We start from the raw sequence: 72,089 nt of genomic DNA, 5'->3' as shown, positions 1-72,089 counted from the left end.
AAGATCAAAGCTTTAACCCTAGCATGATACTAGAATGATAAAAGAAATAGGAAACAACCTAAACGTGATACTAGAAACATGCATGATATTAGAAATATTAGTTAATACCCTAAACATGATACTAGAAAGCAATAAAAGCATCCTAACATGCCACTAGGAATTAATAAAATAATCTAAGCATGCTTTCTAAAGATATAGAGCAATAAAACAACTTACTTTGTTACCTCGTATATCTTTCTATCAAAACAATACACACGTTATTAACTTCAATAAAAATATTAAATCAAACAATTAATTTAAATAATTGAAATAGGGATTTGGGACCAAACCCTCAGAAATTGTGAATGCATGAGAGAGAAGGCTAGGATAGGTGTGTTTAGAACTTGTGAATGCGGTATTGTATTTGTAAAAGGCTAGGATAGAAAACATGAGGGAGAAAGAGTAAGCTATTTATCTTATTAAGAGAGAGAAGAGATGAGAAGAATAGAATTAGATGATTGTTGATGATTAAAAACGGGGAATAAAGACCCTATTTATAGAGAAAAATAGTCCCGAAACAATCAGAAAATATCAAATTCGATTCGGAGTAAAACAACTTCCATCGCAGCGCAACAGTGTCCAATGCGGCGTGATGGAGCTGTCGTTTCGCGATGGTGAACGCGTAAATTTAAAACTGTACGGAGTCCTTAATCTAATTAAATTAGACTAATTAACATCCGTACTTATCCTTTAAGAATCAGATTTAATCTTTTAAAACACTTGTTTTACTCCAAATAAAACTCTTTATTTTCAAAAATATAGTTATTAATCCTAATTTCACTAGTATTTAAAGGAACCTTCTAGATTATTCTAGTAGATTATAGTTAATCCTAATGATTTCAGGAATAATAATTAATGGGCCCTCCACTTGATCATTGGGCCGTATGTACAACTCATTTCTGGCCCAATTTAGTATTTTGACCATAAATTCCTCATTATTCATCGGAATTGGGCTTATAATATATCGTTGGAAAGCTCTTTTCGAGCCCCATCCAACTACACCATTATTGGACCCTCATCATGGATCAAACTAAACTGGACTGGTCATTTTCCATAAATAGAGTACGATAAGAAATATTTTCGAAAACAGAAAGAAGTGTTTTTATTAAAACGACCGCATCACAAGACTTTTGACATTTCACCTTGTTCGATAATCAATGACGTGAATGATATTCATCACCGGGTTTGGTTTTTGGGGAGACACAATAAGGTGTCTATAGAGAGGGACATGTGTCAAGCTTGGACAGGTCCAACATGGGCCATTCGCCAACTGACATGTGTCAGCTCAGATATCAGCTAGAATTGCGGCCTTCAAGGCCCACTTAGGCTAGAATGACCTAATGAGCATGTATTCCCATGACCCTATAAGGGAGATTTCCCCTATTTTGGGGACACGTTCATTTATTACACTTCCCTACATTCTCTCACATCAGAGAAAACACCTGATCTCGGAATCAATGTGTTTTAACACGTGTGTGTAGACTCAAATCGATGTGATATGACACGACATGACTTAACGTACATGACTCCTGTGTGCATTGTATTGTGATGTGCTTGTGCGACTCGAAAATGCAAAAAAAGCAAAAAGCGAAAATTTTCCGTCATTTTTGTGGAGGGTACCGACATTCTCCCGAAAAAGAAAGACGTGAAAAGGAAGAAGTAAAGTGTTTGATTGTTTGCGGTGCATGTTGAATAAGCTTAATCAAGTGTATGCATTGATAGTTGTATCTCATGGTGCGAGGATTGATAATGCTAGACTATCTCGATTGATGATGAAAGTATTTAAGTAACTTAGGCGTGAAGGCTAAGTACTTTATACTTTTTGATGTAATGATGTTTTATGATAGTGAGTGATCTTGATATGACAAGGCATGCTTCAATGTTGTATTAAGATTTCATGACAAAGGGTTCCTAAGGGAAATATTATTTGTCTATGTATCTGTGCAGTGTGTGAAAGTGACGCAAAATTAGGCCGCAAGGGCTAAGTGTGTGGAAAATATATTTTGAAAAGAGTCGAATGATGGTGACTCTTAGGTTGGGTAGGCTAATGATGTAGGGATCAAGCCCCCAAGTCTAGCTCTACATGGATAGGGATAAGCATTAGAGATCCCTTGATATGATCATGATGAATGTAAATATGAATGCATTTTTATTACGGCCGCACCTCAATGTGAGGTTGCCTACGTATCCGTTAGGAATCAAGCCGAACGTAGCTCTACCCGAACCTCGTACAAGTATGTGTATACCTCAAAGAGGTCTTTTAAGGGTTGTAACGTGGTTAGGCTAGAGGTTGAAGAAGAAAGGGGATAAAGGCTCAAGACCCTAGATAAGCCCTCAAGGTGTGCAACCTTGCTTTTGAATCTTTGTTTTTGTATGGTTGAGGTTTCCTCATCACTTTTGAACTCTTTTTTTTTTTTATATATATTTTTGCTCTCTCTCCTTTTTTGCTTTTACACTTTTTTTTATTTTGATAAGTGTGGGCAATCCTGATCATGCGGTCTATCACTCACTTGGCATTCATGTTTCTTAGGCACGGTACCGAGCACTCGATAAGAGACGCAATCTGAGACGTGTTCATATCATAGACATGTTCATATCAATGACATTGGAACACTTGCCCTTTTGCATACTTTTATATTGTTATTGCTTTTTGCTATTTTAATCTTTTGAAATCACTCAAGCTTTTGAAATTGCATAAGTTGCACACCATCCCATCCCAAGGTTAGATAGATGTAGGTTGAAAAAAGAAAGGTCAATCGTTAGACGAGGTTCAAAGTGGTTTATCAAGAAAGGATTGTATATTTGAATGGGGTAAAGGTGATATGGTATGGCTACAAGAGGTGCATCTAATCATCACTATACCTTGTGCTTAGTCCGACGTGGATTTTTTATTTTTTATTTTTTATTTTTTTGAGTGCAATGCAATGATCATATGCAAGAAAAAGAAATGCTTATTTATTAGAAGGAAAGAAGAAAAAACCTACAAAATAAAATCTAAGGAAATTAAAAGGTGCTTATGCTAGACTTATTGGAGAAAGGAGAAATAAAAAAAAGAAGAGGTCATGAAATCTTTTCGTTGAAGCCCGCCTCGTGTCTTGTGCTTCATCACTCGGTATTCTTGCCATCTGGAGGGAATGGAAGCTTGTTTGCATTGATGAGGTCTTGAATTAGATTTTGAAACTTATAACAATTGATTTGTAGTATGATTGTTGCTTTGATGGTACTTGCAATAGGAGTCTGGATTCCACTTGGGTGTTCTCCTTTCAGGAGGAGGATCTTGCATAGGTTTAATTTGTGTGACGAGTCCCTTAGCAAGGAGTCGATCAAAGGCGATATTGTAGCTCATACCAATTGGGGTGAACTTTCTTTCATGTTCTTTTGCCTTTAAAGTCTTTTTATCGATGCAACTTCCATTCTGATAGGAAGAAACGGAAGAAGGATTGTCGTTCTTCCTGCTCTTGCCATCATTATTATTGATTTTGACCTCTTGTCGCTCGGAGAAATATGAAGGCAATTCGAATCAAGAAGGTCTTGAATTCGGTCTTTATGGGTGAAGCACTCTTCAGTGGTGTGACCATGGCCTCTATGATATTTGCAATAGGAGTTTGGATCCCAGCTGAGAAGCTGTTGCTCAGGTGGTGGGTCTTGGCTTGGACTAATGGGGTGAATGAGACCCCGACCATGAAAATATTCAAAGGCTTCACTATAAGTCATTCCTATTGGTGTGTATTCTTCAATGGTCCGTTTTACCCGTGGCTTAGGAGCATTGAATTTTCCTTTAAGTCCTTGGTATCATCTAAGAAAATTCCTTCATCCTCCTCAATCATGGTCACCTCATCAATAGAGGTTATATAAACTGCCTCGATCATGGGCTCACCTACTGGTGTGATAAGGAGCGAAGGATCGAAGGATATTTGATCTTCTGCGATGGCTAGAACCTCGAAAGTTTTATTGTCATCGATCAAGTCTTGAATAGCTTATTTGAGTTTCCAGCACTCCTCAATGTCGTGATCCTTTTCCTTGGTGATATTTGCAGTGTTTATTAGGATCCCACTTAGGTGGCCTAGCTTCTAGAACTGGGTCTTTGATGGGTCCTATGGGCATGACTAGTCCCTTGTGGTATAGCTTTTCGAAAGTTGTCTCGTAACTCATACCAAGTGGAGTGAATACTCTTTTCGACCTTTGGATTCATTATTTAGAGGTGTTTGTAGCATGTACTTCATTAATGGGAGAGGAAGAAAAAGGATGGTCGTTCTTCTTTCCCTTCACATTATCAACTTTCATAGACAGCCTTGAAAGTATTCAAGTAGTGTTGGTATTTTAAGTTCTTTGCATATTTTTCTTGAAGGTTCTTGATGAACATCCTTACAGACTTTTTTTTAGTAGGGACTTCAACCATCTTAGCGGAATTTTCCCTCCACTTGTTGAAGAAAGAAGTGAACCCTTCGTTTTCTTTTTTCTTTAGCATCTCAAGTTTCCTATGGTCAGTTTCAACTTGAATGTTACACTTGTATCTATCAATGAAAGCGTTTGTTATAGAGTCCCAAGAAGAGATTTTCTCTTTGTCAAGGGAGAAGAACCATTGTTGACAAACGGTTTCCAGAGATAGTGAAAACAACGAGTAAAAAGCCTTCCTATCAATCCCTTTAAGGTTCATTATTGTTTCAAAAGCTCTTAAGTGGAAGTAGGGGTTGTCAGTTGTCTTGAACTTAGGGATGTCATTAGCATTGAACTTCTGCGGAAGAGGTTCCTTGTCACCGAGACCCCTTGTGAGCTAATCCCTTGAAATCTGTAGTCATTGGAGATTTTGCTCAAGCTCTCTTCCATTCGCTTAAATTGTCATTGTTTACTAGGATCGTTGACTTGCAGAGCATGAGTTTTTATCATCTCGGTCAGGTTAGCCATGTTTTGCCTTAGTTCATTAACTTCTTGTTGGGATGCCACTTTCTTAGCTTTCCTTCTTTGTCGAATCGGTTTATCAAAAAGTAAGACTTGGATGAAAGTGTTTTCCTTGATTAAACGCCCTTCCCTCCTTGACCAAGTGCTGTAGAAAGGGAAGTCATGGATGTTTATTATTAATTATTTTGACTCAAACTCAATTAAACATGCAATAGATGGAAAGAGATCATGGAAGAATATGGGAGTGGTATGCATGGAGAAAGCATGTAGAGAGTGGAAAGATGATGTAGATGGAGAGATATGGAAAAATTAAGAATAGAGTGGACCCCCAACTCAAATGATGGAAAGAGCGACTTATGAATGAACCTAAGACATGGTCATGGTGTGAAAAGAGTATGTACAAAGTGTGTGAATACTTGTGAGTGTAAGTGATATGTTCAAGACTCGTGTCATGACCAAGTGACTAGACTATGTGACTAGATTCAAACAAAGACTAAGTTAAGACCTCACGTGACCTCACGTATGTACACTAAATTGGACAGGCTGTAGTATTTTAGTCATAATTATTGATCCGTGACTTCGAATTGGACGAAACCAACGCCAAATGAAAGATAAAATTCAGGGCTAGAGATCCATAGGTTTTAATACTCGTAATTCTTTGTAGAACTCCGGTTATGACCAAGACACATTGACGCTTGTGCAGTATACGGGAATAAAAATCCAGGTTGACTTCAAGGAATTATGATTCGATTTTAGACATATTTATTAGCTCAAATTAATTAATCAACTAATTAAGCAAAGTCTTTCAGTTATTGCTTAGTTTATTTAAGGATATTTATAATCACAAGTCAAACCAAACGGTTAGTTTAATCACATATAAATATGCACAAGTAAATAATGCCAAAGTAGTCAAATAGTCACAACATGATGCAATGAGTTTGCAACCTAACCGTGACTCTAGTTCTCTAAAGTTCAAGGATAAGGGTTAGTCAAAGAGGGTCCATAATTATGAGTTCGGATGCATCGCGCAGAAGCCTTACCTTTGGAAGGGTTGGCGCATATGGATGGGACCCCACAAGTTAAACTTGTTTCCATGGTTTGGTGAATTCACAAACTCAGATGTACCCTTCGTTGCAATGAGCGTTCAATTGGGTAGATGGAGCATGAATTCCTAGAGGGTTATGGCCATATGTAGAACACATATGGGTTTAGAAACGTGAGAAAAACTCAATCAGGAAGTAAAATTGAGCAAACAGTATTAGAGTCGGTCAAAGCAAGAAGGCAGATTTCTGGCTCGGTATTGGAAGAACGTAGCACGAGACAACAGCGACTATCGCGAGACGATAGCCCTGTCGCGGTGCGATATTGCTTTCGCGTCGCGACAGAGCCATCGCACTGCGATGGGCACTGTTTTCTCAGCGTCAGTTCCTACATGCCTCAAACGCTGTCTGTGTTCTTAGAATTTTCCAGTTTTCGCAGCGTTTTTTCGATTCTAGTTGAGAAAGATATTTTCCAAATTTCCTACGTGTAAAAAGCCTATGTTTTTGACGCATTACAGATGATCTATCCAATGCGTACCTTTTTATGCTTATGGCAATAATGTCAATCAAAATTATGCACATGAATACTTAGAACATTTCAAGTCTCATCCACTCATTCTAAATAATTGCCAAAATAAATAATAGGAATTAAAATAGAAATCCTCCCTAGCGGAGTCGCCAAATAATGTAGGGAATATTTCAAGCATACACAACTAGAGCCCCACTGTGATCATACACCTAAGTATGGTGGCGTCCAAAGGGAAGGAAGCTAGAGCAAAAGAGTCGCCAACAAGTTTTACGAACTTGTAAACCGTTCACAGGGTGAAGGTTACATCCCTTCACGATCCATGAGATCGCTAACTCCATAGTGGTCCGGAACCATGACTGGATATTCGGGGATTCAGGTACAAATCAAACCTAAAAGAGATGGAACCTGCCCTAAATAGGCCTCTACTTTATTCTTCTCATATTCATGTGCGCTTTCTGACTAATATACAATAAATATATTAATCCTAAACCTGTTTAATCTATGTTGGTCGAATATTAATGCACAAACAAATCTATTATTGGCGATCACTTGAATTAAAATCACATTAGCCTAAATAAAATTATTAATTATCTTATTAAGTGTAATTTCAAGAACAAATTCTCTTTAAACCTGAAAGAGAGGGCGTGATCAAGCAATAACAATAACATATCAAGCAACAAAATATTAACAACAAATCTTCATTATAGTGATAACCTCAATAAAGCATAGTAATAGCAAGATCCTAGGCATGATACTAACAAGATTAATAACAAACCCTAGAATGTTACTAAGCAATAAAGATCAAAGATTTATCCCTAACATGATACTAACATGATAGAAGAAATAGGAAGCAACCTAAACATGATACTAGAAAGCAATAAATAACATCCTAACATGATACTAGGAATTAAAATAATCTAAGCATACCTTCTATAAGATATAGCAATAAAACAACTTATTTTGTTGCCTCGTATCTCTTTCTAACAAACACTACACACGTTAGTAATTTCAAGGAAAATATTAAATCAAACAATTAATTTAAATAATTGGAATAGGGATTTGGGACCAAACCCTCAGAAATTATCAACCTTTCACGTCTAGAGCGAAGGCAACTTCGAGCTTGGCTAGGTGTGTCTAAGTCTCGTGATGGATGAATGTTATTTTTGAAAAGGAAAGGCTTAGAAAGAAGGAGAAAGAATGAGCTACTAGCTTAAGAGAGAGAAGAAAAAGAATAGATGATTGTTGATTCTTTGTCCCTTTGAAAACGGGGAATAACGACCCTATTTATAGAGAATATAGGCCCGAAACGATCAGAAAAAGATCGAATTCGATTCGGAGTAAAACTGCTCCCATTGCGGCCCGACAGTGCCCATCGCGGCGCGATGGCTTCATCGCAGCGCGATGGAGTTGTCGTTTCGCGATGGTGAATGCGTTAATTTAAAACCGTACGGAGTTCTTAATCTAATTAAATTAGACCAATTAACATCCGCACTTATCCTTTAAAAATTAGATTTAATCCTTTAAAACACTTGTTTTATTTTTCCTAAAAGATATAATTATTAATCCTAATCCCACTAGAACTCAAGATAACCTTCTAGATTATTCTAGAATATTAAAATCAATCCTAATGACTTTCGGAATAATAATTAATGGGCCCTCCACTTGATCATTGGGCCGTATATAAAACTCATTTCAGGCCCAATTTAGTATTTTGGCCATAACTTCCTCATTATTCATCGGAATTGGGCTTATAATATATCGTTGGAAAGCTCTTTTCGAGCCCAATCTAACTACACTATTATTGGACCTATATCATGGACCAAACTTAACTAGACTGGACATTTTCCATAAATAGAGTAAGAAAAGAGATATTTTCGAAAACATAATGAAGTATTTTTATTAAACACGACCGCACCACAAGACTCACACTTCACCTTGTTCGATAATTAATGGCATGAAAGATATTCATCACTGGGTTTAGTTTTTGGAGAGACACAATCAAGTGTCTATAGTTGCTTGACGACATTGGGAAGATTTCTCATCCGATCAGGTGATAAGTGTCTCTATTTCTTCCAGGCAATCAGGAAGAAGACAAGGTTTGAATGGGGGGATGATGCTGAGGCGGCCTTTTAAATATTGGAAGAACACATACTCTTTGCCAAGGCTTTTTAGCCCTCTGCTTAATGAGACGTTATACATGTACTTAACTATCAGTGCCGTTCTCCTTGCTGAGAGAGACGACATTTTACTCCCGGTCTATTTCATTAGCCATGTACTTAGAAATGCTGAACTACGGTACCCCATGCTTGAAAATTTTGGCCTTTCACTTTACATGGCTGTGAAGAAGTTGAAACCATACTTCTTAGCACATCTGGTTGTGATTTACACAGACCAACCTCTCAAGCGGCCAATGACAACCTTGGAGTCATCCGGTAGGATGTTAAAATGGGCTATTGAAATGCAAAGTCTTGAAATCACTTTCAATCCTAGAAAGGCAGTGAAGGGTCAGGCGTTTGCCGACTTCATTGTCGAAATGACAAGGCCGGTTGCTCCGGACGATCCTGATCAGGTTTGGAATGTGTATGTAGACAGGAGCTCTACCATGAACGGCTGTGGTGTAGGCATAATCTGTCAGTCTCCTAATGGGGACAAATACGAGTATGCACTACGGTTCAAGTTCCAAGCCTCAAACAACGAGTCAGAATATGAAGCCCTGTAGGACGCCAATTTTGACAGTGCAATCAGGCGGATGCACTGTCAAAATTGGCATCCTCCGCCTCCTGTGATACACCTCGGTCAGTCTTCTGGGAAGTTATGGAGAAACGAAGTATAACTAAAGAAGAGCCCATTGGAGTTCTTGACCGAAGCTCTACCTGGATGGATGACATTCAGGTATACCTTCAAAACGGTATGCTTTCTGACTCACCACAGGAATCGACTGTCCTGAAGAAGCGAGCAGCAAAATTTGAGATAAGAAACGGAGAACTCTTCAAGGCGGGTTTCTTAAAGCCGTTGTTGAAGTGTGTCACCCTAGAAAAGGGGCAGGAAGTTCTCGAAGAACTGGATGCGGAATACTGCGCCTCTCACATAGGCGGCAGATCCCTTGCTATCAGGACAAGGCGGCAGAGTTACTTCTAGCCCACTCTCAAGTCAGATGCCATGGAGATGGTCAAAAAATGAGACACGTGCCAAATATTTGGCAAGCTCATCCATCAACCGGCAACTAACCTAACAGCAATCCACAGCCCAGTCCCGTTTGCTAAATGGGGCATGGACATTCTAGGTCCTTACACATCTGCACCTGGAAGAAAATGATATATTTTGGTGGCTGTGGATTACTTCACCAAGTGGGTGGAGGCAGAGGCGGTCAAGAGCATCAAGACAAAGGATGTCAACTCTTTCATTTGGAAGAACATCATCACCCGGTTTGGGGTACCTATGTCTATGGTGTTTGATAATGGTCCTCATTTTGAAATGCCTCAGCTCAAGACTTGGTTGGGAGATTAAGGGATCTCACATTATTTTGCATCAATCGGCTGACCCCAAGCAAACGACTAAGTTGAAGCCTTCAACAAACTCATCTCAGACGGCATCAAAAAGAAAATAGAAAGAGCCGGTGGTTTATGGGCTGAAGAATTAATTCACGTCCTATGGGCCATCCGGACAACTGGAAAAGGGGCAACCGGTGAAACCCCATTTCTCATGGTATACGGTGCTGAGGCTGTCTTGCCCATCGAGCATTATGAGCCGACTCTACGAGTCATGCTATACGATGAAGAGGCAAATTGGGAGGCCATGCGGCTAGCATTGGACTTACTCCCGGAACGCAGAGGCAATGTCGCCTTGCGTCATGAGATTTACCGTCTGAGAATGACCCGTGCCTACAACAAAAGAGTACACAAACGGCCCTTGAAAGTTGGGGACTTTGTGTAACGGAAAATGGAGGCAACCAGTAGGGCCAATGAGCATGGAAATCTAACTCCTAATTAGGAAGGCCTCCAACGGATCTATGAATAATTAAGAGACGACACCTATCGCCTGGAAACTCTAGACGGTAGGTGGCTGCCCAGAACTTGGAATATAGATAACTTAAAAAAGTACTACTTTTGAGACTTGTAAATTTTTATAAAAAGTCTATCAATGAAAAAGTTGCTTTTTGTTTTCTAATATGTTGTTTACTTCTTTATAAACATGCGTAATGTCTCAAGCACCGCCTGCACAACGTACAGACAGTCGACCTTGACATACTAAATTTAAACTAAGTAGTTAAACCAATGTCCAAATGACTTGAGGCCAATGGCCGGATGATAAACTAAGTTAAAAACTTAGTAAGCTGAACAGACGTCTGATAGACGTGAGGCCAATGGCCGGATGATACTTTACTTTATAAATTCGTCTGCTCCAACGTGAGTATAGCGTCCGCGACGCCCATCTGGGTGGAATCGTCGCAGAGAGTATCTCCTACCCGGGTAACAAAGTGCTCTACAAACTCATACAGACGACAAAGATTGAACGACCTAATTGGTCAACTCACAGCCGTCTGACCAGGATAATCTAAAGAATGACTAAGTTTACCGAAACCGAATGTCCAAGGACAGCAGCCGGTTACTGGCCGAAGTTCCTATTTAGATTATTTTTGAAATTATGCAAGTCCTCCCAATTGGGCAAAAGGACATTGAGTGTAATTAGAATGCAAATACCCCAGGCGGAGGAGAAGGAAGTTGAGTATAACTATGTCACCGCCTAGGCTAACGACTACTTTCCTGTATGACTGGACGACTGTGTACTTGGTTTGGGGCAATCACTATTGTGATTTATTGACCTGGGAACATCTCATACTTCTTAAATTATCAAAAGTTCCCAAGCCAATCAATCAGCAAGGTACTGAAACCAACCACACAGACGCCCAGGGGCAAGCACAACCGGTTCAACATATGTCGTATGATCTCAAGGAGTTTGGCAAAAATTCAAGTTTATATACATATGCAAAATTCAAAATTCAAAAGAAAAATGCAAAAGTTAGAACAAGTAATGGAACAAAACCGACTCAGTCGATATACTTCATAAATTTAAAACCGACCAAATGGTCGGATGATAATGTTATCCGGATACGCATCCGGGCAAAGCAAGAAATTCAAAAAATTGTTGATCTACCCGACTCCCTAGTCGGTAAAATATAAAGTTACGCGGCACGCAGGCCGTAGAAAATAAGGTTGGCATACTGCCGCAGAAATCTAAGGTTGTTGATCTAAGGCTGCTGAGTTTGCTCTGGCTGTTGGGAGGATTGCTTCGGTTTGCTGAACTGGGGCTTGATCAGTGTTATCCCTCGCCTTCTCTTCTTCTTCTTCTTCTTCTTCTTCTTCTTCTTCTTCTTCTTCTTCTTCAGAAGCAATCTCAATGCCCTGTTCTAAGGCCCATTCCTTGAACAGAGGCGGTGCCTGCTCCTTCAAGACCTCAGCATCATACACCGCTGTGGCGTATTCATACTTCAGCCGGAGATATTCAAAGTCATACACAGGGTGAACAAGATCCCAAGCCAGCCTCAGTCGGGCCTCAGTGTCTTTCTCATTTTCAGCGACCAGCCAGTTTAGCTCTTTGGACAGCTCCTCTTGATGATTGTTTCTCATTTCAATTATCTCCATTTTGAGTCGGTTGTTCTCGTCCTTTAGGTGGAGGTTCTCCTTGTCCGCCGCCTCCAAAGCCTTCAGTTCTGACTTGACATTTTTTAACTCCAACTCTAAGGGCTTATTTGGCATCATTTTTTGTTTTCAATTTTCTATAATTTTTAAAACTAAAAACCAAAAACAGGAAACAAGAAAAATGTGTTTCCACTTTTCTGTTGTCAGTTTGCAAAATTATCATGATTTTAATCAGTCTAAATAATTTTTTATTCATTGTGTGTCATATATGGTATACTTTTTAAAACAAAAAAAACAAAAAACAGAAAACCACAGTGATGTCAAACAAACCCTAAGTTGGTGGCTTTGGTGTTGGCTTCCTTAACAGAAGCCGTTAGAGTCTTTATCAGCTCTTCCTGTTTCAACTCTTGAGCTTTAATTTCTATTTCACTCATTGTATTTTGATATTGAGCAGAGCTGAGAGCAGCTTCGGCCCTTTGTTTAGCATCATTTACCTTTTATTACTTCTACTTGAACGGGACCTTGAGCCCGTCTACCCTCAGCATCGTCTATAGAATACAGAAGGCAAGTTAGAATTCGGACAAAAAGAGTAAAGTGCTTAAAATAAATTCTAAGTTACCTCAGCTAGCAGGGCCAGGATCTGGTCAAAGTTGACCACCTGCAGCCTAAACACTTTGTCCTTCTCCGACCTAGTGAGGGTCCTAAGCATCCGCTTGGTGTATTGTTGGACATCAGGCCGGCTGCTGAAGGCATCTGCACCACAAGAAGTACTTGGTGAGAAGGCATTATAGACGGCACCTAAATTGTATCGGCTGCTAAGTGAATCTCCAGACGGGCTCACTCGAGTCGTGAATCTCATGAAACCAAGCGCCCTTGGGGGTTCAAATCATTTATTCTTACCTTGATCCTTAGGTTGGGAGGTCCCCCCTTCCCCAACCACTGCATTACCGGTTGTAGCTTCGGTTGGCTCGCCACTCTTCGACGCCGTAAAGGCGTCCGATAACTTCGCAGATGGTCCTGAGCGTTCGCTCAAGGCCTTAAGTGCAGCTGGGCCCTTTCCACCGGTTGTGGGGTGTGTAAGGGCCGGCTGAACAGAAGAAGTTGGTCAGGGTGGGTTTTGTCTCCCCACCTTAGCCGGGGTCTTCTTCAACTCGTCCCCAAGCCGCTTGAACATCTTGCTGATGGAGCAGGGTATGGGCTTACTGCCACTCTTTAAAACCAGGAAAAGGGGTTACATACTTCATATGAAAATAATACAATACAATTACAAGAAAGCATGACAGGCGGGCCTTACCGCGTCTTATTTGGCGTCCAAAGTTGCCTTTCTTCTTCCAACTGCTCCTTCCTCAATTGAGCAGCCGGCTTGGCAGGTGTCTTGTTAGCATCCACCATTTCCAAAGCCTCTTCTACAGACAAAAATCTGCTGGTTAGTTACTTTACAACAAGTTAGTTTAAAACAAACATTAAGAGAAATAGCAGCCGGAACAAATTACATACATTTCTCAAACATGGTGCTAAGACCACAGGCGGAGAGAAACGCCTCATCCTTCAGAAAATCCGAGTGAGGTACCTAATTTTGGGGTACAATTATGTGAGTCCCGTCATCCAAAGATTCGGTGGTGGTCTAAAAAAATCCTGGCTCTATTATTTGCTCCCAAGCCCTGGAAGGAATGCAAGGAAGGGCACACTTTTTACCCAGCAAAGCTGGGTCGTTATTGTACCGGCGAAGGAACCGGTTGTGGCCTAAAAAGGGCAAGGAGATCAAGTAAAACTTCTCCTTCCAACCGGTCCACTTCGAAGGCTTGTCTAACGTCATCATATGTTGCGGATGCGTAGTCAAAGTGTACCATGCCCTAAATCCTCTTGGCGCCCGGCTCATGTAATGCATGTGAGAAAAAGCCTCAAAGCTAGGCTCAAGGTTTTGGAACTCACAGGCGGCTATATAGAATAAGATATTAATCCACGAATTGGGGGTGAGTTGCTAGACACCTAACTCATACCCCTTCAAAATTCTTTTTATTCCCCTGTGAAGGGGGAAGTGGAGGTCGGCTCTAATCACAGCCTCGTAGCATCCGAAATAGTTAACGGCGTTTGCAATATCATCTTCCAAGGCCACCATTTCCTCCGCATGCGGTACTACAATGTCCTAGTTGTCCCTAATGGGTGTTTGTATGAAAAAGCCTTAAAGCTACCCTCCAAGGTAGCAATGTCCTTAAGGGACATGCCCGCTTGTGTGGGGTTTACCACAGATGCCCCCCTGGCCGGCTGCTGATAATCAGCTGCAACATCTTCTTGGTCAGAGCTGGAAGCTTTTGAGCCGGGTCATTCCGCGGACTCTTTGCCACCTGACTCCTCGTTCGAATTATGGACAGAGGCGGCCTCTTCCCCGCCTGACTCCCTCAAGATCCCATCTCTAGGAGTGGACGGGGTGCCACCTGGAGAGTATCCTTCTTGCTCATTTGAACCCTCATCCTCCCCATCCGGAGTAACTTCATCGTCTCTTTGGCTTGGTAGCCGTTTGTTTTACTCTGACCATCGTGTCCTGCATAGACACAGAGACGGAGGGATTCGGGGATGAGCAAGGCAGGTCCAAATTGTTTAACTCTGGAACTCTGAAAACAGCCTCAAGCGGTGACCAATTGTATGCGCTAAAAAGGTAGGCGGAAGCTTGAAAAATCACTACAGGCGGAATCAGAGCCTCTCTCTCTAGAAAAATTCTCTCTTTCTCTCTCTAGACTTTAAGATTGGTCAAAGATGGGGAAGAAAGAGGGGGGTAAAACCTTATTTATAGAGGGGTGAAAACAGAGGCATCCCCGTCACACCTTATAAGGTGAACAGTCTTTTTACTGTTCACCACTCGCAGGGAGACGCGTGTCATAGGCGCCCTGTGGTCTGCCACGTCACCCCTGTGAGGGGCAAATGTTTAGGGTAAAAATACACTAGACACGTGGCCTAATTAGAGAGGGACATGTGTCAAGCTTGGACAGGTCCAACATGGGCCACTCACCAGCTGACACGTGTCAGCCTCAGATATCAGCTAGAATTCCTGCCTTAAAGGCCCAATTTCCGAGAAATCCGTAAAACGGCGTAGCCCATTAGGTCAGAATGACCTAATGAGCACATATTCCCATGACCCTATAAATAGGGAGATTTCCCCCATTTTGGGGACACGTTCAGTTATTACACTACCCTACATTCTCTTTCATCAGAGAAAACACCTGATCTCGGAATCCGAGAAGATCTCATTTTACTTTTCCGCACTCTTTACATTCTCCAAACACGTTCTAACTTGATCGTCGGAGGTGGAGCTCCAATCACCCGGAGTCTCTGTTGTTTTGTAGGTACAGGCCGCACCGGACTAGTTTTCGAGCTGTAACTCTCCCGAGAGACTAAAAACGCCCAAAACAAAGGGCACCAGTTCTGAATCGAACCGATGCTAATAACTATTATTGCCATCAGTTCTGAACTGGTGTGAAAAATCTCACTTTTAGGCATCTTTTAAATGAACACCGGTTCGAAACCGGTGCTTTAGGGGGGTTTTGAACTGGTGCTCTTTTATACTTTTCTACTAGTGGTTATATTGATCTTTCAAACTTGATTTTTTGTTAACCTAGTCTACACCAAACCATTTCAATTATTTTCGAACAACGCAAGACTATAGCACTTAACCTTCAATTCCTCGTGGATTAACCTCGACCAACCCTATACTATGTCTAGGTGTAGTTGAGTGATATGTCTATTTTATTTAGTGATTTACCCCCATCCATTGGTCATAGTTAGGAATATTTGTGGCTCTTTATAGCCACTTTTATTGCTAATGTGTGCTCTTTAGTGTTTTCGTAATTTTGGTAGCATTTTGTAGGAAATTGCACATTTGGAGCATTTTCCTGGGATTATTTGGAGCAACTACGAGCATTGGAGGAGTACGACCATCTCTTGTAGCCCAAGGCCGGTTGGAGTCATCAAACCGGTGATTAAGGGCTCGACATGTAAGAAGACGAGGCTATGGACCAAGTAATTCAAGCCCCAAGGAGGAAATTAGCGTTTGGGCCGAGTTAATAGCCTAGACGGAAGTCCAAGGAACAGCCCAAGGCTTCGCCTGTCTAGATAGGGCCTCGCCCGAAGGCGCGCCCGGCCGGGCGGGGCGGAAGAACAAAGAAAGGTTATGCTTGCCCTGTCTCGTGCCCGACCGGACGCGAGAGGAGTCTCAAGAACCAAAAAGCCAGACCTGGCCAGGTGAGCTAGCACTCGCCCGGGCGCGTGTCTTGGAGCGTATTTTCGACGTTTTCTTTACTTAAATTTTAATTAGGTTTTTTAATGTTTATATATACGTTTTAGTTGTTTTGATACAATTGTCTCTCTTCCATTAGTTTAATCGTCTCTTAAGCTTAAAATTCTCTCTTGTTTCTCTCTCTACAACACTTGATTTAATTCAATTCATTATTTTCGTTAACTTTGGTAACAATTTCTTTCCTTTTTATTTCAGTAATTTATTTGCTTTTGTTCATCATGTTTTGCTCAATTGCTTTGATTAGTTTAGATTTAATTATGAGTGAGTAGATTATTTTCTAGGGTTGTGGGGATCCATAAATAATATGAAGGGGTAATTTATTATTGTTGACTGTCAATGCTTGATTAATTTTCTATTGATTGATTTAATGCTATGCAATTAGATTAGGCCTGGTTTAATTGTATGAGTTTAGCAATATTGATTCGAGATTCGACAGATGAGAATTGATGTTTAGGCTTAGTTTCAATAGGCAGGTTAATCTATAAATGGTTAAGTTAAGATTCGAAAAATGTGATTTAATACCGGTAGATTAATTATGTGATTGTAATACATAGCGAAAGCCCTTTATGATCTGATTAGTTAATGCATTGATGATTGATTATTGTGTTTTACCCCGAAATATTATTTATTGGTGAACCTATACCCTAGGCTTTTATTAATTGATTTCTCCCTACTTTCATTTCCCTTAGTTTAATTTATCATATCTATAATTTAGTTACTTAATAATTTAGATTATTTAATTTAATTAGGAATAAATTAATTCGTTTCCCTGTGGTTCGACCCTTTTTCCCTATCTGCATAGTTAGTGGACTTAGGAATTATTTTTGACTAGGTGATACGACTTTATCCTGTCAAAATTTGGCGCCGTTGCCGGGGAAACGATTTTATTTTTATTTTTGATTGTTTTGTAGTCTAGGTTATTTTTTCCAGTCTTAAAGAATGCAAGTTCTTTGAGACAAATTTTTCGTATTTGTTTGTTTATTTCTGTGTTTATGCCTAGGGTTCCTAGATCAGGTTACATTCCATTCGATCCTCAAATCGAAAGATCTTTTCATACACAAAAAGAACCTTTACAGACAGGTACGAGACACTTCTGAAGGTAATCCACCTTTGGAACCCCCATCTGATTCTAGCTATTCAGAAGTTTCTTCAGAACCTGAATCAGAGATGACGGCACCACCACCTCCTCCAACTCGCAAGCTTAGCGATTATTTTGCAACCGTCCCTGACGGATTTTCACATCTTACTCCAACTCCGGCTCTTGATGGTGTGCAATTCGAGATCAAGCCCCAATTTATCATGATGATTGAAAGAAAGCAATTCAGTGGAGCTAAGGGTGAAGATCCTAATCTTCACATTGCAGATTTTTGTCAGTATTGCAATACCATTAGGCAAGCTGGGGTCACGCAAGACTAAATCAGGGAGATTCTTTTTCCCTTTTCTTTATGTGGAAAAGGTAAACTGTGGTTTAATGGTTTGATTAAAACTGCACTTGGTATTACTAACTAGGAAATTCTTGCTTTAAATTTTTATAATAAATATTACCCTGCAGAAAGAACATCTTTACTAAGGAGTGCAATTCAAAACTTTGCCCAAGCGCCACATGAAACTCTATATGAGGCTTGGGAAAGGTTCAAGGATTTGCAGAGAGAATGCCCTCACCATAATTTAGCACAATGGCAGTTGATTCAAGCTTTTTACAATGGGCTTGGAAACACATCTAGAACAATTCTAGATTCTGTAGCTAGTGGGAGATTTATGAATCTTAATGTTGATAATGCAGGTCAAGTTATCGAAGATATGGAAATTCTTAATTCCCAATATGGGAATCCTAGAGGGTTTGCTAACAAAGGAAAACATAATATTGATTCCGTATCCTTTGTGCAGGCTCAATTGACATCTATTTGCCAGAAATTAGATAATCTTAGTAATATTATTCATAATTCTATAGCTAATGTTTCCGCTGTCAATAATACTAATGAAGCATTTTGTGAAAATTGTGGAATTATAGGACATTGGGAGCAAGATTGTAGGAGTTCCATGGAGCAAGTTAATGTCTTCCAAACGTATAGGCAAAATAACCCATAATCCAACACTTATAATCTTGGCCTCCGGAACCATCCATATCTTTCTTACCGGAGTACTAATGTACAAAATCCTCCACCTCCACAACAACCACAACAACAACCACTACCACAGCAAAAATATTACCATCCTAACTCTGGCCAGAAAACCCAATCACAACCCTCCTCATCTTCTGACCCTGCTTTGTCAAAAATTAGAGCGATGCTATTAAGTATGCAAAAGCACATGGAGAGTAGGGATGCATAAATTGATTCGATTCTAGCTCATAATAAAATTATGGATAATCGAATTGCGCAGATTTCATGTATCCTACAAACCCGTTAGCAGGGAGCCCTACCATCACAATCAATCCACCCTACGGATCATGCCAATGTAATTACTCTAAGGAGTGGTTCACACTATGATGGGCCTCTTATGCCCAAGGATGATGAACCTATTGCTAATCCTGATTCCCTTGTACCAAGTGCTAATGTTACTAACCTTGCAGGGCTACAAGAGAAAACTAACCCTTCTAATGTTTCTTTGCAGGGTAAATCTCTAGACAAGGTTGGAGATGTGCAAGCCCTGTCATCAAACTTCCATTCCCAAATAGACATTTGAAGAGTAAGTTTGATAAGCAATTTGGTAAGTTCTTGGAGGTTGTGAAAAATTTGCAGGTAACAGTTCCTTTCACTGATTTAATCACTCAGGTTTCTGCATATGCTAAATTTATGAAAGATATTTTGACTAGGAAAAGGGCCTTTGATGAGGTAGAAACTGTAGCTTTTATAGAGGAATGTAGTACTTTATTGCAAAATAAATCCCCTCCTAAATTAAAAGATCCTGGTAGTTGTTATTCTATCCTTTGTCATATTGGTAATGTCCTCATAGATAAAGCATTATGTGATTTGGGTGCTAGCGTTAGTGTTATGCCATCGCCTGTGTGTTACTAACATTACTTTACAGATGGCAGACTGTTCTGTTAAATACTCCTTAGGTATTTTAGAGGATGTTCCTGTCAGAGTTGGTAAATTTTTTATCCCTATATATTTTGTTGTTTTAGACATGGCTGAGGATACACAAATTCCCATTATATTAGGTAGGCCTTTCCTCCACACTGCAAGAGCCATAATTGATGTGAAAAATGGAAAACTAACCCTTTTTGTTGGAGTTGATAATATCACTTTTAATTTAGGGAAGGTTTTGAAAGGACCTATGCTAGAGAAAAATTATTGTTTAATTGATGTGATTGATATAATGGATGATATTTGTGAAGAAAGCTTACCACAGGTACTTGCAAGAGATCCCTTGGAGGAAATTCTTTGTGGCGAATTAACTACAGGTAATGCGAGTATTTGGAGTACAGAGGTGGACGTCATAAAAAAAGCTCTCGCAATTGAAGAACTTGATCCTATAGAGAGAAAGAAGGTAGTAAAATTAGTTCAGGAATCAAAACCTGCAGAGGTCAAGAAACCTGAACTAAAACCTCTCCCTTCGCATTTAAAATATGTTTTTCTTGATGAGCAGGAATTATACCCTGTGATCATTAGTACTGCACTTGATAACCCCAAACTTCCCAACTTTTAGAGATTCTTTGAACCCACAAAAGGGCAATAGGGTACAGTATTGATGATCTCAAGGGTATTAGCCCTGATTTTTGTATGCACAGGATACATTTAGAGGACAACTATAAGCCATGCATTCAACCCCAGATGAGGTTGAATCCCAATATGCAAGAAGTAGTCAAGACAGAGGTTATGAAATTACTTGATGCAGGTATTATCTATCCTATTTCTGACTCAAAGTGGGTAAGTGTTGTTCAGGTGGTTCCTAAAAAAGGTGGGATGACTGTTATAAAAAATGATAAAAATGAATTAATTCCCACTAGAACTGTTACAGGGTGGCATATGTGCATAGATTATCGTAGATTAAATATCGCCAGTAAAAAAGATCACTTTCCTCTCCCCTTTATTGATCAAATGCTTAAGAGGTTAGCTAATCATAAGTTATTTTGCTATTTAGTTGGGTATTCGGGATTTTTCCAAATTCCAATTCACCCTGAAGATCAGGAAAAGACTACATTTACATGCCTTTATGGCGCTTTTGCTTATCGTAGAATGCCCTTTGGTTTGTGTAATGCCCTTGCCACCTTTCAACGTTGCATGATGAGTATATTTTCTGATTTCATAGAGTCTATCATGGAAGTCTTTATGGATGATTTTAGTATGTATGGGTCTTCATTTGATGCATGCCTAGTAAATATCGCTAAAATTTTGAAAAGATGTGAAGAATGCAATTTGGTTTTAAATTAGGAGAAGTGTCACTTTATGGTGATAGAGGGAGTAGTTCTTGGTCATATTGTATCTGATAAGGGTAAACAGATAGATAAAGCTAAAGTTTCTGTGATTGAGCAATTACCTCCTCCAGTTAATGTTAAGGGGGTTAGAAGTTTCTTAGGTCATGCGAGTTTTAATCGTCGCTTTATCAAAGATTTTTCTAAAATTGCTAAACCACTAACTCAGCATTTACTCAAGCATGCCCATTTATTTTTACTGATGAGTGTCTTGAGGATTTTAACATGATTAAGCAGGCTTTGATATCGGCACCTATCATATGTGCTCCCGATTGGGATCTCCCTTTCGAGATCATGTGTGATGCTAGTGACTTTGCATTAGGAGCCGTGCTAGGACAGAGAGAGAACAAGGTTTTGCATGCTATCTATAATGCAAGCAAAACTTTGGATGAAGCCCAAGTTAACTATGCCACTACGGAGAAGGAGTTTCTTGCTGTGATTTATGCTTTATAAAAATTTAGATCATATCTAGTTGGTTCTAAAGTTATTGTTTTTACTGACCATGCAGCTTTGAAATATTTGATAGCCAAGGAAGTTTTAAAGCCTAGGCTCCTCCGTTGGGTTCTCTTGCTCTAAGACTTTGATGTGGAGATTAAAAGTAAGAAAGGTGCAGAAAACGTTATGGCAGATCACTTGTCAAGAATCAGGTATAATTAGGGTAAGGATTCTCTACCTATAGATGATTCTTTCCCTGATGACCACCTGTATGCAGTTGTAGAGCAACATCCTTGGTATGCCGACTTTGCAAATTATTTGGTGGGCAGTACTCTACCTCCTGACTTATCCTACCAACTGAAAAAGAAATTCCTTTCTGATGTTAAACATTATTTTTGGGATGATCCTTTTTTGTTTCGTGAGTGTGCAGATGGATTATTTAGCAGGTGTGTTCCTGAATGGGAAGTTCACGGTGTTCTTACTAGATGCCATAACTCACCTTATGGAAGACATCATGGTCCCACCAAAACGGTGTCTAAGATCACTGAGTCAGGATTTTACTGGCCTACCATGTTCAAGGATGCTAAGTCTTTTGTGTAGGCTTGTGACTCTTGCCAGGACTGGCAACATCTCGCGACGGCATAAGATGCCTCAAATAGGTATATTGGAAGTTCAAATTTTCGATGTTTGGGGTGTTGATTACATGGGACCTTTTCCCTCTTCACGAGGGAATCGATATATACTTGTCGTCGTTGATTATGTATCCAAATGGGTTGAAGCCATTGCCACACCTACCTATGATGCCAAGGTGGTCCATAAGCTTTTCAAAAAAATCATATTTCCTAGATTTGGAGTACCTAGAGCGATAATTAGTGATGGAGGATCTCACTTTCATGAGCGGAAGTTAGACACCCTTCTCAAGAAGTATGGTGTATACCATAGGACAGGTTAAGCATACAACCCCAAACTAGTGGCCAAGTTGAAGTTTCTAACCGTGAGATCAAGGTCATTCTAGAGAAGGTGGTAGAAAAATCTAGGAAATATTGGAGTGACTAGTTGGATGACACCCTTTGGGCGTATAAAACCGCTTTTATGACCCTAATCGGTACTACTCCCTTTAGACTTGTGTATGGGAAAGCATGTCACCTCCTAGTGGATTAGAGTACAAGGCATATTGGGCTATTAAAGAGCTCAATTTGGATGCTAAGCTAGTGGGAGAAAAGAGGCTCCTACAACTTAATCAGTTAGATGAGTTTAGGTTGATGACCTATGATAGTGCACGCGTCTACAAGGAGAAGACTAAGAGATGGCATGACAAGATGATCCTTCCAAGAGAATTCAAAGAGGGTGATAAGGTTTTGTTATTCAACTCTAGACTTAAACTTTTCCCAATAAAGTTGAGGTCAAGGTAGTCGGGTCCTTTTACAGTAAAAAGGGCAAATAATCGGTTCTGTGGAATTATACGATGATCATGGTAGGGTATTCAAAGTAAATGCTCAAAGACTCAAGCTATAGCACGAGGGGGCTACGATTGGTGCTGTAGAATTACTTCACCTAATCAATTCTGTCCCATCTTGATAAACATATGGTAAGAAGGTCATGCGGGACCTAGATAAACCAGCACTTTGCGGGAGGCAACCCGTATTTTCTCGCTTTCTAGTTTAGTTCTTTTCCTTTCTTTTTCTTGTGAGAGGAGAGTGGAGCGAATTTAACGAGTTTCAAAGTTTTTGTACAGGTTTGGAGAAATAGAGTTAGGAAAATTTGGAGTAAAGAAAAAAAAGAGAAGAAAAAAATCGGACCCCTCTTTGCTGTAGCGCGCCCGACCAAGCGAAGCTCCGCCCGAGCGGGCGCGAGAGGAAGCCAAGAAAAGAAGATTAGTCGCATGACCGGGCGCGAGAAGAAGGTGGAATTTTCAAGTATCTTCGCCCGATCGAGCGCGAGAGTTGATGAGTACGGACTAATTTGTTCGCCCGATCGGGCGCAGGCGTGCCCGACCAGGCGCGAGAGTTGGAAAATTTCAAAGGGTTGGTTCGCCCGATCGAGCGAGCTGGCGCCCGACCGGGCGCGAGAGCGGCAAAAAATAATCACTTAGACCGCCCGATCGGGCGACGACCCGCCCGACCGGGCGCGATACAGCCGTCCCACCTCTTCTTCTTCTTCTTTCTTCTTCTTTCTTATTCTTTCTTCTTTCTTTCCTCCTTATTTCTCCTTCCTCCATTCTTTCTCTCTGTAAAAACTCAAAACCTCTACCTTTTCTCTAAGATCTTCCCTCCATTTCTCACCCAAGTCCAAATATTTTTACATATTCCTTCCCCTCTCTTCACCCTCTACATATCTATACCAATTTTTTTCACTTTTGAATAAGTCTTTTCAAACCCATTCTCAGTCATGGCATCGAAGAGGTCAAGAACTCAAGGGGGCGTGGTTCAAGCTCAAGCCAAGCATATGACCTGGAATTACAACTCGAGGAATGGCCGACGATCCGTATTACAACACCAACCCAACGGGAACGGCTCATCAAGCTCTATGAGCGCGAGGTAATTCCTTCTCGGTGGCTTCATCGACCGTCTCTTGAAAATCTCTAGGTTTGTATGATCATGTTAGACGATTCATGAATGATATAGGAATGAGAAAATTTGTTGATATGCATTATCCTACATATCGTGAACTAACATGTGATTTCCTATCTTCTTTGAATGTTGTTAATACTAAAAACGGTCCTAAATTTTCAATTTAGGTTGAACAATAGAAATATTAGTTTAACTTATATTGAATTTTGCAAATTGTTTAAATTGGAATCGGAACTCCCCACCACTTGGCATGAAAATTACAAATGGAAGATATTTATCGTGTTTTAACTGGTTTACCAGCCCCAAACTCCCAAAATGCTAGTGCTCGACCTATTCATCATCCCGTCCCTAAAATCTGGCAAAGATTTGCGGGCGCTTGTTTTTTAGGTAGGTATGAACCACATAACTCTCAAACTAATGAACCAGCTATAGTAGGTCACTATGTGTTTGGATTTGGTAAACTGAACATTGGTAGGTATATTATACACCATTTGAGTCGACATGCCACCGCTAGTACCACCACTAGGACCCCTATTCGATTAGGAGGCCTAATTACTAGGATAGCGGTTAAAAAAGCCGGGTTTAGTGAAACTAGGGATGAGGGTTTCACTAACTGTTGGGGGGGATACTTTCATGACCACTAGGTATTTGCAGAGTCTAGATTGGATAGAACTAGATTGTCAGCAAATCCCCCATTGGTGTGTTAGGGTTGGAAATGACCCATTGCGTATCTTTCCCGTACCTAGCCCCCAGTTAACCACTTTTCCCCCTGGGCAAGAGTGTTACACTTATGACCTTTTAGTTGCCTATGCCTAGGGGCGAGCACCACCACCACCACCATCACCTCATGTGCCACAGCCTAAGCATATGCCACCACCATCACCGATTCACATGCCATATCATGCACCTCCACCTCCCCCTAGGCACGATCCCGAGACCGCTTGGGATTTACAGAGTATAGGACAGGCCATAGGCCGTATTGAGTGGTCTTATGGGGAGCTTAGGCAGATGGTTGGTTCCATAGACCAATGGTTAGGGTACATTGAGAGAAACCAGGGTAGAGCTTTATATCCCATGTTTGATGATTATGCTCATCGGGGTGCTATTCCCGACGATGCTCTCTACCCCGATTTGTTTCAGACCCCAACTTAGGGATACGTCGATCCCACCTCCCATGGCAATTACACGGACTATACGGCCTTTCATGGATATAGCCAAGACATTCCTTTTGGGGGGGCCTTCGGGGAGGACTTATAACCCTAACTATTTTGGTGGTAGTTCTTCTGGTGGTGCAGGTTACAGCGGCAGAGGATTTGACCCGGTGGATGAGGATAAGGATTAGCCGTGCTGGGCTAATTCCCGAGCCAATGAGGACATTGTCTGATCTTGGTTTGGGGGAGATTTTTTGATATTGGTATTTTTCTTCTTCTTTTTCTTTTATTTTTGGTATTTTTAGTATAGTTTATTGCTTTTTAGTATAGATTTTATTGCTTTGAGAAAAATTGAAAAATACAAAAAAATTAGAAAAATAAAAAAAATACAAATATACGATCCAATGAAAGATAAATCATGCTTCCCTGTGCCCCATACAAGTGAAAATTGTTTTGATTCTTGGTATATGATGATGGGTATTGTGGATAGGCTAGCTATGATTTGATGTTTGATTGCTTGGATGCCTTAACATGAGTCAATTTTGTCCAACTACTTGTGAATATAGTGCTTGACTAGATTTGGTAAGGAATTCTGTGTTAGTTCCTGGTATGTCATTGAATTTGAGTATTGGTTTGGAACTTTGACTAATGTTTGTATGACTCATTATTATGCATATTGAGGAGGGCGAAGGCATTTGTTCTTTTAGGTAGCCTTCAGAATAATTTAGATACATTTATTCCCTTCTTGCTACCCATATTGTTGCCTTGACTATTTGTTGTTTATTAGCCACATTACAAGCCGATTTTTGCCCCATAGGTTACTAGTCCCAAGCTTGGCTTGGGGGAGCTATTAGTGAGTGAGGTGAGGGAGTTTGTAGTGTGCTTATTATTTTGCACAATTTGGGTGGTTATGAGAAATTGTTTTTTTCTTGATTGTGTTTTGTTTTTGATGTTTTGGAAGTTGAAATTCTTGAGAAAAAATAAAACATGATAGTGAAAAAAAAAAAATAATAAAGTGAACTTCAAATAAAAGAAAAAAAAAGAGCAAAAAAAAAAAAATTCAATGTTCAAGTGTTCTAATTGAAAGTTGCTCAAGAGAGAAAAAAAAAAAAAAAAAAAAAAAAAAAAAAGGGTTCCTAAATAGAAAAAAAAAATCAGAAAAAAAAAAATTCAAGTTCAAGTTGAAAAAAAAAAAAGAATTCAAAGTTTGTTTATTCACTCAAGTTTTACCTTATTATATTTTTATGAGTGAAATTGTAAGTGTTGAGAATGTTTGTTAAGATTGGATTATTGTTTGGTGAATTTTTGGTGGAGTTGAGTTTTGTTGGAGATGATATGGTCATTATTTATTTTTGGCCTTGGTTTTATTAGGATTATGGCTCCCTTAAGCATGGCTTTACTCTCACATTTTCCCAAATTTATCCTATCGTCTACCCTAGCCTTACATTACAAGCTTTAAAGACCTTCCGACCTTTGTGCATAGAGTTGTGTAAATGTGAAATAAGTTGTTTATCAATGCAAAGGATGATTTGACATATTTCGAGTCGACTATTTAGGTTGAGTGCATGTCTTTTAAACACACGAGTGTTGTAAGTTGAAAGGGCATTGTTCACATAAAGGGGTTGGGATGGAGAGCGATCGAATACATTTTATATCCGCCACATAAATGAGAGTTGAGTGCGTGAGCACTAGTCTTGAATTCTATATGCTCTTGTGGTTTGCTCTATTTGACAATTGTTAAGGAGGATGAGTGATTGGATGGATTTGATTGGTTGATTTTGATGCATACTTGTTGGATTTGCCTTGAATTGGTTATGCTTGTTTTTGATCGATTTGGGGTGAAGTATGTTTTATTTGTTCATTGATGAGCTCTTTGCTTTGGGACAAGCAAAGGTTTGGCTTGGGGGAGTTTGATATGTCTATTTTATATAGTGATCTACCCCTGTCCATTGGTCATATTTAGGAGTATTTTTGGCTCTTTAGAGCCACTTTTATTGCTAATGTGTTCTCTCTAGTGTCTTCGTAGTTTTGGTAGCATTTTGTAGGAAATTGCACATTTGGAACATTTTCCCAGGATTATTTGCAGGAACTACGAGCATTAGAGGAGTACGACCATCTCTTGTAGCCCAGGGCTGGTTGGAGTCATCAAACCAGTGATTAAGGGCTCGACATGTAAGAAGCCGAGGCTATGGACCAAGTGATTCAAGCCCCAAGTAGGAAATTAGCATTTGGGCCGAGTTAATAGCCTAGACAGAAGTCCAAGGAAGAGCCCAAGGCTTCGCCCGTCTGAATAGGGCCTCGCCCGAAGGCGCGCCTGGCCGGGCAGGGCGGAAGAACAAAGAAAGGTTATGTTTGCCCTGTCTCGTGCCCGGCCGGACGCGAGAGGAGTCTCAAGAACCAAAAAGCCAGACCCGGCCAGGCGAGCTAGCGCCCGACCGGGGGCGTGTCTGGAGCGTATTTTCAGCGTTTTCTTTACTTAGATTTTAATTAGGTTTTTTTATGTTTTGTATATATACGTTTTAGTTGTTTTGATACAATTATCTCTCTTCTATTAGTTTAATCTTCTCTTAAGCTTAAACTTCTCTCTTGTTTCTATCTCTACAACTCTTGATTTAATTCAAATCATTATTTCCGTTAACTTTGGTAACAATTTCTTCCCTTTTTATTTCAGTAATTTATTTGCTTTTGTTCATCATGTTTTGCTTAATTGCTTTGGTTAGTTTAGTTTTAATTATGAGTGAGTAGATTATTTTCTAGGGTTGTAGGGATCCATAAATAATATGAAGGGGTAAATTATTATTGTTGATTGTCAATGCTTGATTAATTTCCTATTGATTGATTTAATGCTATGCAATTAGATTAGGCCTGGTTTAATTATATGAGTTTAGCATATTGATTTGAGATTCGACAGATGAGAATTGATGTTTAGGCTTAGTTTCAATAGGCAAGTTAATTTATAAATGGTTAAGTCAACTTCGACAGATGCGATTTAATACCGGTAGATTAATTCTTTGATTGTAATACGTAGCTAAAGCCCTTTATGATCTGATTAGTTGATGCATTGATGATTGATTATTGTGTTTTACCCCGGAATATTATTTATTGGTGAACCTATACCCTAGGCTTTTATTAATTGATTTATCCCTACTTTCATCTCCCTTAGTTTAATTTATCATATCTATAATTTAGTTACTTAATAATTTAGATTATTTAATTTAATTAGGAATAAATTAATTCGTTTCCCTGTGGTTCGACCCTTCTTCCCTATCTACATAGTTAGTGGACTTAGGAATTATTTTTGACTAGGTGATGCGACTTTATCCTGTCATTGAGTTTACAAATTTTGTTGATGAGGTTTAAGCAATTAACAACATGCTTAGATCGCCCATCATCGTGCGCGCCCGCGCCAATCAACTGCGCGCCCACGCCCCTAGAGCAGGGGACTTCCTCCGAGCGTTCACCAATGCAAGTCGTGCACTTCACTTGATCACCATTGCGTATGGAAGTCCCACAACGAGTTGACGGCGGGTTCGACATCACGTCTTCATGTGAGCTCTGTTGTGTTTCGTAATGTCCAACATCATGTGGAACAAAAACCCATCCCAAGACCCGCACATAAATTAAAGCAACTAAATCATGCATATTATTAATTAACAACATAATTAATTAACAAGGAAGAGAAAGACGAAATTACCCTTGATGCGTGCTTCGCTCTTTTTTAGAGCTCGGACATGAAAGCGTCGAGCCCCACAAATGCGCAAGCCTCCAACGTCTCACACCCTTGAGACCCGACCCGAACGACCCCTACCCCGAAGCTTAGTCGGGGCTAGACCAAGAAAGACTAGAGTATTATGAACTTAAAGGTTTTCTCACCTATTGGGAGATGCTTTATTGTGTTCAACTCAAGTGTATAATTCCAACTCCAAAGGTTGGTATTTATAGGCAACGGTTCCCAAAAACTTCAATCATCTTTCTATATGGGAGAAATGATAGATTGAGAAAAGAATGATTAAATTTAATTCTAAATTATATGAAAACCAAGAAACAATAAGCAAATGAAAAGTGTCACACACTAGAGAGAGTAGGTGGGAGGAACACCTTAAACTTGGAGAGCAAGACAAGGGGCTGCCCTACCCACTACGTTCAATCCGGGCAGCTGCTCACCCATGGGCAGCAAGGCAAGCCTTGCGCCACAAGGCCATGCCTGCTGATCTATTTCCATAAGCACCCAGCAGCTGTCGCAGGCTCACGCGCACACGCAGGCCCAGCAGCACTGCTCGGGGCATTGCAGCAACACCTGCAAGCGCCAGCAGCAATGCTGGCCCGTAGCAGCAGCACACAAGCACCAGCCTTGCTAGGCCAACTGTGGGCTGCCTTGGTGTGCAGGCTGCTTGGCCAGCCCAGCCAGCCCGTAAGCAACGGCCAACCTAGCTGGGCCTTGCGATGGTTGTTGAGGCTAGGCACTTTGGTTATTGTGGCCCCTAACCATTTTCCTTTGATCCGAGGCATGGATAGGGGTCGTGCTTTCCTCGTAATTTCTCGTACGATGCGTCATTTGATTATTTTTCCGTCTTTGTCGATTTCTAAAATCGTCTCGACGTACGACGCTCGATTTCGACGCTCTTAGCTCGAATCCGACGTCTTTATTCGTAATACTCTAATGACTTATTTAATCCTATCGGATTAATTCGTCGTTTTGGTTCGGTTACTCAATTAGGTGTGACCCAAAGGGTTCAGTTAAGATTAAGCTGTAATATTAATTATTCATTTATATTACTGATCGGAAGCGGCCTCTAGCTAGGCATTCCCATTATTTGACCTCACTGAATAATTAGCTTTCTTATAATTCTGAACCCTCTATCGGGATAATAAAGTTTTTCAAAGGACACCATCCCTTTCAATCTCCCACTTGTCCTTATAGACAAGTGCGCTTTTAGTGTATAACCTATTGTTAATAAGCAGATGATTTCTAAAATTAATCTGAGCATGGTCATGCTTTTTCACAGTCTCGCTCTTCAAGAAGCCTTGTAAACAATAAAGACATGTTCGCTGTTGTTAATATGGGGACATTCCTAGTCTTGCATTGTTAGCTTCCCTTACTAAGAGGACCTAGCCGCCCAAGTGTTGCCGTTATAATCCCCATATACGGCAGACGTTTGACAGACGTCAAAACGGACTAGTACTCAAATAAGAGAACTTACAATACTCATGGTCGAGGAAAGAGGTTCCGATAGCGATATGAGAAATATACTTATGACGATTATAAATCTCTTAAAGTATTCTCATAAGTCGATCCGGTATGGTTCTGTACCAATACATGTGCAAATGATTTATGACAATCATGTCCTTGTAGCACAAGAAACGGTGCTATAAATCATACTACACACTAATCTCAAGTGGTCATTAATCGTCCAACATTTAAATGACCTTGATTAGGGATAGCTCTTGATTATAATATTCAATGTTAATTTAATTGGTGTTTCTTTATCCAAGAAACTGTCTTAATACCCTATTTTGAATATTCTCAAAATTGAATGGACTCATTATTTAATTCTAAACCACAATTAAATAGTTTTGTGGAATAATTAATAAATTTATCCCTCTGTGAAACTTTTCAATGTTTCATCTTATGATAAATGGTTTTCTCAAAATGTTTTAAGAGTAATATTCTTCACAAAACATTAATAGAGATCATAACCATATTTAATATGCTTGATTTCTTTCATGCAATTGTGAATGTTGTCGTTCACTTGTTGCGTAGGTTTAGTTATGATTACTTTGTAAATCTTAGCATCTTCATTATCGAATACTTTCATAATAATAAGATGATAAAATTTGAGAGTGTTATGGATTACATGTGATTTAGGATTTATTGTCTAAGTGATGGCTCCTTCTCATTTTCATGATTTGAGATCTTCAACTTGACAACCTACAATCATCAACGTTTAACAACGAACTTTCCATTGAAAAACTTTCTTATTATTGCCTTTTAAGGCAATAATATTCTCAACATATATTTATGTAGACTTCCTATTGGTGCTTTGCTTGGATTTCATTCCAAACGGCGCATAATGATTTTGGATACCCCAATCACTTGTGATCATGGAAATTTACCTTAAATTTCCGCACATTACACATGGATGCACGTCCATGTTACCATTCTCAAGCCACGACACATTTTAGCTCGTGCTTATAAACGACTTCGTTGTTAAGGATCTTGATCCTTGCTAAGGATGTGCTTGCAACATCAATTCTCAAATTAGATTTGTTTCCATGCGTCAAGAACTCATCCCTTTTACTTATCCAAGTACTTTGGATGTTCTTGATCATAACCTAACGATCCATTACTTAGATTTAAGTTGATTGGTACTTTATACTTCTCGTGCTCTATGCATGTACATTGTGTGACGCCTCCATATCATAGCATACATGATGGTTTCAAATGTAGAATTATTCTCAATTTTATTCCATTCATATGACCTTTTAGCTCATCTAGTTTCACTGAGTCTTACTGAACTATTTACTATGTGATACGGTTAAAAATCTCTACTAGAATCTTTCTTGTTTGAATTATCTTTTAAGGCACTTGTAAAGTCCTTTGAGTATTCTTGATTAATCATTCTCTCGACCTTCTGAAGTCTTCCGAGATTCTCAATTCTAGTTTGTTGCTAATCTTGATGGTCATCGAGTTCATTTTCCTCCCACTTGTCGTTTTGGAAATGTACTACTTTTCATAAATACACCACTTAAAGCAAAAAATATTATGTTCTCAATTAGGTTGTGGAGGTAATGCCCGTAGTCTCATTTGAATGCTTACAAAGAGACATGTATATTGTCTTTGGGTAAAAGTTCGTTGTGAAACAAACCGTTAGCTCCCACTTAAGCTTTCTTAGCCTTTATTGACCTATTAAGCTCCCACTGAGCCACCTAGCTCCCAATGAGCTAGTGAGCTCCCACTAAGCCACTTAGCTTACACTGAGGCTAAAAGCCTTAGACATATACTTGAAAAGACGTTTAGAAGTAATTTCTATCCATAACTGAATATGGCATCCTTTTTTAGCTTCGACATTTTATTTAGTGTAACATTAGTCATTTGTACAAATCTTTAAGAACTTCATAGGATGGGATGTGATCCATCATCGTTCGAGTTATTTTCAAATGGCATCGAGGTCTCCGTGAAGACATACTATGTTCTTTGTGGAGTTATTTCAATTTCATAACTTTGAGATGGTCACACTTGGCTCAAGCAAATGTCGCTCGATCTAATCTAGACGTTTTTGATATCTTGCCAAGTCGATTTTGTACTTCACTGAAATTTGAGCTACCCAAGGTCATGTTTGTTCACATTTGATGAATATAGCCATATTCTTTCAAATTCTTGTGAAACGTTGAAATAATTGAATTCTCTTTAGCTTTCGGAGTTAATTGTCTATACCAAGAGCAATATCTCTTTACTTTTTTGGTTTCAACAAGTAAGAATTGCTTGTCTTAGGACGATTTCGAATCAATCAACTATCAAGAGCCTATCTAATATAGCCATAAGTACGTTCTTGTCAATGTGACATTGCTAAAGATGTTCGGAACACAAATCATGCCCATGACTTGAACTTTATGAGTTTTCATGTTAGGGAAATGTATGTTTATAATCAAGTATTCTTGACTCATGGCTTAAACAACCATGCCATTCAAATAAATTCGCAACTATTGCTCTTTACATTGAATGTGAGTCTTTTTGTGTGTAAATGGATCATTTGCTGATTATGGAACATAATAATAACCATTATTTTTTCTAGCTTTAGCTTAAAAGTTCTTAAAACAAAGCATACGACCTTACAATTAATGTAGCACTTCTTTGCTTCATTCTAAACTTGTAAGTCAATAACATAGCTTAACTTCAATGGCTTGAGGTCACTTTCAAAGTGGAACACCCAAGCAGTATCTGATACTTGTGAAGATAATAAGTTGCTAAGTTAACTACAATAACATGAACTCTTTGGTAGAAATGGAATTCATTCCTTTTCTTTGTTCCGTTTCCTATATTTCTCATTATACATCATCTCATAACCTTTAAGAACCATTTCTTTAAGTATTTTGATTTTTATACTTTGTTAGGCATAATTAAGCATCTAGTGCGCCGTAAAACAAAGTTCCATCTTTTCCTTTAATTCGTACTTGAATTACTACATTAATGAGTTGTACTCATTAGTGTATGAAGCGAAAAGATATGTTGGTTGTCAAGTATTGACAATTTGAATTTGCAACTCAATACTTCATGTTTAACAAAACTACCTAGTATTTTGAATACATGATGTCTAACCGTCCTTTCGAACATAGTTTACAAAAGTCATTTATGAGAGTTGTATTTTTAGAAATGCTTTTCCTTTCTTTGAGAAACATTCTCAAAAAATATTTCCTTCTACCAATCATTGAAAACAATACAATTCGATTTAGAATTATACAAATGTAAGTGTAAAGTATAACTATTTATCAAGATAATGATATAATAAGTTTGAAATTTAAAAGCATACATACAAACTTTCAATCATATTAAGCGTCTTATCCACGCATTAAAATTATCCCTTTTTAGGCGAGAATAAAACGATTCCAAGATCCCAAAAATTAGGTTGTGATTAAGCATGCTTTGGCTTGTCTTAACACTAAATATTTTAAGGTAAGCAATTCCCTTGCTAATAGTTCTAAGCTATTCTTGATTGGATAAGACGTCGCATCTAATGGTTTATGACGTTTATCTCCATTGCCACGATATCTAAGGACTCCTTACTGATATCGTTGGGTTTAACCAAAATCAACTTCTATACCCGGTATATCTTACGTTCCTAGGAAAGTAGTGATGCCTCACTTTGGCATAGCCCATCACTATTCTCATTAGTTCAGTAAGTGTTATTTTGGAATGGAAAATTTGACTCAATATTTTAGGTACCTAGGGTTTCTATGTTGGTTTGATTTAAGTGAACTTAATTAATCATTGCAACATTCGAAATCCTAAACATACATCTAACATATCATTCATATATAATTAAGCATACATCCCTAATCCCTAAACCTATAAAAGCACCAAGATACAAAATAGAAGCGACTTCTTATGAATAGTGTCCTCCCCACACTACCCCTAAAATTTCCTTTGGATTTCCTTATGAATAGTGTGTTCCCTAATTTGCCCTCAACATTTTTTTACATGTGTACCACACGTGTATGATGAGATGGGAGCAAACAACACCATGTGTACCATCTTACTCCTAAAGGTTTGTTTGGCATCATTTATAGTTCTCAGTTTCCTATTTTTTTGAAAACCAAAAACAGAAAACAAGAAAAAAGTGTTTCCACTTTTCTATTGTCGGTTTTCAAAATTATCATAATTTCAATAAATTTAAATAATTTTTGATTTATTACGTGATATATTATATACTTTTAAAAAATAAAAAACCAAAAAACAGAAAAACACAGTAATGCATTGCATATGGTTTTCACTTTTTTCATTTTCTCCCCTTTCAGCTTTTCACTTCTACAATTCACCTTCTCTGTTTCTCTCTCTCCTCCATTGAAGCGCACTCTGTGTTCTCCATTGAAGCCTACTTTGAGTTTTCTCTTTTCCATTGAATCAGTTTATGAGGTATAATGTTTTTTCTTTTTTTCAATAACCTTATATAATTTTCACCATCTAGGGTTTAATTTCACTCTATCGTTTATTTAATTGTCAATTTAGTCAAATTAGGGTTCTTCTTAGGTGGGTTACTGAATTATTGGCTATAAGTTACTGAAATTATGAGAATTTATAACGAGCGACTGTTGTAATTTTGTTTGTGATTTTCCAGACTAATTTGATAATTATGTCAATTTTGGTTGCTGATGAGTTGTATTTTTCGAATCGAGCCCATGAGCCCGATCCATGCTTGGGTTTTGAGGCTCATCAGTTTCACTCTGAGCTCGAAAAGGGTAGGCTTGGCTCAAAAATTAATCCTATCAACGTTCTCCGCCTCTTCCTCTGACTCAGGTTCAAAGCTTTATCATTTAGCTTCTTAAGGGCTCTCAAGCCTCTTTGTGATATGGTAATTGATTTTGATGGGGTGTGGTTATAGCACAATCTTGCTATTTAGTTTCCAATTGCCGACTCCTCTCTATAATTATCAAAATTATATTCTGTTTTCTTCTTTTCTTCAATATTGGAATGGGTAACTGATTGTCTGATTCCCTCTTAATCCAATGGCTGGTGGGTAAATGGTTTGGCTCAATTTTGAACTTCAATAACAAACTTGCAGGTTATTTGCTATTATAGAAAGTCTGCATTTACATATTCTTTAGTAAGACAAATTTTGTAACTGTAGTTGTTTTTCTAATTGTTATTTGCTGTTGTTCCTATATTTGCACCATGTGTCTGCTAGATGGTTTAGTATCGAGGTGTCCTTATAATTTTAGAATAAAGAGTATTCATATGTACTTTAAAGCAACCATGGATATCTTATAGGCATGCTGACATAGTAACATACAGATGGAGTAATCAATTTTTGATTTGGGATTCGTGTATGTTGGCTTATAGAACAATGTCAGATTGCAGGTCCTTGTTTTCTTTCTCATCCCAAGTTATTTGAAATAAATCAAATACTACGTAATGTTAAACAACATGATCACTATAATCCATTTTTCTAATCATTATGATGTCTGGTATATGAGATTCCTTTTCTTTGGTACTGTGGTCTATACCATTTCAATTTTACCATTATTATGTTTGCATTACTTTTTTTTTTCCTTAAAATATCTTTATTATTATTTATATAAAAAATTGTATTAACTATGCAATGTCCTGATCCTTTGTTTTGTGTTTTGGCAGACTGATCAGAAGCTACGTGTCTGTGATATTTGTGGAGCATTCTTGAGTGTTTATGATAGGTAATGGTTAAAACATATCAAGCTAGTAGCTTTCATCTTCATTTGAAACTTATTTTGTGGGAATGCAGGTTGCTCCAAGAGTGTTTGCTGAGCTGAAATAATAGTGGTGCACTTATGGTGCTGGATTGAAGACCCTCAAAACTTTGGAATATGAAGAGGCTACTTTTGTTTATAGTAATGGTGAAGGTGAGGGTTTTGATGGGGTTGAGTTTCCTTCTACAGCTGAGCAGTTCTTGTGGCGCGATCCCCTGGCTTCCTGAAAAAGAAATTTGGTTTTGAGGTGATAGATTAATATATGGCTTTGTTAGATCCATATGTGTATTGTGACATATGTTACTCTATGGTTTCTAACTTACTCTAGCTTCTGTCTGAGGTCTCATATCTGGAACGATATCAACGGATGTTGTAGAAAACCTAACAAGGAATGAAGTAATTGAGGAATGCTCTTGGGAATTTTCCCGTTCACGTTCTTATGAGATTGCCATGGAAGCACTTTCTTCCCTCGTTACCGGTCGGAAACGTGGGGAAAGGCCTTCTATCAGGGGAAAATACAGTAAGCTGGAACGCATGACTATGTATTTGTAGGTAATATGAGTTATGTATTCTTGTGATTGATTATTAATTTATAATGCCATCACTTTCCTCTTCTCTATCCATTTATTTATTGTCTTGATTAAAACAAATTAATATAGATGGGTGATTGTTGAATTTACCAAAATATGGTATGAGATATTGATGATGGGATGAAGAACGGTAGGTCGTTGGGCTACCACCCCACCCAATCAAACAAAATTTGTAACTCAACAAACCCCTATTAAGTGTAGTGGTAAGTCAAGGTCGAACCCAAGGGAATGGAGGTCGAATGCACAATGCCTAAGTCAAGCTATTCCGAAGTCAAATAAAGGGGTTTATGAAGGAAACTAGAGCTAGGGCTAAATGATGCAAGAACTTGTATGAAATCAATCTAAAAGACACTAGGGCAATGGATCCACATGTAATTGTTATGGAAAATGGTAATTTGAGAGGTCAAACCGACTAAGTCAAGTGATATGAAGGAAGATCAATCATGTATCCAAAAGAGCATACCAAGTTAGTTCACCTAGAGGTCTAACTAGCGTCAACTACTCTAAACACTACATAGGGAACGTCACAAAGCACCTCAATCGTGAAATTGCAAGTTACTAATCAATGGTCCGTATCATAGCAAGCTCACAATGCAATCTAGTGCAATAATCAAAGATGGCCAAACTTCAATCAATCACACACATGCACATGAATTATCAACCAAATTTAATCATATCATCAACTCCATCAATTATCCCCAAATTACTCTAATCCATCACTCAAACATGCTTCACCATTTCCCTAGCTAGAAAACTACTCACTAGCCATGGAAATCAAGATCAAAACTACACTAATCATCAATTTCATCATCAACATAATTGAAATCAAAGATCAAAACAACAATCAATCAAAAAATCAATAAAACTTCAATCAATCAACAATAACATGGAAAACAAATGAAATCAACTAGAATCAAACTTGTATTGAAATCAAGAAGAAGATCCTTACAAAACTTTGATCTAAAGATCAATTACAATGAAGAATTCTTGAACAATCACCAAAAACCATGAGTTTCTCTCTCTTCAATCCTTGAGTTTCTCTCTCTAAAATTCTAATCAAAAACTAACTATATGAAATCCAATCTCTCCAAAAAAACTCTCTCAAAAATAGAAAGAAATAACTATATATACAAAGAGGAGGTCGGTATTGACGCCCAAAAATAGACCCACGTCGGTGCGGGCGCTTGGAGGAGAGAGAGTGGCGCGCACGGGAACACACCCAGATTGGTGCGCCCGCACGCACCAGGTGTGCGACCGCACACTCCTTGGGTGCGCCCGCACCTAGCTGGGTCTTTCCCCCTTCTTCTCTTTGTCCTAGCTCAAGTGGTGCACACATCCTAGATGATGATGATGGAGGACAAGGTAGGCAGAAACTTTTTTGAATTTCTTGAAGAGTATAAGCCATGAGAAAGGCATATACAAGGCCTTGAAGCATGCCCCTTGGATCCACCTTAGACTTGAAACTTCTTGCACAAGCTTTAGGCATGAAAACAATGAAAGATCATAGAGAGGAAGCTCGGGAATTCTTGGACAATCAATCACCACCTACAAACAAAGGATAAAAAGCAAGTAAAAGGGAAAAAATAGCAAGTAAACTAGAAAATACATAAAATAGAGAAACTAACTACAAAAAGCATAAAAATGAAGAAAACAAGAATAAAACTAGGAAAAACTAAAGAAAAGAGTGATAAAATGAAATAGAATTCATCCAAAAAGGGACCAAATGAGTGCCATAAATGTCACTCATCAATTGATTATTGAATTTCTGTCTTGGAAAATGTGATTAAAATAAAGGTCTTTAAAATCTCTTAAGGATGTTGCTAATACTCTTACAGACAGGACAGATTGTGGTGACTTAACCGGTGAAATTTGTCATTAGGCTGATGGCTATCACCTTAATGTTTGACTGTATGAGAAGTTGCTACTTAGTATCTTTGATATTCTGGATGAAGGAAAGCTTACAGAGGTCAGTATTCATAATTCCCGTCCTCAAAAATAAATAAAGGAAATTATGGGGATGCTGGGAATTGAAAACAAACATTTGGTATTCCTTCTAATTTTTATTTCATGATGATATACTAAGAAGTCTCAGAATCGTGCATTTAACTTATCAGCTTCACAAATGATTCTCATTTAAATTTACCCTGTGCTCAATCATGAGTTGCTGTGTATCACATTAGTGGTTAATTAGAAACAACTTTGGGGTTAAGTTACTTTTATGGAGGTTTGGATGTATACAACCATACTCAAGTAGATACTTTGAGTTAAATGGAATAAATCTGCAGATAATTAATTGAATTCATTTTTTAGGATAATTCATCTATGATAGATGTAGGCAGTAAGCCTCCCTAGCCTTTTAAAGCATGTCACTTTATTACCATTTAGTTTGCTGAAGGTTGATATATTTAGGGTTCTCATGAAGTCATGAGTCAGCCTTTTCATATCCCTTTTTGGTTTGATCTTTTAAATTGGCTCGTATAGTGCATATATTTTTGAAAACATTTCTATTTATATAACCCATCTAAAATATAGGAAGTGGAAGAGATTCTGGAGCTTTTGAAGGCAACATGGCGTGTGTTGGGAATAACAGAGACCATCCACTATACATGTTATGCTTGGGTATTATTTCGTTAGGTATATGAATTATGATACTCCTTTACCTTAAACTCATTAAAATATGCCTTATAAATTAGCTTTGCATTATATATGATACCTGAAATTCATTGATGATTCTGTTTCTTTTGTATGTGTGTGTATTGAAAAAGTTGGGTGGGTGTAACAAAAAGTAAGAGAGAGAGAGAGAGAGAGAGAGAGAGAGAGAGAGAGAGTTTGGAAAGGTGTATATATTGTGAAATAAGAGGGGTAAAATGGTATAAGGGTATGTGTAGACACCTAATTGTGTCTCCCCAAAACCAAACCCAGTAATGAGTACCTTTCACGTCATTTGATTATTCGAGCGAGGTAAAAGTGTGAAAAGTCTTGTGATGCAGTTGTTTTTATTGAAAATAACTCTTTCTGTTTTAAAGAATGTACCTTATTTATTGAAAATATCAAGTACAATTTAGTTTGGTCCATGATAAGGGTCTTTTAAGAGTGAATTTGGGTTGGGCTCGGAAAGAGCATTCCAACGATATATTATAAGCTCAATTCCGATGAATAATGAGGAAATTATGGCCAAAATACTAAATTGGGCCTGAAATGGTTTTATGGCCCAACGATCTAGTGAAGGGCCCATTAATTAATATTCCTAAATTTATTAGGATTGATTTTAATCTTTTAGAATAATCCAGAAGGTTATTTTGATAGTCACTACCACCCGGAGCCTTGTAATCATAGTTACCGTGCTCATCCGGATAGTAGCGACGCTCAGTATCGGGGTTGGAAGGCCCCGACCAATATGGATGCCCATACGAAGGTAGAGGACCTTGTTGGGGCGAGAAATACGGATAGTTAACCGGGGGAGTAATGTTCCCACGGTTAACTTCCGCATCATAAATTAGTTGTTGTTGAGCAAACATACCTTGATGCATTTCTTGAATACCTCTTAGTTGTTCATAGATAGCCCCAAAGTCTTGATCATACATGTCATCCACGTGGATTTTCAATCCACTCATTTGCTCACTAAGAGCCCTCAAATCGGCATTGGCATAAGCATGTTGCCCTTGTTCTTGTTCTTGAGGAGCTTGTTGTTGTGGAAATTGTTGTTGTTGTTGTTGTTCTTCTTCATCATCTTCCTCATCCTCATCGGAGTCGAAGTTAGGATGCCGAAAGGACTTGGGGACATGCCACACATTGTTGGCGATCCGGGCCAAAGAAGTCAAGCCGGGGTTAGGCAAATAGCACCAATGCTCATTGCCCCTTAGCCATTCATATCTCCCTTCACTATAGCTCTTGGAGATGAATTGGATTTGACCCAATTGTTGCATGTCAAGGTAGAAGGAGTTGCTATCCCCAATCTCCTTACAAAATGGGAGATATGCATCAAGACGAAGGTGAGTTAAGAGCCTAGTCACCATGCCCCCGCATGGGATCTCTCCCGAACTCCGGCCACGAAGGTCTACACAATATTGGGCAAAGATATACCCCAAGTTCAACCGGCCCACATACTCCGGGCGGGTAGACAACCACAAGACCTTGAGCTCCAACTTGCTTAATTTCCCCAACTCTTGTTTAGGGAACACCACATAGCCCAAAAGACGGTGCACAACCCTAAGGCAAGGTTGGTACACCGATGAAATCTTAGCCTTGTTGGTGATAAACTCGTTACCACCCGAGATGTCTTCCCACCATGAGTTGTGATCGTACTCCGGGAAGATATAGGGTTCAACGTTCAAAATATCCCCATGGGGATCAAAGTCCAATGCCGCGTTGAACTCTTCCAAGGAATGATCGAAGATATGGTTGAACAATTGGAATCGCACCCGATATACCCCTCCTACGGGTACAAGCTCCAAGGTAGCCAAGAATTCCAATGTAGGCTCCTTGTAGGTGCGATAGGCATCGGTGATGAAAGAACCCAACCGAAGGTTTAAGAGCAACGACTGCACATCATCATCAATCCCCAATTTTACCATGTCGGGTTGGAAATAATGGCGGGTTTGTTTGAGGGTTCTCTCTTCCTTCAACTGTTGGTAGAAGGTCTTTTGTTTGTCGGTGAAATTTTTCTTTTTGGGTAGAGAGGTTGGAGGTCGTGTTTGAGAGGAAGAGGGGTTGGAAGTACTTGGCCTAGAAGATGTACTCGGCCTTGAGGAGGTACTTGGGCGAGGCTCATCGATGCTAACATCGGTTTTTCTTTTCTTGGTGAGTTTCTTGAAGTATTTAGACATGTTTAAGAGTTTAAGAAAGGTCACCAACAGTGAACAATGAGCAAAACCAATGAACCAAGAATACCACACCCAAATTCACCTCTTACTACCAAAATCACCAAACTCCAATTTCACACTTCCTTTCAATCAAAACCAATTCCAAACCAATCAACAACACCAATAATCCAAGAAAAACTCCTTTCAACAATTCAAGAACAACCACAAGACCAATACCAACAATCACAACATACTACCCATATTCCAAAAATCCAACTCACAAGATATCAACCAAAAATGATGAGAATCACTACAAAATCAACAAACAATACAATGTTATGCAAAATCAATCAGTAAACATCACCAAATCACAACCAATATCAAGATCAAGCATCAAAAATCACAAAACCAATACTACACTATTCATGCTCATACAATTTTTCAATCTATGCAAAATTATGATATATTTGGCAAAATTAAAGCAAGGATTAGTGATTATACCATAAAAGAAGCAAGATTAACCAACTTAGAGCAAGCAATTTCGACTCCTTACAAAAGCCCCAATTTTCGGCCAACAAGAGTAGGAGAGAGAGTGAGTGAAATTTGGGTCAATTTGTGAGGAATTTTGAGTGTAGGAAGGTTTGTGAGTGATTTTGAGTGGAAATGGAGTGATTTTAGTGAGGATTTGAGAGATTTTTGATGGTGAATAAGGGGGTTAGAGGTGCGCATAAGAGGGTTTGGAGGAGGGTTATGCGTGAGGAAGATAAGGGGAAGTGATGAAATGAAGGGAAGAAGGAGGAGGAAGAAGATATATTGCACGTCCAGCTATGTGCGACCGCACAAAACTGGTGTGCGCCCGCACACGAAGGCTGTGCGCCCGCACAAGCCTCGTGTGCGGCCGCACACCCCTGTGCGTCTCCAAATCTTCCTTTTTCTCATATTTTTGATACTTACTGCCTATTTGGGTGCGCACATGAATCATGATGGTGATGAGGAACAACATAGGCAGTAGCTAAAATCATTTTCAAAGACCTCAAAGTTGAAAATTCATGTGTTCACCACAAAAATTCACTAAGTATCAAATTCCTCCAACTTTTAAAACATGGATTTTCTATCTTACCTCTCTAAAATTCTTACCCTTTTTACCTCAAATTTCGATTAGAATCGAACAAAATATAGTTTGTGCCACGAACACCTTCTATTCACCATGCATTCTTGTAGAATTCCAATCCCGCAAAAGTCATCCTAAAAATTCAATCAAGTAGAAAAGTGAAAGAAAAGTCAAAAGTAATAAAAGAAACCAAAAATAAGAAAATTCAAAAATCAAAAGGAAAAGTTAGAAACTCCGGGTTGCCTCCCGGGAAGCGCTTGCTTAAGGTCCTAAGCTCGACCCTTCCTCCAAATCATGGAGGGTTAAAGAACACCACCTTCTTCAAGGTAGTTGATGGAGCAAAATCTTCTTCAATTTTGGCAACTTCTCATCGTTGCTTAATGAAACCTTCACAAAATTCTTTTCAAATTCTTCCTTCTCTTTTCTCAATTTCTTTCGTTTTCTTGATTTTTTCGAGTCACGGGCTTTTTTCTTCGGCTTGACTTCAACATCCTTAACCATGGAAGCTGTCTCTTCATCTTGAGAATTAAGCTTGAACCAATTTGGAATCTCAATTTCTTTTTCATCCCTTAGCTTTGGAATTACAATTTCTTCTTCACTAACATCATTAAAACTTGCACAAACATCATCGACAATCTCAAAAGTATTGTTAGTAGAAGAATCAACCATGCACACATCATCAATGGAACGAGAAAGACTAGCACATGCTATATCTTGCACACAAGATAAGGACTCATGCATTGGCTTCAACTTAAAACTTTCTTCTAATTTTCCACATCTCAAAGTGATTCGGCCTCCCTTCACATCTATTAAGGCTCCCGAGGTGGCTAAGAAAGGTCTCCCTAGAATGATTGGAATATGCTCATCTTCCTCAATCTCCAAAACAACAAAATCCACGGGAAAGACAAACTCTCCAATCTTTAGAGGGATATCATCAATTCTCCCCTTAGGAAGCTTAATAGAGCGATCGGCCAATTGAAGTGTTATATTAGATGGTTGAGGCTCACCTAGATCCAGCCTCTTGAAAACCGAAAAGGGCATAATACTCACACTAGCCCCTAGGTCACACAAAGCACTCTCAAAAACCATCTTTTTGATTTGTCAAGGGATTGAAAAATTCCCCGGATCTTCCATTTTCTCCGGAAGCTCACCATGGACAAGAGCACTAAAACACTTCCCTCCTTCCACCGAACTACCCTCATCAAAATTTTCCTTCTCCTCTAGTATCTTCTTAAGAAACTTGGAGTACTTAGACATATCGGGAATTGGCTCGGTAGAGGGTGTGGAATCATGGACTTCCTTAAGAACTTCAAGGAACTTCCCAAATTGCTCATCCATTTTGAATCTCAAGTATTTTTGGGGGTATGGTAGATCGGGAAATCTCTCTACCTCACTAATCTTTTCAACAACACTTTCTTCTTTTTCCTCAACCTCACAATAAATTTCCTTAGACTCAACCCTCTCATCTTCATTCTCCATAGCACCACTCTCATCTTCTCCCTCTTTTGAACAAGAAACTCCCTCACTAAAGTCATTTCCTCCACTAGTGGCAATAGAGTACACGGGTTTCTTTGGTTCAACACCTTGGGAAGGCAAAGATGAAGGACTAGCATAATCCTTAATAGTGCTTGCTAATTGGGTTATTTGAGTCTCAAGCATCTTATTGTGAGTCATCATCTCATTGAATTTCTTATCACTAACCGCCATATAGGTGTTAATGATCTTGGTTTGATTATCAATCAATTCCTCCAAAGTGGTCCTAGGAGAAGAAGGTTGTGAATAGGAATTTTCACCTTGAGTCTTTGAAACAAATCCGGGAGGGGGACCTCTTTGAGCATTGTTTTGAAAATTTCCCCTTCCTTGATTGTTCCAATTACCCCTATTTTGATTTTGACCATAACCTTGATTATGGTTACCACCACCTTGACTATGGTTACCATTACCTTGGTTATGATTTCCATAACCTTGGTTTTGATTACCATAATTTTGGCTTTGATTTTGGCCACTATAACCTTGGTTATGGTTACTACGAGAACCTTGATTCCCTTGGTTCCTATAACCACCACCATGATTATAACTGTCAAAATTGCCTTGGTTTTGGTAATTCCTATTCCATTGGCCTCTTTGATTATCAAACCTTTGGACATTGTTGTTTGACACAAAATTCACATGCTCACACTCATTGTTGTCAAATTCATCAACACATTCATTGTTGCAATTTCTAGAATCATGGTCATATGATCCACATACATCACAAAACAAACATCCCATTGGCATATTATGTGAAGTAGAAGGAGTTTGAGAGTTAGAAGAAGTACCTCTCCCCTTAATTTGGGAGGGAAGATTTGAAGCTTGAGAAGAGGAAGAAACACTTTCCAACTTGGCCTTGATTGCCGTCATCTCCTTTCCCAAGTTTGTCATTTGAGAGGAAAGATTGTTGATGGCATTGAGATGGTGCACCGAGTACTACGAAGATTTCTTGCTTGAAGAATCTCTTTCCCCATCTTGCCAATCTCTATAGTAAGTCACCACATCCTCTATTATGTCCACAACTTCTTCTTCGGTTTTGTTCATGATTGGACCACCGGCCCCTCCATCAAGACATGCCTTGCCTTGAGGACTCAAACCACCATAGAAGATTTGGATCAATTGATATGTTGGAATTCCGTGGTGAGGACATTCTCTTTAGTACTCCTTGAATCTTTCCCATGCTTCATAAAGACTCTCATTTGGTTTTTGCTTGAACCCTTGAATTAAAGCCCTTGCCTCCGCCGTTTTCTTTTGAGGATAAAAACGGGACAAGAAAGCTTTAGTGACATCATCCCACGTTCTCAATGAATTGGGCTTCACCTCTTTGTCTAGCCATTCCAAAGACCTTCCTATGAGGGAGAAAGGGAACAACTTAAGGCGGATAAATTCTTGAGACACTCCATTAACCTTGATTGTGTTACAATATTTTTCAAACTCCTTAAGATGGTTCAATGGGCTCTCGTTCTTTGCCCTACTATATTGTCTCCTCTCAATTAGGGTGATCATTGCCGGCCTAATTTCAAAATCGTTTGCCGGTGTTGTAGGTGGAGCTATGTCGCTCTCGAACCTATATGCACCGGGCACTTCCAATTCTTTCAAGGCAACTCTTGGTTGTTCTCCCATGACTTGCTCTTGTTCAATCTCTTCTTCGCTTGAGGAACTATAATCCAATGTCTTGTTTGCTACTCTCCTCCTTGAGAGAGTTCTTTCAATCTCCGGATCAAAGGGAACAAATGAACGATCTCGGGACCTATGCATACAAAACTCAAAGAAAATATAAGTAGCACGGCTACAAGTGTAGCCTAAAGTGTAAAATCTTTTTGTATTTTGCAAATAAAGTGAAATAGACTCAACAACAACATGCACTCAAAGCACCATTCCCCGACAACGGCGCCATTTTGATGGGATGAAGAACGGTAGGTCGTTGGGCTACCACCCCACCCAATCAAACAAAATTTGTAACTCAACAAACCCCTATTAAGTGTAGTGGTAAGTCAAGGTCGAACCCAAGGGAATGGAGGTCGAATGCACAATGCCTAAGTCAAGCTATTCCGAAGTCAAATAAAGGGGTTTATGAAGGAAACTAGAGCTAGGGCTAAATGATGCAAGAACTTGTATGAAATCAATCTAAAAGACACTAGGGCAATGGATCCACATGTAATTGTTATGGAAAATGGTAATTTGAGAGGTCAAACCGACTAAGTCAAGTGATATGAAGGAAGATCAATCATGTATCCAAAAGAGCATACCAAGTTAGTTCACCTAGAGGTCTAACTAGCGTCAACTACTCTAAACACTACATAGGGAACGTCACAAAGCACCTCAATCGTGAAATTGCAAGTTACTAATCAATGGTCCGTATCATAGCAAGCTCACAATGCAATCTAGTGCAATAATCAAAGATGGCCAAACTTCAATCAATCACACACATGCACATGAATTATCAACCAAATTTAATCATATCATCAACTCCATCAATTATCCCCAAATTACTCTAATCCATCACTCAAACATGCTTCACCATTTCCCTAGCTAGAAAACTACTCACTAGCCATGGAAATCAAGATCAAAACTACACTAATCATCAATTTCATCATCAACATAATTGAAATCAAAGATCAAAACAACAATCAATCAAAAAATCAATAAAACTTCAATCAATCAACAATAACATGGAAAACAAATGAAATCAACTAGAATCAAACTTGTATTGAAATCAAGAAGAAGATCCTTACAAAACTTTGATCTAAAGATCAATTACAATGAAGAATTCTTGAACAATCACCAAAAACCATGAGTTTCTCTCTCTTCAATCCTTGAGTTTCTCTCTCTAAAATTCTAATCAAAAACTAACTATATGAAATCCAATCTCTCCAAAAAAACTCTCTCAAAAATAGAAAGAAATAACTATATATACAAAGAGGAGGTCGGTATTGACGCCCAAAAATAGACCCACGTCGGTGCGGGCGCTTGGAGGAGAGAGAGTGGCGCGCACGGGAACACACCCAGATTGGTGCGCCCGCACGCACCAGGTGTGCGGCCGCACACTCCCTGGGTGCGCCCGCACCTAGCTGGGTCTTTCCCCCTTCTTCTCTTTGTCCTAGCTCAAGTGGTGCACACATCCTAGATGATGATGATGGAGGACAAGGTAGGCAGAAACTTTTTTGAATTTCTTGAAGAGTATAAGCCATGAGAAAGGCAAATACAAGGCCTTGAAGCATGCCCCTTGGATCCACCTTAGACTTGAAACTTCTTGCACAAGCTTTAGGCATGAAAACAATGAAAGATCATAGAGAGGAAGCTCGGGAATTCTTGGACAATCAATCACCACCTACAAACAAAGGATAAAAAGCAAGTAAAAGGGAAAAAATAGCAAGTAAACTAGAAAATACATAAAATAGAGAAACTAACTACAAAAAGCATAAAAATGAAGAAAACAAGAATAAAACTAGGAAAAACTAAAGAAAAGAGTGATAAAATGAAATAGAATTCATCCAAAAAGGGACTAAATGAGTGCCATAAATGTCACTCATCAATTGATTATTGAATTTCTGTCTTGGAAAATGTGATTAAAATAAAGGTCTTTAAAATCTCTTAAGGATGTTGCTAATACTCTTACAGACAGGACAGATTGTGGTGACTTAACCGGTGAAATTTGTCATTAGGCTGATGGCTATCACCTTAATGTTTGACTGTATGAGAAGTTGCTACTTAGTATCTTTGATATTCTGGATGAAGGAAAGCTTACAGAGGTCAGTATTCATAATTCCCGTCCTCAAAAATAAATAAAGGAAATTATGGGGATGCTGGGAATTGAAAACAAACATTTGGTATTCCTTCTAATTTTTATTTCATGATGATATACTAAGAAGTCTCAGAATCGTGCATTTAACTTATCAGCTTCACAAATGATTCTCATTTAAATTTACCCTGTGCTCAATCATGAGTTGCTGTGTATCACATTAGTGGTTAATTAGAAACAACTTTGGGGTTAAGTTACTTTTATGGAGGTTTGGATGTATACAACCATACTCAAGTAGATACTTTGAGTTAAATGGAATAAATCTGCAGATAATTAATTGAATTCATTTTTTAGGATAATTCATCTATGATAGATGTAGGCAGTAAGCCTCCCTAGCCTTTTAAAGCATGTCACTTTATTACCATTTAGTTTGCTGAAGGTTGATATATTTAGGGTTCTCATGAAGTCATGAGTCAGCCTTTTCATATCCCTTTTTGGTTTGATCTTTTAAATTGGCTCGTATAGTGCATATATTTTTGAAAACATTTCTATTTATATAACCCATCTAAAATATAGGAAGTGGAAGAGATTTTGGAGCTTTTGAAGGCAACATGGCGTGTGTTGGGAATAACAGAGACCATCCACTATACATGTTATGCTTGGGTATTATTTCGTTAGGTATATGAATTATGATACTCCTTTACCTTAAACTCATTAAAATATGCCTTATAAATTAGCTTTGCATTATATATGATACCTGAAATTCATTGATGATTCTGTTTCTTTTGTATGTGTGTGTATTGAAAAAGTTGGGTGGGTGTAACAAAAAGTAAGAGAGAGAGAGAGAGAGAGAGAGAGAGAGAGTTTGGAAAGGTGTATATATTGTGAAATAAGAGGGGTAAAATGGTATAAGGGTATGTGTAGACACGTAACTGTGTCTCCCCAAAACCAAACCCAGTAATGAGTACCTTTCACGTCATTTGATTATTCGAGCGAGGTAAAAGTGTGAAAAGTCTTGTGATGCAGTTGTTTTTATTGAAAATAACTCTTTCTGTTTTAAAGAATGTACCTTATTTATTGAAAATATCAAGTACAATTTAGTTTGGTCCATGATAAGGGTCTTTTAATAGTGAAGTTGGGTTGGGCTCGGAAAGAGCATTCCAACGATATATTATAAGCTCAATTCCGATGAATAATGAAGAAATTATGGCCAAAATACTAAATTGGGCCTGAAATGGTTTTATGGCCCAACGATCTAGTGAAGGGCCCATTAATTAATATTCCTAAATTTATTAGGATTGATTTTAATCTTTTAGAATAATCCAGAAGGTTATTTTGAGTTCTAATGAGATTAGGAATAATAATTATATCTTTTATAAAAATAAAGAATTCTATTAGGAATAAAACCAGTGTTTTAAGAAGATTAAATCTGATTTTTAAAAGATAAGTATGGACGTTGTTGATCGAATTTAATTAGATTAAGGATTCCGTACAAGTTTTTAGAAAACGCGTCCGCGCTGAACGACAAGCCTGTCGCATCGCGTTTGACTCTGTCGTTCTGCGACAGAGGTAGTTTTACTCCTAATAGGATTCGGTCTTTTTTTGATCTTTTCCGGGCTATTTTCTCTATGAATAGGATCGTATTTCCCTGTTTTTAATCACCAACAATTATCAACAAGCTTGATCATCAACAATCATCTAATTCTATTCTTTCTCTCTCTTAAGCTAATAGCTTTTCTTTCTCCCTTTTTTAAGTCTTCCTTTTTTCAAAATATAATACCGCATTCACGAGTCTTAGACACACCTAGCCAAGCTCGAAATTGCCTTCGCCTTAGAGGTGAAAGGTTGATAATTTCTGAGGGTTTGGTCCTAAATCCCTATTTCAATTATTTAAATTAATAGTTAGATTTAATTTTCTTTGAAGTTACTAACGTGTGTATTGTTTTGATAGAAAGAGATACGAGACATTGAAGTAAGTTGTTTTAATCGCTCTATATCTTTAGAAATCATGTTCTTTATATTATTTTAATTCCTAGTGTCATGTTAGGATGTCTCTATTGCTTTTTAGTATCATGTTTAGGTTGCTTCCTATTTTTTTCATCATGTTAGTATTATGTTAGGGCTAACACTTTAATCTTTAATGTTTAGTGATATGCTAGGATTTGTTATTAATCTTGTTAGTATCATGTGTAGGATCTTACTATTATTATGCTTTCATAAGATTGAGATTGAGATTTTGATGATGATTGTTGTTATTATTGTTGCTTGATATATTATTATTGTTATTACTTGATCACACTCTCTCTTGCAGGATTAAAGGGAATTTGTACTTGTAATCACGCTTAATAAGATAAATAATAATCTTGTTTAGGCTAATTTGATTTTAATTCAAGTGATCGCCAATAATAGGTTTGTTTATGCATTAATATTTAACCAACATAAATTAAACAAGTTTATGATTAATATATTATTGTTTGTATGTTAGTCAGAAAGCGCACATGAATATGAGAAGAATAAAGTAGAGGCCTATTTTTAGGGTAGGTTCAATATCTTTTAGGTTGGATTTGTACCTTCATCTCCGATTATCCAGTCATGGTTTCAGACATTATGGAGTTAGCGATCTCATGGATCGTGAAGGGGTGTAACCTTCACTCTAAGTTCCTAAACTTGTCGGCGACTCTTTTGCATTAGCTTCCTTCATTTTGGACGCCACCATGCTTAAATGTATTATCACAGTGGGGCTCAAGTGAGGGATGCTTGAAATATTCCCTACAGTATGCCAAAATGAAATTAAGTAAGGTGAGTAGAAAAAAAAAACCATTAATGGAAAGTGAGACAACATGAGAATATGTTATTGGTCTTCCTAAACACTTTTATGTAATATAAAAGCTGTAAACTTTTCTAAATTAATATCCATTAGAGTATTCATGATGTATCAATTCCTTCATCATTCTATCTTTTGATCAATTTTGCTTAACATAACTATTTGTAATAGAGACCATTGCTTTAAGATGAAAGGATTTTTGTCGACTAATCGAAGTGATCAACAAAATAAGAAGCTCAAGGAAATTAACTTCTAAAGAATAGGTTATATTAATGCTTTGGTTGAAAGAATCATTAAGAGTGCTCTGAAGAGAGAAAAAAAAGAGCAACCACCTAAGAAAAATCATTTAAGAAAAGAGGGTCAATTGGCTTTGAAAAGATGAGAGACCAATTAAGAAAGATCACATACAAAAATAAAGGATATTAGCTTAGAAGTGAGAGAGAGAGAAGGGTCACTTAAGAAAGATCACTTACAAAAATTAGGGCAATTAGCTTAGGAAAACACAATTAGCTTAGGAAAAGGCTTTCTAAAATGAGAGAGAAAGAGAGAAAATCAGGGCAATTAGCTTAGGAAGCGGCCTATTAATAGACTAGAGACTACTTAAGAAAGGTAACTTAACATAAAAAAGGATAGACAACTTAAGAAAGATCACTTAAAAAAAGAAAAATTAGCTTAGAAAAAAAGTTATTAAAATGCTAAAAAGAAAGAGAGACCACTTAAGAAATATCACTTAAGAAAAAAAATCACTCAAGAAGAAGAAGAAAGATTACTAAAGAAAAGAATGATTAGTTAAGAAAATCAGGGCAATTAGTTTAGGAGAGAAACTTAGGGCAATTAGAAAAATTAGTTAGGAGAGGGAAAGAAAGAAACCATGAGTGAGAGAGACAACTTAATTAAGAAAGATCCATCACCTAAGAAAGTTAGGGTGTGTAGCTTATAAAAACACAATTAGCTTAAGAAAAAGGCTTACTAAAATGCGAGAGAAAAAGAGACTATTCAAAGTTCACTTAAGAAAATCAAGGTAATTATCTTAAGAGAGAAAAGGAGAAAGAAGCCACTTTAGAAAAATTATTTATGAAAAAGGGTCAAATGACTTTGGAGAGGTGAGAGACGAATTAAGAATGATGACATACAAAAATTAGGTAATTAGCTTAGAAGAGAGAGAGAGAGAGAGAGAGGGGCCACATAAGAAAGATTATTTAAGAAAACTGAGGTAATTAGCTTAGAAAAAAAGGTAACTAAATGAGAGAGAGAGAGAGAGAGAGAGTGAGAGAGAGAGAAGAAACATACTCGGCTTGTTGGATTTATCAGTTTTTTTTTTCCTTTTAAGATTTTCTTTTCAGAAGCTGGCATATCACATCACAAGTCACAAATTCACCATCGTTGGGCTCGTTGTAACAACAAACACAATGCAAAAAAAAAAAAAAAAATGTCTTTAAAATTGGTACTTTCTCATCCTTTTTTTTCCCTTGTTCTGTATAATTACCATTGAGTTTCTGATTTTAGGAAGTCTGTCCGACATATACCCATACACTTTGCTTGTTTACTTTAACAATTTCAACAACATGATAGTGTTGTTATATGTGAATTTGCATTGATTGGATTTGTGATGATAGCCATCAGCGCAGTAGTAATGGAAGATTACATGTGCATGCGTGCATTAGAGTGTTGAGACAAGCTCTCGGCAAAATGAGACCAGCAGTACATCTAGAATGCGTTAAGAGTGTCGAGACAAGCTTGCTGCTAAAGCACAGGGCACACTTGATTTCTTCTATTCGGTCACCAGAGTTTACTTCTCCTGAATTATAATTATTAAAGATCTGCAGATTTGTGTGGCTGTCTATGACCCATATCATCACCTTACTTCTCTTGAATTATAATTAGTAAAGATCTGCAAGATTACATGAGTGATATTTAATTTGGGAGAAAAATAGGTCAATTATATGGTGATTGAATTAATTTCCATGTAGTGTAACGTTTCAATCATTTTAGATTATATTTTTCTGAAATTTTCCTTTTTTGCCAACCTTTTGATGGTATAAATAATAAATGTTAGTATCATAGATTTAGGCATTTATAGAATTATGCTATGAGCTTCTGAATGTTGATTTGTTGAATATTTGTTAATGGAACTTGGGAGAATTAGATTCAATGAGAGTATCGAAGCCATTGATTTACATTTTTCCAGCATAAATTCGTTTGAAGGAGTTCTTGATGGTAAAAGGATCAACAGATGGGCACTTATTAATTGGGGGGTAAGTGATCCCATTCATCTCTTATTTTGTTTATATCTTCAACTAATTGCTATGACTAATAGGTTAAGTAGCATACATTGCAGCAGCTATCCATTATTCCTGTAAGTATGATTAGTATAGCAATTTGATGTCAGTTTTTGGCCAATTTAATGCTAAACTTGTGTAATGTGAATTGCATGGGTTTCCATGTTTGAATACCAATTTCTAAAGGGCTTTCATCATGCATTATATTGAAGTACCAATCAAAACCCTTCAGAGTGACTCTTGATAATACCTTAAAAGCTCCAAATCTAAAGTCTAGGCCTTGTAAAAGATACTCATTACAGAGCAATGTTTTGTATAGTCTATTAGCTTTAGCTCCTTACTAATCAATATCTTGTTCTTTATCCTATGTCTGACATTGTGAAAAAGAGTGCTAAAGGCAGTGCTTTGTCATCTGCTGCTTGATGAGTGTCATTTATGGCACTCATTTAGCTTCTTTTAGGATGATTTTTCATTGATTTTACATCTCCTTTATCTCCTTTTCTCCAGTTTTACTTGTATTTTCTCTAATTTGCATTTTCTTTAGTTGCTTTATTATTTTCTTGCTTTTCTTGGTTTATTTTGCATTTTCTTCTTTACTTGTTTGCTTTTCTTTAATTCTAGGAAGTTGGCGATGTTCGAGAGGCTCATTGGCATTCTCTCCGGGTATTTAAGGCGAAAGATGCATCCCGGTCCCTCCTTTTAAAGCCCAAAAGCAAATGTGTGCAAGAGTCAAGTCTTCAAGGCTGCGCTCTCATGTCGCGTGGACATGAAAAGACGGTGTTGAACCCACCATAATGGCTTCAAGAAACTACCTTAGCATCATGCATCATCCGGGGCACACGGGGGCAACTTGAGCCGCACCCAAGGCACATGCCCTGCTCCCAGGGTGCGGCCGCGCGCAAGTCAGGAGCGGCCGCGCACTCTCTCTTCCTTGTTTCCGTACCCGTTTTTTTGCGGCCGCGCTTAGGGGTGAGAGGTTGCGCCTTTTGAGGTCTCTTTTGGACATCTAACTAACTTCTCCTTAGTTAGTTTTACTATATATAGATTTCCTTCGTTTCTAGAGAGAGGATCATTCTAAAATATCATAGAATTAAGCTTTAGATTTAGTTTTGATTAGAATTTTAGGGAGAGAAGCTCTTGATTTTGATGATTGTTCTTAGATTTTAGAGAGAGAAACTTGGTAATGTTGATGAATGCTACTTTCAATCTTTTTCCTCTTTAATTTTGATCAAAGTTTTGTAAGAATTCTTTACTCTTTAATGCAATTTCATGTTTGATTTTGATTTTGGATTGAATTACTTGTTGTTTATTTTGATTTGATTTTGACAAGGTTGAGCATATTCTAATTACTATATTGATGATGAAATTTGTGATTAGATTAGCTTTGTTGTTCAAATTTGTAATGAGTAGTGAGTAGATTACTTGTTGGGGATAGGGTGAAGCATGTATGAGTGATAATTCATGGTTAATTGGGGGAATTTGATTAATCATCTTTGTGATTAAATTGGTTAGTAAATTTGTGCATGTGTTTGATATCTTAAGGAGTGTTCAACCTCAATTATCGTGCTAGATTGCATAATAGGTTTCAATGACACAAATAATTGATTTGGAAGCTATTATTATTGATTGATCTCAATTTGCGATTTCCCTTTGAAGTCATTTGTAGAGACATTTACCTTGACCCTAGGAAATAGCCTTTTGAGTGATTTTGATTGCATTTCTTTCTTTTCCTCGCATTGTATGCTTGATCTTTCCCAATTAACGTGCTTATCATGAGTGCATGTGAATCCCGACTCCCTAGCATTCTTTATATCTTTCTAATAATCTTTTAATCGTGCTGTTAGACCAACCCTCATTTAACCTTCGGAATAGCTTAGCTTGAGACCGTAGTAAATAACACATTCCCTAGAGTTCGACCCGTACTTACCCTTATACCTAGGGTTGGGTTTGGTTGTACAAATTTTGTTTTGATCGGGGAACTTAGTCTCCAATGGCCTAGGGTATTCCCTCATAAAAAATGGCGTTATTGCCGGGGAATGGCATAGTTATTTGCTATTGTTGATTGAGTCTATTCCATTTATTTTAAAAAATACAAAAAGATTTTCTTTCTTTTAGGCTACATTTGTAGCCATGCTACTAATTGCTTCTTTTGAGATTGTATATATAGAGCACGTGGTCGTTCTCTAGTGTCATTTGAGGCATGGGAGAAAGTTCAAGAGTGCATTGAAGGAGTTAGGAGTTCCGAGAGCCTATAGGTATGAGAGTGGGATTGCTCTACCTACGACACCGGCAACGGACTTTGAGATTAGACTGGCCATGATAACTTTGATAGAGAGGCGTCAATATAGTGGTGCAAAGCATGAGAGTCCTCTCAATCATCTTAATGAGTTCGAGAAATATTGCAACACAATCAAGGTGAATGAGATTTCTCAAGAGTTTATTCGCGTTAAGCTTTTCCCTTTTTCTCTCATTGGACGTGCGTTGGAGTGGTTGGACAAGGAGGTGAATCCAAAATCCTTGAGGACATGGGATGAAGTGAATAAGGAGTTTTTATCTCGGTTCTATCCTCAAAAGAAAACAACCGAAGTTAGAGCTCTTATCCAAAGCTTCAAGCAAAAACCCAATAAAAGTCTTTATGAGGCATGGGAGAGTTATAAGGAAGAATACCAAATAGAGTGCCCACACCATGGAATTCCTACCTATCAAATCATTCAAATATTCTATGAAGGTCTAAGCCTTCGAGGAAAATCTTGTCTTAATGCGGGAGCCGGAGGACCAATAATGAACAAGACGGAGAAGGAAGTGGTGGACGTCATTGAAGATGTAGTGAGGCATTATATGGATTAGCAAGATGATGAGCGTGAAACAACAAGCAAAAGCGGTGTTTCGGTGTATTCGGTTGATCACATCAATGCTATCAACAACTTGTCCTCACAAATCTCGGAATTAGGGAAGGAAATGACCTCTATCAAAGCCAAACTTGAGAGTGCTTCTTCTCATGCACCAATTCTTCCCGCCCAAAATAATATGTACATTTCCTAACTCAAATCCCCTTCTCCCTTCTAGCAACATGTCTAGTGGTTATATGTTTTGTAATTTGTGTGAATCATATGACCATGATGCTTCAAATTGTCCTGATGCTTCTTTTAATGGATGTGATGATTATGTTGGCGATGAGAATGAACATGTAAACTATGTGTCTAATAAAAATGTTGAACCTAGATTTGATAATCAAAGAAATAATGGGAGTAGGAACTATCATAATGGGAATTTTGATAATTATAACCACAATGCAGGTTATAGAAACCAAGGAAACAAAGGTTTCCGAGGCAACTATAACCACTAAGGTTATGGTGGTCAAAACCAAGAGCAAGGATATGAGAATCATAATCAAAATTATGGTAATCATAATCAAGGTGGCCAAAATCAAGGTAGGGGCAATTGGAGTAACCAAAGTAGGAGCAATTTTCAAAATAATAATCAAAGGGGTCCCCCACCCAGTTTCACTCCAAAGGCTCATGGTCAAAATGATAGTTCTTATGCCCAATCATCTCCTTCAAGAGATAGTTTGGAGGATGTCATTGAAAATCAAATCAAGGTGTTGAAAACTTTACATGTCATCTAGTGATAAGAAGTTTAATGACATGATGGTTCATAGTAAGATGTTGGAGAATCAAATATCTCAATTAGCAAATGCTTTGAAAGAGCATGCTAGTCCTTCTTCCCTACCATCTCAAGGTGTAGATCCTAAGAGACTAATTAATGCGATAGTGACAAGGAGTGGTAAGATTCTTGAGAATGTAGAGCCTAAGAAGAGTGAGGCTAAGGAAAGTCCTACGGAAGTTTTGGTTGAAAATGAGGAAAGGAAAAAGCTCTTTGAATGAGGATGTAGTTGAAAAATAAATTGAGAAAGAAAAGGATAAAGTGAGAGAAGCTATCAAGCCTAAGCTCCTATACCCCCAAAAATTTAATAGGCACAAGTTAGATGAACAATTTGACAAATTCATAGAGATGATTCGACAACTTCATCTAACCCTTCCATTTACCGATGTCATTGAACAAATGCCGAATTATGCAAAATTCATTAAGGACATCTTGAATGGAAGAAGAACTTGTGATATAGCGGAAACGGTTAACTTGACCGTGAATTGTTGTGCAATCATTATGAACAAGATGCCGCCCAACTTGAAGTACCCCGGAAGCTTTTCTATCCCTTGTGCTATCTATAAGATGATAATGCCTTGTGTGACTTAGGAGCTAGTGTTAGCCTTATGCCATATTCGGTTTATCAAAAACTTGAGTTAGGAGAACTTTCACCTACCAACATTACCTTGCAATTAGCCGATAGATTAATTAAGATTTCAAAAGGTAAGGTAGAAAATGTTCCTTTGAGGGTAGGAAAGTTTGTAATTCCGGTTGATTTTGTTGTTCTTGAAATGGATGAGGATTCCAATATTCCTATAATACTTGATATACCTTTTCTTACTACACCGGGTGCCATGATTGATGTTAAAAATGTTAAGATTTCTCTCAAAATTGGAGAAGAAGTTATTGAATTTGATTTGAATGAAATCATGAAATATCCTTCTTCTTCACTTGAAAATTGCATGAGAGTTGAAATCTTAGATGATATTGTGAATTCTATGCATGTGCACTTGCTCACCTCTGATGATCCACTTGAGTGTATTTTGTTGAACAAGAAAAGGATAGGTGAGAATGGCAAGGTAATGACTTTCTTTGAAAGAGTCATTGATGAGAGTTTGGAGGAGAGTGATGATCACATTTGAATGGGAATTTCAAGCCAAAATGCATTGCAAGTGCCCTAAACTAAGGAAGGTAAAGATGAGCCAATTGTAGAGCTCAAACCTCTACCATCACACCTTAGGTATGAATTCTTAGGCCTCAATTCTACTTATCCCGTCATTGTTAGTTCCTCTTTGAGTGAGAGTCCAGCTCAAAAGTTATGTGATGTTTTGAGAAAGCACTAAGGTGCTTTGGGCTATACAATTGATGACCTTAAAGGTATAAGGCTGACTTTATGTTCACACCATATTAGTCTTGAGGATGGCGCCTCACCTAGCATATAAAGACAACGAAAGCTACATCCTCATATGGGGGAGGTAGTTAAGAAGGAAATCACTAAACTATTGGATGTAGGAATCATATTCCCCATCTCTAGCTCTAGATGGGTTTCCCCGGTTCATGATGTCCCAAAGAAAGGAGGAATGACCGTTGTAGAGAATGGGAAAGGTGAGTTCATTCCTACAAGAACTGTCACGGGATGGCGAATGTGTATAGACTATAGACGTCTAAACACATCCACCAAAAAGGATCATTTTTGTTGGGTTTCGATGAGTCCGACTCACCGTGAAAATAAAACCCGAGCCTAAGAACAAACTCACAATTAATATAGCAAAATGCATAAATAACAAGAATAGAGAAAAGACTGAATTACCCTTGTAGCGTGCTTCGCTCAACCTGAAAACGCTCTTACTTGAGAAAAGTCGAGCCTCACAAATGGCAAAGACCTCTAACGAACTCCACCCACAACTCGACCCGACCGTTCTACTACTTGGAGGTTAGCCAAGTTGGGGACTACCCGAGTAATTAATGAGCTCATTGGTTTTCTCTTAAGTGGAGATGCCTAATTAAACTCTTACTCAAATAAGTTTTCCCATATCCAAAGTTGGGTATTTATAGGGAAAATCAAGTGAGAAATCTACTCTCCCATCAATGTGGGAGAGTTGGTAAAATCAATTTTCTCCTTTTATTTTTAAATAAAAAACAAAAGAAAATAGCCAATAACTAATTAATTAACAAGTGGCATACTAAGAGGAGAGGTTAGGTAAGGACCACAAGGAAAAGGGGGGGGGGGGGACCAAACTTGATCCCCAAGGCTTTCAAGAAAACCGGACAATAGCTTCCACTTGCCCCAATAGCATGCTGCCAAGTGGAAGGCCAAGCCAAGGCACCCAAGCAGCCTAGCTAGCGCTTGGTGTGCGGCTGTCCTGCTACTAGCATGGTTAGGCGCAGCACCATGTGTGCCATGCTCCTGCTAGCTACTACGAGCTGGCGCGCCACGTGTGCTGACCTGCTGCTGGCTAGGCGCCATGCACGCATCGTTGCTAGCTGGCTGCGGCTGCCACGCACATGCTAGCATGGCTTGCTAGCCATGTGCTGGTAGCCTTGTTAGCCATGGTGCGCTAGCACGCACCAGCCAGCCTAGGCTCGCGTGGTGCGCTTGCTAGCCACCTTGGCTATACCAAATGCCCCTATTACTCGGTTTGCTCGGGGCATTCCGATGCTAGGGGTATTTCGGTAAATTGTTGATTAATTAGTGATTTTACCGTCTCGTCATTAATTAATTCGACTCGAATTGCGACGCTCGGTTTCGATGCTCCTAGCTCGATTTTCGACGTCTAAATACTAATTACTCTAACGACTCATTAATTCCTTTCGAATTAATTCGTCGTGTCGGATCGTTAGTTGCTTGGGTGTGACCCAAAGGGTTTAGTAAAGATCAAGCTGTAATATTAATTATGCATTAATATTACTAATCGGAAGCGGCCTCCACTTAGGCATTCCGATCACTTTAACTTAATGAATAAATAGCTTTTCAATAGCTCCGACCCCTCTATCGGAATAATACACTTGTTCGAAGGACACTATTCCTATCAATCTCCCACTTGTCCTTCTGGACAAATATGCTTTTAGTGCATAGCCTTTTTCCTATGTAACTTAATGTCTCTTCATGAACTATAAGGTAAGATTATTCGTCATCCTTATTACGTCCAGAAGTTTTTCTCGAAATCCGAGTTTGACTGTTAATAAACAGATGATTTCTAAAATCCATCCGAGCACGGCCATGCATTTTCACAGTCTCGCTCTTCGAGAGGCCTTGCAAACAACAAAAACATGTTCCCTATTATTAGTAGGGGGACATTCGCAGTCTTGTAATGTAAGCTTCTCTTACTAAGAGGACTTAGCTGTTTGAGTGTTGCCGTTATAATCTCCATGTACGACAGACGTTTGACTAACATCAAAACGGACTACTTCTCAAACAAGAGAACTCACAATACTCATGGTCAAGGAAAGAGGTTCTGATAGTCATAATGAGAAGTATCCTTATGACGATTTTTAAATCTCTTAAAGTATTCTCATATGTCGATCTAGTATGGTTCTAAACCAATACATGTGCAAATGATTTATGACAATCATGTCCTTGTAACACAAGAAATGGTGTTATAAATCAAACTACACACTAACCTCAAGAGGCCATTAATTGTCCATCTTTTAAATGACCTCAATTAGGGATAATTCTCGATTATAATATTCAATGTTCACTTAATAGGTGTTTCTTTATCCAAGACTGGTCTTGATACCCTATTTTGAATATTTTTCAAAATTGAATGGACTCGATATTTAATCCTAAACCACAATTAAATAGAATACAAAGTGATAAAATTGCATGAAATTAAATTACTCCAAATCCTGAATGGTTCATCTTAGTGTCTCACATTAAAATGTTCAAAATTAATTAAAACACTAAACAGGGAAATCAAAGCCAATCTCCAATGTGCCTGATTCTCATTGCCTCAACGTTCTTGTTGTGCTTCACTTGAGGCAGAGGTTTAGCAAGTGGATCGGCTACATTGTCATCCGTTAAAACTTTACAAATTATGATTTCACCATCTGATTTCCATTCTCTTATCATGTGAAATCGCCGCTTGACATGTTTGACCTTCTGATGTTCCCTTGTCTCTATGGTCTGAGAAATAGCTCCATTGTTGTCACAATAGAGGGATATTGGACCCTTGATAGAGTGTACAACATCAAGTTCACCAACGAACTTACGAATCCAAACTGCCTCCTTAGCCCAATTGTTGCAGTTGTGCTCTGCTTGGCACTCTTCCAACTAAACACTCCTCCATTTAGACAGAACACATATCCAGACTGTGATTTGAAATCGTCTTTGTCTGTTTGGAAGCTTGCGTCGGTATAACCTTCAAAACTAATTCTTCTGAGCCACCATATACCGGGAATTTTATCCTTGTTCCTTTTCAGGTTGTGGGGAATTTTTCAAGCATTCCACACTTGAGCCCCACTGTGATCATACACTTAAGAATGGTGGCGACCAAAGGGAAGGAAGCTAGAGTAAAAGAGTCGCCAACAAGTTTTAGGAACTTGTAAACCGTTCACAGGGTGAAGGTTACACCCCTTCACGATCCATGAGATCGCTAACTCCATAGTGGTCTGGAACCATGCCTGGATATTCGTGGATGAAGGTAAAAATCCAACCTAAAAGAGATTGAACCTGCCCTAAAAATAGGCCTCTACTTTATTCTTCTCATATTCATGTGCGCTTTTTGATTAACATACAATCAATAGGTTAACCCTAAACCTGTTTAATCTATGTTGGTTGAATATTAATGCACAAACAAATCTATTATTGGCGATCACTTGAATTATAACCATATTAGCCTAAACAAGATTATTAATTATCTTATTAAGGGTGATTACAAGTACAAATTCCATTTAATCATGCATAAAAGGTGTGATCAAGCAATAACAATAATAATATATCAAGCAACATAATAACAATCATCATCATAATAAAAATCTCAATAAAGCATAATAATAGCAAGATCCTAGGCAGGATACTAACAAGATTAATAACAAATCCTAACATGTCACTCAACAATAAAGAATAAAGCTTTATCCTTAATATGATACCAACATGATATAAGAAAAGAATAGGAAGCATCCTAAGCATGATACTAGAAACATACATGATATTAGAAACCTTAGTTATTACCCTAAACATGATACTAGGAATCATAAAGACATCCTAACATGATACTAGGAATCAAAACAATCAAAGCATGATTTCTATATCAAAATAATAACAATTAAATCACTTACTTGGATGCCTCGTATCTCTTTCTAGTAACAAAATACACGCGTTAGTAACTTCAAGGAAAATATTAAACAGTAAATCCAATCAAAGAATTGAAATAGGACTTGGGACCAAACCCTCAGAAACTATCAACCTTTCACGTTTAGGACGAAGACAACTTTGAACTTGTCTAGGTGTGTCTAGAACTAATGTATGTGGAAGTTTGTGAGAGGGAAGGTTTAGAAAAAGAATAGAGATAGAGAAAGCTTCTAGCTTTTAGAGAGAGAAAGAAAGAGATGATTGTTGATGATTAAAAACGGGGAGATACGACCCCTATTTATAGAAAAATTGTCCGAAAACGATAGAAAAGAGTTCGAGTCCCATTCGGAATAAAAGACCTCATGTCGCCAACGACAAGACTTAGCGCCAGACGACAGGTATTAGCGCCAGGCGACAGGTAGTAACGCCAGGGGACAAACTCTGTCGTTTGGCGTTGGGAAAGTTTTTTGCGCATTTTGTTTTTATCATATCGTTTGATCCAGAAGTCCAAATAAGTCATATAATATGTCGTTGGAAAGATCTTGAAGTCTACTTTCCAACCCAATTAGAATAAGATTAAAATAATTTGTAGATAAAAAGATATGGCAGAAATAGTGAAAAAGTGTCAGTTTTGGATAGAGTTTGGTATTTCTTTAATATCTTTTTCGTTATAGCTTGAAATTAATATTATAATATATCATTGGAAAGATAATTTCAAGATCTATCCAACAATATAATATTAGGATAAAAATTATGAGTCAAAAAAATAATTTCTGACCATCTTCCATTTCGCACAGAACAAGGACTCTCAAAAAGAGAAGTTTTATTCAATTTCAAATTTTTTGATCTTATCTTTTCAAAAAAGGATAATTAAGATCTTTTAGAAACTTATAAAAGCTTCTAATAAATCCTAATTATTTTAGGAATGAGATTAGACCTTTGGACCCTCCACATAATCATTGGGTCGTAGGTAAAATCTGGTTTGGGCCTAGTTTAGTATTTTGGCCATAACTTCCTTATTATTCATCGAAATTGGGCTTATAATATATCGTTGGAAAGATCTTTTTGAGCCCAATCCAACTACGCTATTATTGGACCCTTATCATGGACCAAACTAAATTGGACTGGTTATTTTCATAAATAGGGTGTAAAAAGAAATATTTTCAAAAACAGAAAGATGTATTTTTTTAAAACGACCGCATTGCAAGACTTTTCACATTTCACCTTGTTCGATAATCAAGCGACGTGAAGAATATTCATCACTGGGTTTGGTTTTTGGGGAGACACAATTGGGTGTCTACAGAATCCCCCACTTTGACTGAGTTTGGAGAAACGCAAGTATTGAAAACAAAAGTCAAAGTCGCGATAGAGACGGAGAATGATTCAGAACGTTCTGCGCCTAAATCATTCTTGTAATGCCGATACCTGCAAACTAGCATGAGTTAAAATATATAAAAGAGTTAAGAAACGCGTATCTTGCACCGTCGAGTACACGTCTCTAGAGTAACCGATTTTTATTTGACGATCTTCCTCAAGCTAGGGGATATCGCCTGAAAACTGCTCCGCTTGTAGATGCCTTCAATTTCTGCTGTTTTATGACCATCTTCCACATCCTAGGGAATATGATCGAAGATAACTCCGCTTGTAGCCATCTTCTATTGTTTATGGCAATTCTCCACATCCTATGGAACGTCGTCGAAGGTGACTGCTTGTAGCCATCTTCAGTTTTACTGCTGTTGATGTTGTGGTGGTGCTTTGTTACTGTTGATGTTCACTCGTCTCTGAACAATGGAGCTTCGATAGGATTCCCACGTGTCACTGAGCAAAAGAGCTTTAATATGTCTACGCGTCTCTGAACAAAAGAGCTTGATAGGAATGTCCACGCGTCTCTGAACAAAAGAGCTTTGATATGAATATCCACGCGTCTCTGAACAAAAGAGCTTTGATATGTCCACGCGTCTCTGAACAAAAGAGCTTGAAAGGAATGTCCACGGGTCTCTGAACAAAAGAGATTGATAATATGTCCACGCGTCTCTAAACAAAAGGGCTTAAAAATATGTCCACGCGTGTCTGAACTAAAGATCTTGATGATTGAATGTTTGTTGAGATCGTTCGGTTGGCTGCGAACAGGAGCTTTGCTGAATGGTTGTATCCTGTAAAAATCAAAAGATTGCCAAAAGACTTTGCTGGTGTTTTTCTTAGGGTTGACCTAAGGTGATTGATTGACTTGAGGTTGACTCAATGTGTTTTGACACGTGTGTGACCCTTGTGTGACTTAATGTGTTTTGACACATGTGTTAGACTCAATTCGAGGTGACATGACTCAACTTACATGACTCGTGTGTGCATTGTGTTGTGATGGTCGCGACTCAAAAATGCAGAAAAGAAAAAAATTTCGTCATTTTTTTTGTGGAGGGTACCGACTTTCTCCCGAAAAAGAAAGACGTAAAAAGAATCGAAGTGAGTGTTTGATGGTACATGTTGAATGAGCTTAATCAAGTGTATGGATTGATGTTGTATCTCATAATGCAAGGATTGTAACATCTTAGGCTATCTCAATTGTTGACTTGATGATGAAAGTATTTGGATAACTTAGGCAAGGAGGCTAAGCACTTCATACTTTGTGATGCAATGATGATTGATTTTGATATGACAAAGCGTACTTCAACGTTGTGTCAAGATTTCATGACAAAAGGTTCGTAAGAGGAGGATTATTTGTCTATGTATCTGTGATGTGTGTGAAAATGACACTAAAGCTAGGCTGCAAAGGCTAAGTGTGTGGAAAGATATTTGAGAAGAGTCAAATAGTGGTGAATGTTAGGTTAGGTAAGCTAATAATGTAGGGATCAAGCCCCCAAGTTTAGCTCTAAATGGACAGGGATGAGCATTGGAGATCTCTTGATATGATTAATTATGAATGTAAATATGAATGCAATTTTTTATTACGGCCGCACCTCGATGGGAGGTTGCCTACGTATCCATTAAGAATCCGGCCGAACGTAGCTCTAGCCGAACCTCGCACAAGTATGTGTATACCTCAACGAGGTCTTTGAAGTTTTGTAACGTGGTTAGGCTAAAGGTTTGAAGAAGAAAGGGATAAAGGCTCAAGACCCTAGATAAGCCCCCCAAGATGTGCAATCCTGCTTTTGAAATCTTTATATTTTTATGCTTGAGGTTTCCTCACTTTTTAACTCTCTTTCTTTTGTTTATTTTTATTTTTTGCTCTCTTTTTTTCCTTTTGCATTTTTTGATAAGTGTGGGCAATCCCGATCATGCGGTCTATCACTCACTTGGCATTCATGTTTCTCAGGCAGGGTACCGAGCACTCGGTAAGAGACGTAATCTGAGACGTGTTCTTATCATAGATATATTCATATCAAAGACATTGGAACACTTGCTCTTTTGCACACTTTTATTGCTATTTTATTCTTTTGAAATTTTTATAAAATCACTCAAGCTTTTATTCTTTGAAAATTGCATAAATTGCACACCTTCCCATCCCAAGGCTAGGTAGATGTGGGTTGAAGAAAGAAAGGTATGTCGTTAGACGAGACTCAAAGTGGTTTATCAAGAAAGGATTGTATATTTGAAGGGTGAAAGGTAATATGATATGGCTACAAGGGGTGATACCTTGTGCTTAATTCGACATGTATTTTTTTTTATTATTATTATTTTATTTATTTATTTATTTATTTTTAATGCAATGATCATATGCAAGAAAATAGATGCTCATTTTATTTAAAAAGTGAAGGGTAAAAATTCTAAGAATAAAATCTAAGGAAAATGAAAGGTACCTATGCTAGACTTATTGGGGGAAAAAAAAGAATAAAAGAAAATAGAAAAAAGAGGTCACGAAATCTTGTCGTTGAAGCTCGCCTTGTGTCTTGTGCCTTATCATCACTCGCTATTCTTGCCAGCTGGAGGGAACGGGAGTTTGTTTGCATCGATGAGGTCTTGAATGAGATTTTGAAACTTATAACATTGATTTGTAGTATGACCGTTGCTTTGATGGTACTTGCAATAGGAATCTGGATTCCGTTCAGATGTTCTCCTTTCCGGAGGAGGATCTTGCATAGGTCCAATTGTTGTGATGAGTCCCTTGTGGTGTAGGTTTTCGAAGGCTGTCTCGTAACTCATACCAAGTGGAGTGAACACTCTTTTCAACCTTTGGATTCGTTGTTTAGAAGTGTTCGTAGCATGTATTTCATTAGTGGGAAAGGAAGAAAAATGATGGTCGTTCTTCTTTCCTTTCGCACTATCAACTTTTTAAAGATCGTTTTCGATGTCAATGCCTATATCATAGACAACCTTGAAAGTATTCAAGTTGTGTTGATATTTCAAGTGCTTTGTATACTTTTCTTGAAGGTTCTTGATGAACATCCTTACAGACTCCTTTTCAGCAGGAACTTTAACCATATTAGCGGAAGTTTCCTTCCACTTGTTGAAAAAAGAGGTGAACCCTTCGTTTTCCTTTTGCTTTAGCATCTCAAGTTGTATATGATCAGTTTCAACTTGAATGTTGCACTTATATCTATCAATGAAAGAGTTTATTATTCCATCCCAAGTAGAGGTCTTCTCTTTATCAAGAGAAAAGAACTAATGTTGACAAACGGTTTCTAGAGATAGTGAGAACAAAGAGTGGAAAATATTCCTATCAATCCCCTTAATGTTCATTATAGTTTCAAAAGTCCTTAGGTGAAAGTAAGGATTGTCAGTTGGCTTGAACTTAGGGATGTCATTGGCATTGAACTTTTGCGGAAGAAGCTCCTTGTCCACTGAGACCCCTTGTGAGCTAATGCCCTGGAATCTATAGTCATTGGAGAGTTTGCTTATCTTGCATGAGTTCCATTTGTTGTTGCTTCACAGGGTCATTAATTTGAAGGGCTATAGCCTTCATCATTTCAGTCACGTTAACCACGTCCTTCCTAAGTTCGTTGACTTCTTCTTGAGTTGCCATTACCTTCTTATCTTTTCTTTTCCAACTGATTGGTTTGTCAAAAAGTAGTACGTGAACAAAGGCGTTGCTTTTGATTAATCTCCCTTCTCTCCTTGACCAAGTGCTGTGAACAGGGAAGTTATGGATACTTTTTGTTAATTATTTGACTCAAACTCTATTCAACATGCAATAGATGGAAGGAGGTTGGAAGAATGAAGATTGTGATATGGAGAAAGCATGTAGAGAATGGAAAGATGATGTAGATAGAGAGATATGAAAGAATTAGGAATAGAATGTACCCCCAACACAAATGACGGAAAAAATCGACTCATGCATGAACCTAAGACATGGTCATGGTGACATATTCACAAAGTGTGTGCTAAGATTAATGAGTGTAAGTGGCATGTTTAACTCGTGTCATGACTATGTGACTAGACTATGTGATTAGACTCAAACAAAGACTAAGCTAAGACTTCACGTATGTGCACTAAATTGGACAGGCTGTAGTATTTTAGTCATAACTTTTTATCTGTAACTCCGAATTGAACGAAACTAACGCCAAATGAAAGATAGAACTCGGGGCTACAGATCTGTAGGTTGTACGACTCGTAAATATTCCTATAATTCCGGCTATGACCAAAACAAGTTGACGCTTGTGCAGTATACAGGAATAAAAATCCGGGTTGACTCAAAGGAACTATGACTCGACTTTAGACATATTTATTTGCTTGCATTAATTAATTAATTAATTAATTAAGCAAAGTCCTTTAGTCCTTTGTTAGTTTATTTAAGCATATTTATGATCACAAGTCAAACCAAATGGTTAGTTTAGTCACATGTAGGTATGCACAAGAAAATAATGCACAAGTAGTCAAGTAAACACAATATGATGCAATGAGTTTGCAACCTAACCATGGATCTAGTTCTCTAAAGTTCAAGGATATAGGTTAGTCAAAGAGGGTCCACGGTTATGAGTCCGGATGCACCGCGCCGAAGCCTTACCTTTGGAAGGGTTAGCGCGAGTGGATGGGACCCCGCGAGTTAAACTCGCTTCCATGGTTTGGTGAATTCAACAAACTCGGATGTACCCTTCATTGTCAGGAGTGATCGATTGGGTAGATGGAGTGTTAATTCCCAGGGGGTTATGGCCATATGTAGAACACATATGGGTTCAGAAAAAAGGAAAAAACTCAATCAGGAAGTAAAACCGAGCAAACAGTACTAGAAACTAGTCGAAACAAGAAGGTAGATTTCTGGCTCAGTATTGGAAGAATTCAGCGCGAGATAACAATGCCTGTAGCCAGAAGACAATTACCGTCGCCAAGTGACAGAGCCATCGCTTGGCGATGGCGCTGTTTTCTTAGCGCTAATTCCTACATGCCTCGGCAGCTTTCTGTTCTTGAATTTTCCACTTTTTTCGCAGCGTTCTTTCGACTTTAGTTGTGAAAGATATTTCCCTAATTTCCTACGTATAAAAATCCTATTTTTTTGACGCATTACGGATGGTCTTTCCAATAAGGACCTTTTTATGCATATGCCAATAACGTTAATCAAAATTACGCACATGAAATACTTAGAACTTTTCGAGTCTCATCCACTCATTCTAAATTATTGCAAAAATAAATTTAGGAATTAAAATAGAAATCCTCCCCAGCGGAGTCGCCAAAAAACTGTAGGGAATATTTCAAGCATCCCACACTTGAGCCCCACTGTGATCATACACTTAAGCATGGTGGCGACCAAAGGGAAGGAAGCTAGAGTAAAAGAGTCGCCAACAAGTTTTAGGAACTTGTAAACTGTTCACAGGGTGAAGGTTACACCCCTTCACGATCCATGAGATCGCTAACTCCATAGTGGTCTGGAACCATGCCTGGATATTCGTGGATGAAGGTAAAAATCCAACCTAAAAGAGATTGAACCTGCCCTAAAAATAGGCCTCTACTTTATTCTTCTCATATTCATGTGCGCTTTTTGATTAACATACAATCAATAGGTTAACCCTAAACCTGTTTAATCTATGTTGGTTGAATATTAATGCACAAACAAATCTATTATTGGCGATCACTTGAATTATAACCATATTAGCCTAAACAAGATTATTAATTATCTTATTAAGGGTGATTACAAGTACAAATTCCATTTAATCATGCATAAAAGGTGTGATCAAGCAATAACAATAATAATATATCAAGCAACATAATCACAATCATCATCATAATAAAAATCTCAATAAAGCATAATAATAGCAAGATCCTAGGCAGGATACTAACAAGATTAATAACAAATCCTAACATGTCACTCAACAATAAAGAATAAAGCTTTATCCTTAATATGATACCAACATGATATAAGAAAAGAATAGGAAGCATACTAAGCATGATACTAGAAACATACATGATATTAGAAACCTTAAATATTACCCTAAACATGATACTAGGAATCATAAAGACATCCTAACATGATACTAGGAATCAAAACAATCAAAGCATGATTTCTATATCAAAATAATAACAATTAAATCACTTACTTGGATGCCTCGTATCTCTTTCTAGTAACAAAATACACGCGTTAGTAACTTCAAGGAAAATATTAAACAGTAAATCCAATCAAAGAATTGAAATAGGACTTGGGACCAAACCCTCAGAAACTATCAACCTTTCACGTCTAGGGCGAAGACAACTTTGAACTTGGCTAGGTGTGTCTAGAACTAATGTATGTGGAAGTTTGTGAGAGGGAAGGTTTAGAAAAAGAATAGAGATAGAGAAAGCTTCTAGCTTTTAGAGAGAGAAAGAAAGAGATGATTGTTGATGATTAAAAACGGGGAGATACGACCCTTATTTATAGAAAAATAGTCCGAAAACGATAGAAAAGAGTTCGAGTCCCATTCGGAATAAAAGACCTCATGTCGCCAACGACAAGACTTAGCGCCAGACGACAGGTATTAGCGCCAGGCGACAGGTAGTAACGCCAGGCGACAGGCTCTGTCGTTTGGCACTGGAAAAGTTTTTTGCGGATTTTGTTTTTATCATATCTTTTAATCCAGAAGTGCAAATAAGTCATATAATATGTAGTTGGAAAGCTCTATAAGTATAATTTTCAACCCAATTAGAATAAGATTAAAATATTTGGTAGATAAAAAGATATGGCAGAAATAGTGAAAGAGTGTCAGTTTTGGATAGAGTTTGGTATTTCTTTAATATCTTTTTCGTTATAGCTCGAAATTAATATTATAATATATCATTGGAAAGATAATTTCAAGATCTATCCAACCATATAATATTGGGATAAAAATTATGAGTCACAAAAATAATTTCTGACCATCTTCCATTTCGCACAGAATAAGGACTCTTAAAAAGAGAAGTTTTATTCAATTTCGAATTTTTTGATCTTATCTTTTCAAAAAAGGATAATTAAGATCTTTTAGAAACTTATAAAATATTATAATAAATCCTAATTAGTTTAGGAATGGGATTAAACCTTTGGACCCTCCACATGATCATTGGGTCGTAGGTAAAATCCAGTTTGGGCCCAGTTTAGTATTTTGGCCATAACTTCCTCATTATTCATCGGAATTGGGCTTATAATATATCGTTGGAAAGCTCTTTTTGAGCCCAATCCAAATACAATATTATTGGACCCTTATCATAGACCAAACTAAATTGGACTGGCTATTTTCATAAATAGGGTGTTAAAAGAAATATTTTCAAAAACAGAAAGAAGTATTTTTTATTAAAACAACCGCATCGCAAGACTTTTCACATTTCCCCTTGTTCGATAATCAAGCAATGTGAAGGATATTTATCACTGGGTTTGGTTTTTTCGGAGACACAATTGGGTGTCTACACAGGTACTTTAGGATATTCTTGGCCGCAGTCCAATGCGCCTCTCCCAGGTCTGATTGGTATCGGCTCATAGCACTCAAGGCATACGATACATCTGGTCTAGTACATATCATGGCATACATGATCGATCCAATTAGCAAAGCATATGGAATCTCATTCATCTTTTCTCGCTCATCAGGTGTCTTTGGACACTACTTATTGCTCAAGGTTATGCCATGTGACATGGGCAAGTGACCTCTGTTGGCCTCTTCCATCCTGAATCGTGCCAGTACCTTATCAATATAAGTAATCTGGCTCAATCCAATCACCCTTTTCAATCTATCCCTATAGATCTTGATGCCCAATATGTACCGAGCCTCTCCCAAGTCTTTCATTCAAAAACATTTTCCAAGCTAGGCCTTTACATACTCTAACATCGCAATGCTATTTCCAATGAGCAATAGGTCATCGACATATAAGACTAGGAAGGCGATGTCACTCCCACTAACCTTCTTGTAAACTCAAGATTCATCTGGATTCTTGATAAAACCAAACTTATTGATGGCTTCATCGAATCGCAGATTCCAACTTCTGCTAGCTTGCTTTAGCCCATAGATGGACTTTTTAAGTTTACACACTTTCCCAGCATTGTTTTGGTCGACAAAACCTTCAGGCTGTGTCATGTACACAGTTTCTTCCAAAATTCCATTTAGGAAGGCAATTTGACGTCCATCTGCCATATTTCATAGTTGTAATGTACAACAATCGCTAGGAGGATCCTAATGGATTTAAGCATTGCGATCGGAGAAAAGGCTTCATCGTAATCAATACCATGAATTTGCCTATAACCTTTTGCTACCAATCTAGCTTTGTAAATGAATACCTTTCCATCTTTGTCTGTTTTCAATTTAAAAATCCACTTACATCCAATAAGTGTGTAACCCTCGAGTAAGTCAACCAAGTCCCAGACTTGATTTTCAAAAATGGAATCCATTTTAGATCTCATGGCCTCTTGCCATTTAGCAGAGTCGGTGCTCGCCATCGCTTGCTTGTAGGTTGCCGGTTCGTCTCCATGCATTATCAGGATGTCCTGATTCTCGATTAATACAATACCAAGATACCTATTAGGTTGAGACCTCGGCCTCTGTGACCTACGCAGGGTAACGGATTGAGCATTTGCATTGTCGGTTTGACTTTGCACATTTTGACCAGCGTCAACAGATGATGTTTGAGCACTTTGACTGTTAATCTGATTTTGTTGCTAGTCCTCTCGAACTTCATTGAGGTCGATTTTCCTCCCACTTGTCATTTTGGAAAGGTGTTCCTTCTCCAAAAAGAAACCATCGCGAGCAACAAACAATTTGTTCTCGGATTTATTGTAGAAGTAATACCCTTTGGTTTCTTTTGGGTAGCCCACAAAGTAAACCTTGTCAGATTTGGGGTGAAGTTTGTCAGAAATTAATTTCTTGACATATGCTTCGCATCCTCATATCTTTAGAAAAGACAACCTAGGAGGTTTTTCCGTCCATAGCTCGTATGGAGTCTTTTCTACAGCTTTTGATGGAGCACGG

At 38.1% G+C, this 72,089-nt stretch overlaps 1 long non-coding RNA gene and 2 other non-coding genes across 4 annotated transcripts; 2 read left to right on the top strand and 1 right to left on the bottom strand.

Moving 5' to 3' along the window:
* Nucleotides 1-18,000: 18,000 nt before the first annotated feature.
* LOC145580492 (small nucleolar RNA R71) lies at nt 18,001-18,107 on the bottom strand. The gene has a single exon (XR_014099521.1). It is a non-coding gene; the product is annotated as a small nucleolar RNA R71 (small nucleolar RNA).
* A 16,397-nt stretch (nt 18,108-34,504) lies between these two features.
* On the top strand, nt 34,505-39,562 carry LOC145579105 (uncharacterized). Of its 2 annotated transcripts, XR_014099025.1 has the most exons (5): nt 34,505-34,641; nt 34,844-35,022; nt 35,857-35,915; nt 35,984-36,500; nt 39,071-39,562. It is a non-coding gene; the product is annotated as an uncharacterized LOC145579105 (long non-coding RNA). The 2 variants fall into 2 exon arrangements; XR_014099026.1 differs by lacking the exon at nt 39,071-39,562 and having other exon boundaries at nt 35,984-36,571.
* Nucleotides 39,563-45,113: 5,551 nt separating this feature from the next.
* Nucleotides 45,114-45,219, top strand: LOC145580373 (small nucleolar RNA R71). Its single transcript, XR_014099432.1, has one exon. It is a non-coding gene; the product is annotated as a small nucleolar RNA R71 (small nucleolar RNA).
* Nucleotides 45,220-72,089: the final 26,870 nt, after the last annotated feature.

Source organism: Chenopodium album, chromosome 14 (genome assembly GCF_948465745.1).
Source record: "Chenopodium album chromosome 14, dcCheAlbu1.1, whole genome shotgun sequence".
Lineage (NCBI taxonomy): Eukaryota > Viridiplantae > Streptophyta > Magnoliopsida > Caryophyllales > Amaranthaceae > Chenopodium > Chenopodium album.
The sequence above is the reverse complement of the archived record's forward strand: the minus strand, read 5'-3'. Positions and strand labels throughout refer to the sequence as shown.